This window comes from Triticum dicoccoides, chromosome 3A, assembly GCF_002162155.2.
Source record: "Triticum dicoccoides isolate Atlit2015 ecotype Zavitan chromosome 3A, WEW_v2.0, whole genome shotgun sequence".
Taxonomy (NCBI): Eukaryota; Viridiplantae; Streptophyta; class Magnoliopsida; order Poales; family Poaceae; genus Triticum; species Triticum dicoccoides.
Window position 1 is genome coordinate 276938777 of NC_041384.1, and position 72089 is coordinate 277010865.

A 72089-nucleotide genomic window follows, 5' to 3' on the forward strand; every position below is an offset into this window, starting at 1 on the left:
AGAAGGCAGTTGTTCGTCCGAGAGGTGTGAGGGGCGCAGTCGGCCCCGATGTCTTGAAATACAATGGGGGGCTGAGGAGGCTACCCGTGGTCATTTACTCCGACAATAGTCCTCGGAGCTGGTGGGGCATCGTTGCTGAAGAGGCGAGTAGCCTCAGCAGCTTCCTACTCTAAGTTGTGTGGTGAACTTGCTTCACCTGTCTTCTGGAGGCCCCGACAGCTAGGAGCCGGCTGTGACCAGGCTGGCCGCCTAGTGAATTCGAAACGTAGCGGTGGGGGCCAGGTGGCACGCCAGCCGGATGACAGGCTTTCCGCCTGTTGCTTGCTCGCCACATGGCTCCAGCAGGCCAGGCGGGCCTGCCAGCACACGCGTGCAACGGGACATCGCCGTAGGCCAGGGCCCGCCACTACACGGCCTCGGCACGCGTGCGGATCCGCTGCGGCCGAGGCAGGCAGTTGGGTTTCTATGGCAGCCACTACAGGGTGATGCAACAAAGTAGTGTCAGTGTTTCCCTCAGTTTTTGAGAACCAAGGTATCAATCCAGTAGGAGACTACACGCAAGTCCCTCATACCTACACAAACAAATAACAACCTCGCAACCAACGCGATAAAGGAGTTGTCAATCCCTTCACGGTCACTTACGAGAGTGAGATCTGATAGAGTTAATAATAATAAGATAAATATTTTTGGTATTTTTGTGATATAGATTGAAAGTAAAGATTGCAAAATGAAATAGATTGGAAACTTATATGATAAAAGATAGACCCGGGGGCCATAGGTTTCACTAGTGGCTTCTCTCAAGATAGCATAATTATTACGGTGGGTGAACAAATTACTGTCGAGCAATTGATAGAGAAGTGCATAATTATGAGAATATCTAGGCATGATCATGTATATAGGCATCGCGTCCGCGACAAGTAGACTGAAACGATTCTGCATCTACTACTATTACTCCACACATCGACCGCTATCCAGCATGCATCTAGAGTATTAAGTTCATAAGAACAGAGTAACACATTAGGCAAGATGACATGATGTAGAGGGATAAACTCAGGCAATATGATATAAACCCCATCTTTTTATCCTCGATGGCAACAATACAATATGTGCCTTGCTGCCCCTGCTATCACTGGGAAAGGACACCACAAGATTGAACCCAAAGCTAAGCACTTCTCCCATTGCAAGAAAGATCAATCTAGTAGGCCAAACCAAACTGATAATTCAAAGAGACTTGCAAAGATAGCGAATCATACATAAAAGATTTCAGAGAAGAATAAAATATTGTTCATAGATAAACTTGATCATAATCCCACAATTCATCGAATCTCGACAGACACACCGAAAAAGAGTTACATCAAATAGAGTCCAAGAAGATTGAGGAGAACATTGTATTGAGATCCAAAAAGAGAGAAGATGCCATCTAGCTAATAACTATGGACCCAAAGGTCTGTGGTAAACTACTCACACATCATCGGAGAGGCCATGGTGCTGATGTAGAAGCCCTCCGTGATCGATTCCCCCTCCGGCGGAGCTCCAGAAAAGGCCCCAAGATGGGATCTCTTAGGTACAGAAGGTTGCGGCAGTGGAAATAGGGTTTCGTGGTGCTCCTGGATGTTTTCAGGGTAAATGGATATATATATATATATATATATATATATATATATATATATATATATATATATAGGAGGAAGAAGTAGGTCGGTGAAGCTGCGAGGGGCCCACGAGGGTGGGGGGCGCGCCTCCCTGCCTCGTGGCTGTCGGGGTATGGAGTCCCGGCAAACCCTTAAGGTTCGAATACTGGGGTGCGCGCGAAGTCTGTCCCTCCAACCGATCTATGCCCTAGCTCGCTAGGATCTCGCGGACGAACTAGACGAACTCACAACACAGAAGGACATGAGGTTTATACTGGTTCGGGCCACCATTGTGGTGTAATACCCTACACCAGTGTGGTGGTGGTGGATTGCCTCTTGGGTTGATGATGAACAACACAAGGGAAGAATGGCCTCCCGAGGTTGAGGCGTTCTCGAGCTTGGTGAGCTTGTGTGCATGGGAGTGGCCTCTCTCTGGCTAAGATGAGATCGTCCTCTCTCCTACCCTTTCCACCATGGTGGCTAGTCCTATTTATAGAGGCCCTGGTCCTCTTCCCAAATATCGAGCGGGAAGGGAGCCAACAATGGCGGGCTAATTTGAAGGGGGACAGCTAGTACAAGCTATCCTGACAAAAGTAGTCTTCGCCTGCACAAAGTTTTGGTGGTGACGCTGTTCTGGGCTCCATGATGACCTCCGTCTTGCAGTCCATGGTCTTGGTCTTGTTGCACCGAAATGGCAACGTTTTCCTGAGTCCTCGATACTCCACGGATGCGCTTGCCCCCTTTGCACCAAAGAGGAAACAAGGATGCTATGCGCGCTGGCGCCCGCCTGGTGTCAATCGTCATGGCTCACGTCACGAGAGCCTTGTGAGGTTCGCCCTGCCTTGATATCTCCGCTCCTCGTGAGCCTGCTAGCTAGGACACTCCGGAGGAGGTCTTGTGTTGTCTGCCTCACGAGGCTTGGCCCCTCGCGAGGGTATTGGGGGCTTTGTTGGTGAAGATGAGCCGTACGGCCTGCTGGCTTAGCCACGTCGTGGGCCACAGCCAGGAAAGTTTGGGAACCCCCGTTCCCAGAACACCGACAGTAGCCCCCGGGCCCAAGGTGCGCGCGGGCTTGGCTTCGCGGCGAAGCCAAGGGTCAAGATTGAAGCACCGCGGGCCCCAAAAGCCTGCGGCCTCGGTTGACACGTGGCGATTGATTGGACGTGGGCGTCTCCGCTTCCCCACGCTGCCTTGACGACTACATAACTTGACAAGTCCTTGCGACATTCAAGGGAAACCATCATTACCTGCGATCGTGGGGGACGCCGGTTGGCTTTCTCTTCCTATAAATGGGGAGGGGGGCAGAGCCCCCGTTGCCCATCTCTTCCTTGCTTGCTTCCTCCTTCTTTCTCCATGGCTTGCAGTGCCTCCGATAGCGCCTCAAAGGAAGTTCTCTGCCGTCGAGAAGGGTAAGGCCCCTCGTGAGGGCCCTGGTTCCTCGGTGCCCAAGCGCGGTCGCGGCCGCCCGCGCAAGCATGCTGCGACCCCCGCCATGTCCCACCGTCGAGGCGGCGCCACGGCACGCGGAGGGGGCCGTCCCAACCGTGGCGGTCCAGTCGACGGGGTAGGTGCGCGATGGTGGCGAGGCCTCTCCGCCCGCGCTTCCATTCAGCGGAGATGTCGCCGGAGTTTGTTGTTTGGTCAGAAAACCCGGTCGGCAACTGGCTCTAGCTTCCACGCTTCTTTGTCGCTGAGCTGTCGGCCCCTGGTCCAGGGGGGCTCTGGTTGCAAGCGGATGGTTGCTGCAACAAGGCCTCCTGGGTCGCGGTCGAGACTTCTGCCACGGGCAACATAGCCCTGGCCCGCGGCTGGCAAACGTTCGCCCGCGCGCGCAGCCTGGGAAGGTGGTGCATGCTGCACTTCAAGTATGATGGCGGGTCGGCCCTCTTCATGAGGGTGTTTGGCGAAGATGGCCGCCGCGCCGGATGCTGCCCCGAGACGAACGACGGCGAGGAGGTGCTCGGCCTTGGCGACGGTCGTGACGAGGGTGAGGGCGAGCCTGCGATCAGCGGCGACCACATCTCCCCCATCTACGGGGGCTCTCCCTCCTGCGACAGCTCCACCGGCAGTGGCTACGATCAGCCGCCGTGCCGCCGCGCTCGCTTCGAAGGAGGCAGCGGGTCATCTTGTCGCCGCGCCTTCGTGAAGCGCGAGGAGGGGTCTGGCTAGGCTTGGGCATCGCTAAGGGCCTGCCCCCGCAGATTGTTGAAACGCCGCTTTGTTTGGTTTTTTCCTTTCTTTCCCTTCACCAGAAAATGAAACCAGTATGGGCCCAGAGGGGCGTGTATCGAACTATGGTTCTTGGTTAATGCAACGTGCGAGTTATTCCCATGCCATGCTGTTATTTTGCGCACAGATAACCTAATGTGGCGTGTTTGGGATGCCCCTTCCTTCACGAGATATCTGTGTTTGCTCAGGAACTGCAAGAATTTGTTAGGGGGTGCGCTAGAGGATTTTTCCGTTCACCCGAACCTTGACATGGCGCTTTGCATCGCGGTACCCGAGGGGCACAAATTTAGGAGAGTTGCGCCAGCTTCCAGGCTCGAACGAGGGTGACTCGCGAGAAGGCAGAGAGAAGGAAAAGCTCGCGAGGGCACCTGCCTAGCCCCCTCGCGAGGTATGCGAGAGAGAGATCACGGGTAAACCAGAGCCAAAAAACGCGGTAAAACGCAAAGGAACCAAATCAGCAAGGAATGCCAAAGGCAAACTCGATTAAGGAAAAGCAAGCCAACTACGGAAAGCAAATGAAAAGCTGCGTCCGGCACCTAATCTAGTCTTCGAGTCTTCTCACCAACACAGAGCTAAGTGTTGTCCACTAGGCGTGGGAGGGAGCCCCAGGGCCTGAGACCGGAGCTCCTGAGACTCCGGGGCATGTATAACCCCAACTCATTATTACGTGAGAGTGTCACGGGTGGCGATTCTTCACAGGCACCGGGCCTTGCTTCACAGGCTCTGGGCCTTGCTTCATAGGCACTGGGCCTTGCTTCACAGGCTCTAGGCCTTGCTTCTCAGGCTCTGTGCCTTGCTTCATGGGTAGAACTTCCGGAGGTGCTGGATGTTCCAGGCATTTTGGATGGGTGTCCCCTCTTGCATGCCCAAGTGCACGGCGCCAAGCCTAGCGATGTGAACGACCCTAAACGGGCCCTCCCACATGGGTGAGAGCTTGTGCAAGCCTTCCCTGGAGAGGACCCGCCTCAGGACCAGGTCACCCGTCTCGAGCGTCCTGGAGCGAATGTTGCGGCAGTGGTAGCCGGAGCGCTTGCTGGTACATTGCTGCCCTTAATGCAGCTTCGCGATGTTGTTCCTCCCCCAGCACGAGATCCATCCCCCGCATGGCATCCTGCTGCGTTTCTTCGAACGCAAGGACCCGTGCGGAGCGATGCCTGACCTCGTGAGGGAGGACTGCTTCAGCTCCGTAGACGAGGAAGAACGGAGTCTCGCCCGTTGGCTTGGTAGCGGTGGTGCGGATGGACCACAACACGGACTGGAGCTCGTCGTGATAGCCCCTGCCGCAGGCCTCCAGCTTCTTCTTGAAGGTCCTAGTCTTGAGGCCCCTCAGGACCTTAGTGTTGGCGCGCTTGGCCTGACCATTGCTCCTGGGGTGGGCTACCGAAGCGTAGCAGATCTGTGTTCCAAGGTTAGCATAGTAGGTTTTAAAGAGGTTACTAGTGAACTGCGAGCCGTTATCTGTGATGATGCTGTTGGGGACCCCGAAGCGGCTCACGAGGCGCTTGATGAACTTGACGGCAGAGCCGGCTGGAATGGTTCAGACGGCTTCCACCTCTGCCCACTTAGTGAACTTATCAATGGTGACATAGAGATAGAGGTAGCCCCCTGGCGCTCGCGGGAACGGGCCTAGGATGTCCAGCCCCCAGACCGCGAACGGCCACATGAGCGACATGGTTTGGAGGCCCTGGAAAGGCTGATGGATTTGCTTGGCGTGAAATTGGCAAGCTTCGCAGGACTTCACCAGCTCGGCTGCATTGTTAAGTCTTGTAGGCCAATTGAATTTGCTGCGGAAGGCCTTGCCGACGAGGGTCCGTGATGACGAGTGATGTCCACAGTCCCCGCCGTGTATTTCAGTCAGCAGCTCCCTCCCTTGATCACTAGAGATGTAGCGCAGCGTGACATCGTTCGGTCGTTTCCTGTACAACTCGCCATCTTGAATGCAGTATGCCGTGGCCTGTCGGGACACGCGCTCCGCGTCCTCTTCTTTCTTCGGTAGTGTCCCTTGCATCAGGTACTCTCTCAACTCCTTGGTCCAGCACTCCTCCTGGGGCTCGAGCACCAATGGCAGCCAAACTCCTGAGGTTGGGCCGCAATCTGGGGCTCCCGAGGCCGGGGGCTGAGGAAGCTCCTCCCGAGGCTGAGTCGTGCTTGAAAGAGGCGGCGTAGCTGGCGGCTTGAAGAGCCGCTCTTCGAAGACGCCGGGCTCCTGTGGTTGCCGCTTGGATGCTCTCTTGGCGATGTCGCCGGCTTCCTTCTTGGTGCCCCGGGGCACGTGCTCCAGCTCCAAGCCTGCGAACTGCTTTTCCATTTTGCGCACCTCAGCAAGGTAGGCCTCCATGTGCTCGTCCTTTAGCTCGTACACTTTGTTGGAGAAGTTGACGAGGAGCTGCGAGTCACCCTTGACGGTAAGGCGTCTCACCCCCATAGCCGCCACAGCCTTCAGGCCGGCTATGAGGCCCTCGTATTCTGCGATATTGTTAGAGACCTTCTCGCCGTGCTGAAAGCAGAGTTGCACGGCATAGCAAAGCTTGTCCTGAGTGGGCAAGATGAGCACTGCTCCAGCCCCCACGCCCTGGTGCACAAAGGCGCCATCAAAATACATGACCCAGCCGTCTGGCGCCTCGCTTCCTAGGGAAGTGGACCGGTCTTCTCCTTCCTCAAGAGCCGGGGCATCTGTCCATTCTGCGACAAAATCGGCAAGCGCGACTCCCTTGATGACCCTGGTGGTGCTAAACTCAAGCTGAAATGCTTCCAGCTCGATGTTCCATTCAGCGACCCTTCCGGTTGAGTTTGGGCTCCTGAGTATCCTCTCCAACGGGTAAGACGAGACGACCTTGATGGGGTGCCCCTGGAAGTAGTGCCGCAACTTGCGCGAGGCCACCAAAAGTGCGAGCAGGAGCTTCTGCGGCATGGGGTAGCGCGCCCTCGCATCCCACAGTACAGTGCTGACAAAGTACACTGGGTGTTCGACAAGGGCCGGTACACCGTTGAGTCTCGGGTCCCGCATAGATTGCGGCATATCCTGAGGTGATGGGTCTCCTGAGACCTGACTGCCCTCGAGAGCCTTCACGATGTTGCTCTGCTGAGCTAGGTCTTCCGCCACTGATGGCTTCGCTGCACCTCTCCGGCCCGGTGTTGTATCAGCTCTACCCTTATCTTGACGCTCTTCCCGAACCGCCACCAATGCCGCGCTGGCAGAGTATGGGGTGGCGGCAAGGTAGAACAAGAGAGGCTCGAGAGGCCATGGTGCCACCATCACCGGGGGGCTGGTGAGGTATTTCTTGAGGTCTTGGAAGGCCTGGTCGGCCTCCGGGGTCCACTCGAAGGGGCCTTTCTTCTTCATGAGCTTAAAGAAGGGCAAGGCACGCTCTCCAAGCTTATATATGAAACGCCCTAACGCGGTCACCCGTCCTGCCAGTTTTTGCATATCCTTGAGGGTCTGTGGTGGGCTCATGTCTTCGATGGCCTTGATCTTTTCCGGGTTCGCCTCGATATCTCTGTGGGATACGAGAAACCCTTGCAACTTGCCATATGGGATGCCAAACACACACTTTTCCGGGTTAAGGCTCAAGTTCACTTGGCGCAAGCTCTCGAAGGTCTCCTCCAAGTCTTGAATCAACGTCCTCGCCTCACGAGATTTAACCATTATGTCATCAATGCAGGCCTCTGTGTTCCTGCCGAGCTGCCACCCCTAGGCGATGTGCATCAACCGCTGAAAGGTTGCGCCCGCGTTGCGAAGGCCAAAACGCATGCAGGTGTAACAATACACCCCACATGGTGTCAAGAAGGCCGTCTTCTCCACATCCTCCACCGCCATCTTGATCTGATGGTATCCAGAGAACGCATCCAAGAAACAAAGCAGGTCGCACTCGGCGGTGGAGTCGACGATTTGATCGATGCGCGGAAGGGGGAACGGGTCTTGGGGGCAGGCTTTGTTTACGTTGGTGAAGTCAATGCACATCCGTTCCTTCCCACCTTTCTTCGGCACTACAATGGGGTTCACCAGCCATTCGGGATATCGAACTTCCCGGATTGTACCTGCCGCCTCCAGCTTGTGTGTCTCTTGGACGATGAAGGCCTGCTTCTCAGTGGAATGCTGTCTTGCTCGCTGCTTCACGGGGCGTACGTTGGGGCACGCCTTCAGATGATGTTGGATTACCTCTCTCGGGACCCCTACCAGTTGATCGGGCTCCCACGCGAATATCTCCTTGTTCGCGCGCAAGAACCTTACCAAAGCTTCTTCTTGCCCCGGGTTAAGGCCGGTTCCTATGGTGAAGGTGGCTCCTGAAGACCCATCCTCGTTGACCGGCACCTGCTTGGTCTCTGCCTTGTCTTGGGTGAACAACTGCTTTTTCTTGGTGGGCGCGGCCTCCTTGGCCTTCGGGGCACCGGTGCGGGCTGTCTGCGTTGCTGCCGCGGTCTTGAAGGCAAGCCTGAGCGCCATCATGGCCTCCTTAGCGTCCCCTTGGATGGTGAGGACGCCCTTGCTCCCCAGCATCTTCATGAGGTTGTAGGCCGGGTGAGTTGCCGCCATGAACTGAGCGAGGGCCGGGTACCCGAGGATGGCATTGTACGGGAGACCGATGCGGGCGATGTCGAAGTCCACCAGCTCATTGCGATAGTTATCCCGCGTGCCAAAGGTAACAGGGAGGCAGATCTGCCCCAAGGGGTGAGCAGCTCCACCGCCTACCCTTGTGAACGGCTTGCTGAGGCCGAGCCGTTTGAGCGGCACATGAAGAGGCTAAAAGCTTCCACGGAGAGTAGGTTGAGACTAGCGCCGCCTTTGATGAGGGTCTTGGTGACGGCCACATTGCAGATGGTGGGCGTGCAGAGCATCGGAAGCATCCCTGAGCCTATGGTGGAGCCGGGGTGGTCTTCCGAGTCGAAGGTGAGGTCGGCTTCCGGCACGGCCCAACCCGGCGGAGCCCCAAGGCGCTTGCAGGCGGCCCCAATTTGGCGGAAGAAAGGCTTGATGTGGCGATCTGAAGGAGGTGCTAGGGAGCCGCCCAGCAGTGTCGCGACTGCATGGTGTGCTGGCGCCGCATAGCACGCAGTGAAGAGATTGCGGAGATCCCCCCAGGACATCACCGTGGATCCCGGGAGGCCGAGCAGCCAGGCGAGGCTCACCGGCGAGGGCCAGGGGAACAAGTTTGCCATGATCTTGTCGTCACCTACGGCTTCGAGGACGGCATCCTCGTACGCTAGCAGGAAGAGCGCCGAGTCGGCCGCGTCGTCGTAACGCGGCAGCATCTCCGGCCTGAACTTGACCGGCCACTGCACCCACCGGAGAGCGGGGGCCAGGGCTCGGTACCCAGACTCCCTGCTGCTGGCGCCAGCCGAGGAGGTCGGTGGCGAGGTACCTGTCATGGGAGCGCGGTGCGGCGGTACGGGGTGCTGGTTGATGGAGAAAAGCTCTGGCGCACCCCTACCTGGTGCGCCAAATGTCGGGGTATGGGGTCCCGGCAAACCCTTAAGGTTCGAACACTTGGGTGTGCGCGAAGTCTGTCCCTCCAACCGATCTACGCCCTAGCTCGCTAGGATCTCGCGGACGAACTAGACGAACTCACAACACATAAGGACACGGGGTTTATACTGGTTTGGGCCACCATTGTGGTGTAATACCCTACTCCAGTGTGGTGGTGGTGGATTGCCTCTTGGGCTGATGATGAACAATATAAGGGAAGAACGGCCTCCCGAGGTTGAGGCGTTCTCGAGCTCAGTGAGCTTGTGTGCGTGGGAGTGGTCTCTTTCTGGCTAAGATGAGATCGTCCTCTCTCCTCCCCATTCCACTGTGGTGGCTAGTCCTATTTATAGAGGCCCTGGTCCTCTTCCCAAATATCGAGCGGGAAGGGAGCCAACAATGGAGGGCTAATTTGAAGTGGGACAACTAGTACAAGCTATCCTGACAAAAGTAGTCTTCGCCTACACAAAGTTCTGGTGGTGACGCAGTTCTGGGCTCCACGATGACCTCCGTCTTGCAGTCCATGGTCTTGGTCTTGTTGCACCGAAATGGCAACCTTTACCTGAGGCCTCGATACTCCGCGGCTGCGCTTGCCCCCTTTGCACCAAAGAGGAAACAAGGACGATGTGCGCGCCGGCGCCTGCCTGGCACCCGCCTGGTGTCGATCGTCACGGCTCACGCCGCGAGAGCCTCATGAGGTTCTCCCTACCTTGATATCTCCGCTCCTCGTGAGCCTGCCTAGCTAGGCCACTCCGAAGGAGGTCTTGCATCGTCCGCCTCACGAGGCTTGGCCCCTCGCGAGGGTCTTGGGCGCTTTGTTGGTGAAGATGAGCCGTACGGCCTGCTGGCTTAGCCACGCCGCGGGCCGCAGGCAAGCAAGTCTGGGAACCACCATTCCCAGAACACCGACAGTGGCCACCTCGTTTCTTTCTTGACATCTACTCCAAGTCCCCTGGATCACGTTTGTTCCAAAAATAATTCTCCCGAAGGTTTCATTCCGTTTGGATTCTGTTTGATATTCCTTTTCTACAAAACATTGAAATAGGCAAAAAACAACAATTTGCACTGGGCCTTGGGTTAGTAGGTTAGTCCCAAAAATAATATAAAAGAGTATAAATATGCCCAATAACATCCAAAACAGATAATATAATAGCATGGAACAGTCAAAAATTATAGATACGTTGGAGACGTATCAAGCATCCCCAAGCTTAATTCATGCTCGTCCTCGAGTAGGTAAATGATAAAAATAGAAATTTTGATGTGGAATGCTACCTAGCATAATTCCCAATGTAATTTTCTTTATTGTGGCATGAATGTTCAGATCTGAAAGATTCAAGACAGAAGTTTAATATTGACATACAAATAATAATACTTCAAGCATACTAACTAAGCAATCATGTCTTCTCAAAATAACATGGCAAAAGAAAGTTCATCCCTAAAAAATCATATAGTTTGGTCATCCTCCATTTTCGTCACAAAGGAATGCTCTCATCATGCACAACCCCGATGACAAGCCAAGCAATTGTTTCATACTTTAGTAATCTCAAACTTTTTTCAACTTTCACGGAATACATGAGCGTGAGCCATGGATATAGCACTATGGGTGGAATAGAATTTGATGATGGGGGTTATGTGGAGAAGATAAAAAAGGAGAAAGTCTCACATTGATGAGGATAATCAATGGGCTAGGGAGATGCCCGTCAATTGATGTCAATACAAGGAGTAGGTATTGCCAGGCAACGGATGCACTAGAGCTATAAATGTATGAAAGCTCAACAAAAGAAACTAAGTGGGTGTGCATCCAACTTGCTTGCTCATGAAGACCTAGGGCATTTGAGGAAGCCCATTGTTGGAATATACAAGACAAGTTCTATAATGAAAAATTCCCACTAGTATATGAAAGTGACAAAACAAGAGACTCTTTATCATAAAGATCATGGTGCTACTTTGAAGCACAAGTGTGGAAAAAGAGGATAGTAGCATTGTCCCTTTTTTTCTTCTTTATTTCTTTTTTCTTTTCCCCCCTTTTCTGGGCCTTTTTTTATTTAGCCTTTCTCTTTTTTTTATTTGGGACAATGCTCTATTAATGATGATCATCACACTTCTATTTATTTACTACTCAATGATTACAACTCGATACTAGAACAAAATATGACTCTGCCTCCGGCGGTGTACCGGGAAGGGCAATGAATCAAGAGTGACATGTACGATAAATTATGCATGATGGCTTTGCCACAAATACGATGTCAACTACATGATCATGCAAAGCAATCTGGCAATGATGAAGCGTGTCATAAATGAAACGGTGGAAAGTTGCATGGCAATATATCTCGGAATGGCTATGGAAATGCCATAGTATGTCGGTATGGTGGCTGTTTTGAGGAAGATATAAGGAGGTTTATGTGTGACAGAGCGTATCATATCACGGGGTTTGGACGCACCGACGAAGTTTGCACCAACTCTCAAGGTGAGAAAGGACAATGCACGGTACCAAAGAGGCTAGCAATGATGGAAGGCTGAGAGTGCATATAATCCATGGACTCAACATTAGTCATAAAGAACTCACATACTTATTGGAAAAATCTACAAGTCATCAAAAACCAAGCATTACGCGCATGCTCCTAGGGGGATAGATTGCTAGGAAAAGACCATCGCTTGTCCCCGACCGCCACTCATAAGGAAGACAATCAAATAACACCTCATCTTTTAAATTTGCTACACAACGGTTACCATACGTGCATGCTACGGGACTTGCAATCTTCAACACAAGTATTTATCCAATTCACAACTACTCAACTAGCACACTCTAATATCACCATCTTTATATGTCAAAACAATTATCAAGTATCAAACTTCTCATAGTATTCAATGCACTTCCTATGATAGTTTTTATTATACCCATCTTGGATGCCTATCATATTAGGAATAATTTTATAAAAAAGCAAATTACCATGATGTTCTAAAGGAATCCCAAAATAATATAAGTGAAGCATGAGATATCAATAATTTCTATAAATAAAACCACCACTGTGCTCTAAAAGATATAATTGAAGCAGTAGAGCAAAATTATCTAGCTCAAAAGATATAGGTGAAGCACATAGAGTATTCTAATAAATTCCTATTAATGTTTGTCTCTCCCAAAAGGTGTGTACAGAAAAGATGATTGTGGTAAACTAAAAGGCACAGACTCAAATCATACAAGACGCTCCAAGCAAAACACATATCATGTGGTGAATAAAAATATAGCCTCAAGTAAAGTTACCGATGGAAGAAGACGAAAGAGGGGATACCTTCCGGGGCATCCCAAAGCTTAGGCTTTTGGTTGTCCTTTAATTTTACCTTGGGGTGCCTTGTTAATCCCCAATCTTAGGCTCTTGCCACTCCTTATTCCATAATCCATCAAATCTTTACCCAAAACTTGAAAACTTCACAACACAAAACTCAACAGAAAATCTCATGAGCTCCGTTAGTATAAGAAAACAAACCACCACTTAAGATACAGTAATTAACTCATTACTTATTTATATTGATGTTAAACCTGCTGTATTCCAACTTCTCAATGGTTCATACCCCCCGATACTAGCCATAGATGCATCAAAATAAGCAAACAACACACGAAAAACAGAATCTGTCAAAAACAGAACAGTCTGTAGTAATTTGTCGGTTTTGAATATTTCTGTAACACCAAAAATTCTAAAATAAATTGGTGTACGTGATAAATTTGTCTATTAATCATCTGAAAAAATAATCAACCTAATCGCACTCTCTAGTAAAAATGGCAGCAAATCTCGTGAGTGCTAAAGTTTCTGTTTTTTTACAGCAAGATCGCTAAAACTTCCCCCAAGTATTCCCAAAGGTTCTACTTGGCACAAACACTAATTAAAAGCATAAAACCGCATCTAAATAGATGATAGATGAATTATTTATTACTAAACATAACCAAAAAGAAAGAAACAAAAATAAAATTGGGTTGCCTCCCAACAAGCGCTATCATTTAACGCCCCTAGCTAGGCATAAAAGCAAGAATAGATCTAGGTATTATCATCTTTGGTTTGCAATCCATGAGTAGCTCTCATAATATATTCATAGGGTAATTTAATTTTATTTCTAGGAAAGTGTTCCATGCCTTTCCATAACGGAAATTGGAATCTAATATTCCCTCCTTCATATCAATAATTGCACCAATTGTTCTAAGGAAAGGTCTACCAAGAATAATAGGACATGAAGGATTGCAATCAATATCAAGAACAATTGAATCTACGGGCACATAATTCCTATTTGCAACAATAATAACATCATTAATCCTTCCCATAGGTTTCTTAATAGTGGAATCTGCGAGATGCAAATTTAAAGAACAATCATCAAATTCACTGAAACCTAACACATCACACAAAGTTTTTGGAATCGTGGAAACGCTAGCACCCAAATCACATAAAACATAGCATTCATGATCTTTAATTTTAATTTTAATAGTAAGTTCCCACTCATCATGAAGTTTTCTAGGAATAGAAACTTCTAATTCAAGCTTTTCTTCATAAGATTACATTAAAGCATCAACGATATGTTTGGTAAAAGCATTATTTTGACTATAAGCATGCAGAGAATTTAGCATGGATTGCAACAAGGAAATACAATCTATCAAAGAGCAATTATCTTAATTAAATTCCTTGAAATCCAAAATAGTGGGTTCAATGCTATGTAAAGTTTTGACCTCTCCAATCCCACTTTTACCAATTTTTGCATCAAGATCTAAAAACTCTGAATCATTGGGACACCTTTTAACTAAAGTTGACTCATCTCCAGTCCCATCATTATCAAGATTCATATTGCAAAACAAAGATTTAATAGGAGACACATCAATCACTTTTAGGTCTTCATCCTTATTATCATCAAAACTAGAAGAACACACTTTTACAAAGCAATCTTTTTAGCACGCATCCTAGCGGTTCTTTATTTGCACTCATCAATGGAAATTATCATGGCTTTGAGAGACTCATTGATATCATGCTTAGGTGGAATAGATCTAAGTTTCAAAGAATCGACATCAAGAGAAATCCTATCCACGTTACTAGCCAACTCATCAATCTTAGACAATTTTTCTTCAATCAAAGCATTGAAACTCTTTTGTGAACAAATAAATTCTTTAATACTAGATTAAAAATTAGAGGGCATCTTATTATTGTTTCCATAAGAATTGTTGGAGGAATTACCATAATTGTTAGAGGAATTACTAGGATACGGCCTAGGATTAAAGTCTCCTCTATACGCGTTGTTACCAAAATTGTTCCTACCAACAAAATTCACATCCGTAGATTCATTATTATTCTCAATCAAGGTAGACAAAGGCATATCATTAGGATCAGAAGAAACAGTCTTATTAGCAAACAATTTCATAAGTTCATCCATCATTCCACTCAAATCATTAAGTTCTTCTATAGCATGAACTTTTTTACTAGTAGATCTTTTGGTGTGCCATTGAGAATAATTAAACATAATATTATCTAGGAGTTTGGTAGATTCTCCTAAAGTGATTTCCATAAAAGTGCCTCCCGCAGCCGAATCTAAAAGATTTCTAGCAGCAAAATTCAATCAAGCATAATTTTTTTTGTATGATCATCCATAAATTCAAACCATGTGTAGGGCAATTACGTATCATTAATTTCATCCTCTCCCAAGCTTGTGCAACATGCTCATGATCAAGTTGCTTAAAATACATAATATCATTTCTAAGGGAGATGATCTTAGCAGGAGGAAAATACTTAGAGATAAAAGCATCTTTGCACTTGTTCCAAGAATCAAAACTATTTTTAGGCAAAGACGAAAACCAAGTTTTAGCATGATCTCTAAGAGAAAACGGGAATAGCTTCAATTTAACAATATCATTATCCACATCATTCTTCTTTTGCATATCCCACAAATCAACAAAGTTGTTTAGATGGGTAGCGGCATCTTAACTAGGAAGGCCAGAAAACGGATCTTTCATGACAAGATTCAGCAAAGCAGTATCAATCTTACAAGATTAAGAATTGGTAAGAGGAGCAATCAAAGTGCTAATAAAATCATTATTGTTGGTATTGGAAAAATCACACAATTTAGTATTATCTTGAGCCATCATGACAAACAATCCAACACACAAGCAAGCAAGAGGCAAACAAAAAAACAAACGAAAAAGAGGCGAGCGGAAAAAGAGGGCGAATAAAATGGCAATGCTGAAGTGGGGGATAAGAGTTTGTGATGGGTAATTGGTATGTCTTGAATTGTGCGTAGATCTCCCCGGCAATAGCGCCAGAAATGGCTTGTTGACGGGAGATCAAATCTTGACATGACTTGGTGGAACCTCCCCGACAACGACACCAAAAATCCTTCTTGCTACCTCTTGAGCACTGCGTTGGTTTTCCCTTGAAGAGGAAAGGGTGATGCAACAAAGTAGCGTAATCATTTCACTTAGTTTTTGAGAACCAAGGTATCAATCCAGTAGGAGACTACAAGCAAGTCCCTCGTACCTACACAAACAAATAAGAACCTCGCAACCAACGCGATAAAAGGGGTTGTCAATCCCTTCACGGGCACTTACGAGAGTGAGATCTGATAGAGATAATAATAATAAGATAAATATTTTTGGTATTTTTGTGATATAGATTGAAAGTAAAGATTGCAAAATAAAATAGATTGGAAACTTATATGATAAAAGATAGACCCAGGGGCCATAGGTTTCACTAGTGGTTTCTCTCATGATAGCATAATTGTTACGGTGGGTGTACAAATTACTGTCGAGCAATTGATAGAAAATTGCATAATTCTGAGAATATCTAGGAATGATCATGTATAGAGGCATCACGTCCGTGACAAGTAGACCAAAACGATTATGCATCTACTACTATTTCTCCACACATCGACCGCTATCCAGCATGCATCTAGAGTATTAAGTTCATAAGAACAGAGTAACGCATTAGGCAAGATGACATGGTGTAGAGGGATAAAGTCAAGCAATATGATATAAACCCCATCTTTTTATCCTCGATGGCAACAATACAATACGTGCCTTGCTGCCCCTGCTGTCACTGGGAAAGGACACTGCAAGATTGAACCCAAAGCTAAGCACTTCTCCCATTGCAAGAAAGATCAATCTAGTAGGCCAAACCAAACTGATAATTCGAAGAGACTTGCAAAGATAACCAATCATACATAGAAGGTTTCAGAGAAGAATCAAATATTGTTCATAGATAAACTTGATCATAAACCCACAATTCATCGGATCTCGACAAACACACCGCAAAAAGGGTTACATCAAATAGATCTCCAAGAAGATCGAGGAGAACATTGTATTTAGATCCAAAGAGAGAGAAGAAGCCATCTAGAAGCCATCTAGCTGGGTTCCGGAATCCACCGGCCCACAACACGTGGACCCACCGGTGCAGGAGGGCTAGGCGCCGACAGGAGAAGCCAACGCCGACCAGCCAGTCTTGGAGATGGGATGAGGCGATCCTGTTGTCTTGGGGGCGGAGGTGCCCCCACTGATATGTCTCCAACGTATCTATAATTTCTGATTGTTCCATGCTATTATATTATCAACCTTGGATGTTTTATATGCATTTATATGCTATTTTATATGATTTTTGGGACTAATCTATTAACCCAGAGCCCAGTGCCAGTTTCTGTTTTTTCCCTCTTTTAGAGTATCGCAGAAAAGGAAAATCAAACGGAGTCCAATTGACCTGAAACTTCACGGAACTTATTTTTGGAAGGAAAGCAACCCGGGAGACTTGGAGTCCACGTAAGGGAAGCAACAAGGAAGCCACGAGGCAGGGGGCGCGCCCACCCCCCTGGGCGCGCCCTCCACCCTCGTGGGCCCCTCGTGGCTCCCGTGACGTACTTCTTCCTCCTATATATATCCATATGCCCTAAAACAATCGGGGAGCACAATAGATCGGGAGTTCCGCCGCCAGAAGCCTCCATAGCCACCGAAAACCAATCTAGACCCATTCCGGCACCCTGCCTGAGGGGGGGGGAATCCCTCTCCGGTGGCCATCTTCATCATCCCGGTGCTCTCCATGACGAGGAGGGAGTAGTTCTCCCTCGGGGCTGAGGGTATGTACCAATAGCTATGTGTTTGATCTCTCTCTCTCACTCGTGTTCTTGAGGTGATACGATCTTGATGTATCGCAAGCTTTGCTATTATATTTGGATCCTATGATGTTGCTTTCCCCCTCTACTCTCTTGTAATGGATTGAGTTTCCCCTTTGAAGTTATCTTATTGGATTGAGTCTTTAAAGATTTGAGAACACTTGATGTATGTCTTGCCGTGCGTATCTATGGTGACAATGGGATATCACGTGATTCACTTGATGTATGTTTTGGTGATCAACTTGCGGGTTCCGCCCATGAACCTATGCATAGGGGTTGGCACACGTTTTCGTCGTGATTCTCCGGTAGAAAATTTGGGGCACTCTTTGAGGTTCTTTGTGTTGGTTGAATAGATGAATCTGAGATTGTGTGATGCATATCGTATAATCATACCCACGGATACTTGAGGTGACATTGGAGTATCTAGGTGACATTAGGGTTTTGGTTGATTTGTGTCTTAAGGTGTTATTCTAGTACGAACTCTAGGGTTGTTTGTGACACTTATAGGAATAGCCCAACGAATTGATTGGAAAGAATAACTTTGAGGTGGTTTCGTACCCTACCATAATCTCTTCGTTTGTTCTCCGCTATTGGTGACTTTGGAGTGACTCTTTGTTGCATGTTGAGGGATAGTTATATGATCCAATTATGTTATTATTGTTGAGATGACTTGCACTAGTGAAAGTATGAACCCTAGGCCTTGTTTAAAAAGATTGCAATACTGTTTACGCTCACTTTTATCATTAGTTACCTTGCTGTTTTTATATTTTCAAATTACAAATACTCATATCTATTATCCATATACCACTTGTATTACCATCTCTTCGCCGAACTAGTGCACCTATACAATTTACCATTGTATTGGGTGTGTTGGGGACACAAGAGACACCTTGTTATTTGGTTGCAGGGTTGCTTGAGAGAGACCATCTTCATCCTACACCTCCTACGGATTGATAAACCTTAGGTCATCCACTTTAGGGAAATTTTCTACTTTCCTACAAACCTCTGCACTTGGCGGCCCAACAACGTCTACAAGAAGAAGGTTGTGTAATAGACATCAAGCTCTTTTCTGGCGCCGTTGCCGGGGAGGTGAGTGCTTGAAGGTATATCTATAGATCTTACAATCGATTCTTTTTGTTTCTTGTTTTATCACTAGTTTAGTTTATAAAAGAAAATTACAAAAAAATGGAATTGAGTCTACCTCATACGCTTCATCTTTTTAATATCTTTCGTGAGTATGATGGAAAGGAAAATTGTGCCAAAGTGTTAGAAGAAGAATGCATTAAAATGTTTGGCACTAAATCTTTGAATGATGAGCATGATTGCAATGTTGTTAGTATGAACTCCGTGAATATCCATGACACTAATGATGATTGCCCTAGTTATGATGAAAATGTCTCCTATAAACATGTCAATTTTTGTGGAGTGCATTGGGTTTGTAAGTACACACCAAACAGAGAAGATAGATATTGCAAGAAGAATAAGTACTAAGAAACTAAATTGTCGCAAGAAAGGCTAGATGATTGTGCTGATGTAGCGACCAGACCTCAAATAGTCTGATCTCTGTGCTCAGGTGTCATCCCTAGATCAGTAATGCTGACACCACACAGTACTTGAAGGATTTATAACAGAGTAGCAATCACACACTTATTACATCGAGTGTCTCGATAGAGAACTTATTGTAATAAATATGGCTTAAAGCCATCTAATAACGATAACAGCGGAAGGCTTGGAAGATAAGTGAGTCCATCAACTCCAACGGCATGACTGAGTATAGAACCACGACCTAAAAACTCCTTAATTGTCATCTGAAAAGTCTGCAACATTAACGTTGCAGCCCGAAACGGGTCAGCACATGGAATATGCTGGCAAAGTAACACATAGAGAGTATTGGAATGAAACAGCTATACTATATGCATATTTGGCTGGTGGAAAGCTCTATGGTTACAGTTTTGCGTAAAGCTAATTTTTCCCTACTGCAAAGGAATACATTTTATTTAACTATCATGGTAGTTGTTAAACATTGAGAATGGTTGACAGAATTCTCAATCCCAATTAAGCATCATCATTAAACAAAACCCAAGAAAATTAATTTATAGTAACATGTTGAGATTCACATGATAATCCAAGTACTAGATACTCAAGATGTCCATAACCGGGGACACGGCTAACCATAATTAGTTTATACACTCTGCAGAGGTTTGCGCACTTTTCCCCACAAGACTCGATCGCCTCCGTTTGGTTTCTCGCACTACACGGTGTTTGAGAAACGGATGACCGAGACATAGTTTTTCAGAAGCGCTAGCACCTTACGATGGATAGACCGTTACACCTACTTTCCCCTACATCTGCGAGTCTACCCTGTAAGAGTTCGCATGACTTAATCAACTATGGTAGAGCCCATAATAGCTTGTGGCTGCACACAGAAGTTTCTAGTATGAAAAATCTCATGATCCCTTTGGGCCTGGGTGGCGGTCCATAAAGAAAAATAGGCAATCCTGGAATACCCAGGTACCTCAATCCACCCAGATGTGTGTTTAAGTTGCCACCTTAGATAAACTATTAAATTAACAAACTCACATCTGTCATGAATATCACTCACCCAATCCACGTCTACTAGCATAGCATGGCATATTAGGCAAACATAGAAGTAACTCCCAAAGGTTTGATAATACAACAGGTAATAGGTACTACCTCAACTACTTCCCATCCCACAATTTAATTAGATCCTAATCATGCAATGTTTGAGGATTGATCTAATGCAATAAAACTGGGTAGTAGGAGGTATGATCAAAGTGTTACTTGCCTTGCTGATGATCCGTGAAACCTAGAGATTCGAAGTAACAGGCGGCGCACTCCGGGTATTCTATCACAGACAAACAAACAAGCATACAATAAGTATACATCTAATGCACAGGTAAAACTCAAATAAGAGATCTAACCAGAAAGTTCAACTTAAGAACTCCGGTTTGCAAAAAGAATCAAATCAGACGAAGCAACGAAAGTCAAACAGCAAAAGAAACAGGCTTCGTTTACTATTCTGGATCTAGGGCAACTTTTACAGTGGCAAAAACTTGTTTAAGTTGGTTAAACAGATAGAGGGTTTCGAGACGAAACTCCAGGCGCTTGAATCGCCTGATTCCGATAAACGAGCGAAAAGTTATACTAAAACGAAAATCGGATCAGGAATCGCGATCAGAAAAATCGCGGATTTAATCCGAGAAAAAGAAAAACGACGAATGTTCGCTAGAACGAACAAACGAACACTCGCTATTTAAATAAATCGGAAAAACCGATCGATTTAAAAAACCGAAACTAAAAAAACAAACAAAACCGTCGGAAAAACCGAACGGTTTTTCAGAAAAAAACCGGCGTCTAAAAAAAACTACCCGGCAACTCCGGCGAGAGATCCGGCGGCGGCGGCGGCAGGGCTCCCGTGGGGGCGGCGGTCGTCGGCGGCGGCGGCGGCGCGGGGCGGCGACGGCGGCCCGGGGCGGCGGCGGCGGGGCTGGGGCTAGGGTTCGGGGGAGGCTCCCGGGATGGGCTCCCGGCTTATAAAGCCCGGACGGGCCTGGTGTCCAGGTCAGACATGGCCCGTAGGTCGGTTGCATTTTTTTAATATTTCGCGCAGAAAAACAAATAAAAGAAATACTAAACGGACTCCAAAAATCCCGAAATAAATTTTCCCGAGCTTCTAAAATCAAGCCGCACAAGGTGAACATTTATTTGGGGCCTAAATGCAATTTTGAAAAATGCACATTTTTCCTAAATTCAAATAAAATAACAAAAAACTCCGAAATAAAATCTTATTTGATTTTATTATTAAATCCTCAATATTTCTTTATTTTGGGAAAGTCATTTTATTCCCTCTCTCATATTTTTGTAATAGAAATAATTGATGATAAAATAAATCAAATCAAATGATCCTATTCTCAAAATTTGAGAAAACTCAAATATGAAAATAACGAAATCCCCAACTCTCTCCGTGGGTCCTTGAGTTGTGTAGAATTTCTAGGATCAAAACCAAAAGCAAATAAATAATGGTATGCAATGATGATCTAGTGTATAACATTCCAAATTGAAAATTTGGGATGTTACAAACCTACCCCTCTTAAGATGAATCTCGCCCTCGAGATTCGGGTTGGCTAGAAAATAGGTGAGGGTGGTCCTTGAGCAAATCTTCCTCTCGCTCCCAGGTGGCTTCATCCTCCGTGTGGTGGCTCCACTGAACCTTACAAAACTTGATAACCTTGCTGCGGGTGACTCGGCTGGCAAACTCGAGAATCTTAACTGGTTTCTCTTCATAGGTCAAGTCACTGTCCAACTGAATTGCTTCCAGTGGTACCGTATCTCTCAGCGGTATGTCAACCATCTCCGCGTGGCACTTCTTCAACTGAGAAACGTGGAACACATCATGAACTCTTGACAATCCTTCGGGCAATTCCAACTTGTAGGCCACTTCTCCCATACGTTCCAATGCTCGGTATGGTCCTACAAATCGTGGCGCTAACTTTCCCTTAACACCAAAGCGCTTTATTCCCCGAAGTGGGATACTCGAAGATAAACTCTGTCTCCGACTTCGTAAACTGTCTCCTTGCGTTTAGAATCTGCATAACTCTTCTGCCTGGATTGAGCTACCTTGAGCCTATCGCGAATCAATTTCACCTTCTGTTCAGACTCCTTAATCAAATCAGGTCCAAACAACTAGCGGTCTCCAACTTCATCCCATGACAATGGTGTCCTGCACCTCCTTCCGTACAAGGCTTCGAAAGGGGCCATCTTTAAATTGGATTGATAGCTGTTGTTGTAAGAGAATTCTGCATATGGCAAATTGTCGTCCCAACTAGATCCATAATCTAGCGCACAAGCTCTCAGCATGTCCTCCAAAATCTGATTGACTCTCTCGGTCTGCCCATCTGTCTGTGGATGAAAAGATGTGCTGAACTCTAGCCTGGTACCCAAAGTTTCGTGCAACTGATTCCAGAACTTTGAGGTAAACTGGGTTCCTCTATCTGATACTATACTCCTCGGAACTCCATGTAAGCATACAATCCTGGTCATGTATATCTTTGCCAACTTAGCACTGGTGTAAGTGGTATTTACCGGGATGAAATGAGCTACTTTCGTCAACCGATCAACTACAACCCAAATCGAGTCATAGCCTGAACGAGTCCTGGGTAATCCCGTGATAAAATCCATGCCTAACTTACCCCACTTCCATTCGGGTATCGGCAATGGTTGTAGCAATCCTGCTGGCTTCTGATGCTCTGCCTTCACTCTCTGACATACATCACATACTGCTACGTACTCCGCAATATCCTTCTTCATTCCAGTCCACCAGAAAATATCCTTCAAATCCAAATACATCTTGGTATTTCCTGGGTGAATCAAATATGGTGAATCATGTGCCTCTTGCAGAATCAACCTCCTGATCTCCGGGTCATTGGGCACATAAACACGGTCTTCAAACCATAGGGTGTCATGCTCATCCTCACGAAATCCTTTAGCCTTTCCTTCACTCATTTTCTCCTTTATAGAGGCAATCTCCTTGTCGGTCTTCTGAGCTTCTCTGATTCTATCCATCAAAGTTGACTGAATCTCCAATGCTGCTACATAGCCTCTCGGAACTATTTCCAAACATAGCTCATGAAGATCCTCGGCTAACTCCTTTGGTATTTCTCCCGTCATTAGTGTATTGACATGGCTTTTACGGCTCAATGCGTCAGCTACTACATTAGCCTTTCCGGGATGGTAATGCAATCTCATATAATAATCCTTGATGAGCTCCAACCATCTCCTTTGTCTGAGGTTTAACTCCTTCTGCGTGAAAATGTATTTCAAACTCTTGTGATCCGTGTGCACCTCACAATGATTTCCAATGAGGAAATGTCTCCATGTTTTCAATGCATGCACTACAGCTGCTAACTCCAAATCATGCGTGGCATAATTCAATTCGTGGGGTTTCAGTTGTCGTGAGGCATATGAAACAACTCTCCCTTCCTGCATAAGCACTGCTCCAAGTCCTCGTCGTGAAGCATCACAATACACCTCATAATCCTTGGTCTGGTCTGGCAAAATCAACACTGGTGAAGTAACCAAGCGTTTCTTCAACTCCTGGAAACTAGCCTCACACTCCTCAGTCCATATGAACTTGGTATCCTTCTTTACAACTCCGTCATAGGTTTTGCAATCTTGGAGAAATTCTCAATAAATCTCCGGTAGTATCCCGCGAGTCCAAGGAAACTCCGGATCTCTCCAACTGTGGTTGGTGCTTCCCACTTGGTCACGGTATCAACTTTAGTGGGATCAACTGCTATTCCTTCTCCGGATATAACGTGTCCGAGGAATCCTACTTCCTTCAACCAAAACTCACATTTGCTGAACTTGTCATACAACTGATGTTCTATGAGCTTCTCAAGTACCAAACGCAAATGTTCCTTATGCTCATCTTCATTCTTCGAGTAAACCAGAATATCATCAATGAACACCACGACGAACTTACCCAAAAATTCCATAAACACCTTGTTCATCATGTTCATAAAATAGGCAGGTGCGTTAGTCAGACCAAATGACATAACGGTATACTCATACAGCCCATACCTGGTGGTAAAAGCCATCTTAGGTATATCCTGTTCTCGAATCTTCAACTGGTGGTATCCTGATCGCAGATTGATCTTGGAAAATACCTTAGCTCCTTGCAATCGATCAAATAGATCATTGATCATTGGTAGTGGGTACTTGTTCTTGATCGTTACTTCATTCAACCCACGATAATCAACAACCATCCTTAACGATCCATCCTTTTTCTCCACTAGAAGTACTGGTGATCCCCAAGGCGACGAACTTGGGCGAATGTAACCTTTATCCAGTAACTCCTTAATCTGGTTCTTAATCTCCACCAAATCCTTTGCAGGCTTCCTGTATGGTCTCTTTGATATTGGCCCTGTGCCTAGCAATAGCTCAATCAAAAACTCAATATCTCTATCCGGTGGCATGCCTGGCAACTCTTCTGGAAATACTTTAGGGAAATCCCTTACCACTGGTACTTCCTCTCGCACAACTCCTGTTAAACAATTTACTTGAGTCCCTTTTGGCACATGTCGGGATACATACTTGATCCTTCTCCCATCTGGGGTGGCAAGCAAAATTGTCTTACTGGCGCAATCGATGTTTCCCCCATACATCGACAGCCAATCCATACCAAGAATTACATCCAAACCTTGTGATTCCAAAATGATTAAATCCGACGGAAACACATGCCTACCTATACTCAATGGCACTTGAAAACATCCTTGACTGGCCATATACTCCGCTCCTGGTGAGCTTACTAGCATAGGTGTTCTAAGAACCTTAGTGGGCAGGTTATACTTATCCACAAATCCCCTTGATATGTATGAATGCGATGCACCAGTATCAAAAAGAATGAGTGCAGTAAATGACTTAACCAAAAACTTACCGATTACTGCATCCGGCTGCTCTTCAACCTCCTCCACGTTAACGTGGTTCACCTGTCCCCTGTTGAAAGGGTTCGGCTTCTTCCCAGAGCTTCCATTGCCATTCTGGCCTTCAGGACATTCATTGGCATAATGTCCGGTCTTCTGACACTTAAAGCAAGTGACTTGGCTCGGGTCTTTCTTGGCTGGGGTTGATGGGTTGGTACGGTTCTGGCCGTTGCTTCCTCCATTGCCATTACCATTCTTGGTGCCGTTGTGATTGTGCGAGCTACCTCCTCCATGGGTATGCTAAAAATGTCCTCCCGATCTAGGGGTAAAACATGGCTTCTGCTGAGCTCCAGAATTGTACTTCCCTTGTCCATACTTCCTCTTGCGGTTCTCAATTTGCTGCTGCTTCCCTTCAATCATAAGAGCATGGTCTACCAATTCCTGGTAGTTGTTGAAGGTTGCTACCATCAACTGCATGCTTAACTCATCATTCAGTCCTTCCAGAAACTTCTCCTGCTTAGCTACATCTGTAGCAACGTCATCTGGGGCATAACGTGCTAATTTACTAAAGTCCTCCACATACTGGCCAACTGTATGTCCTCCTTGGCGCAAGTTGCGAAACTCATGCTTCTTCATGGCCATAGCTCCTGCTGAAACATGGGCAGTTCGAAAAGCCTGCTGAAACTGGTCCCATGTGACAGTGTCGACAGGGAAAGTGGCTGTGAAATTCTCCCACCATGATGCTGCGGGTCCTTCAAGATGATGTGCGGCAAACTTCACCTTCTCCGCATCTGTGCATCCTGCTGTGGTTAACTCTCTAGCTGTCTTGCAGAGCCAATCATCTGCTACTATCGGCTCGGTGCTACTGGAAAACACCGGCGGATTCAGCCTAAGAAAACGGGCTAAGTGATCAACAGGTGGTGGTGGTGGTGGGTTGTTGTTGTTGTTATTCCCCTGATTCTGATTCTGGACTAGCAACTGCATCAATGTGTTCTGCTGCTGGATCAACTGGGTGAGCTCCGGTGGAAAGGTAAATCCGGGGTCACGTCTCGGAGGCATCTGAGGGTTTAGAAAAGATGAGATTTAAGAATAGAGGGGTCTAAAGAGAAAACACTACCCATATGCACATGATGCAAAAGCAAACAATTCACTTCATTCAATCAAACAAGGGCATACAATCGATCTAACTATCGCAAAAGTGCTCGGACTACTGTATTTACATGGTGGACTACTACTACTGATGAGGTGGTCTACTAGAAATATTCTTTGGTCGCAGACTCCATGATATCTGCTCCGGCTTCATCAACATAGTCATCATCGCTATCATCTGGGTCCGAGTCGGTGTCGTCGATGATGATGTAGTCTTCCGGGCGAATCTCCTTGGGTTCTTCGTCTTCATCTACTGGTGTAGGGCCTCCCATAAATATTCCGATCTTCTTGATCAGATCGTCATTCTTCTCCACCAATACTTCAATTTCTTCTTCATAATCTTCACGTGTAGCCTTGAGTTCTTCCTCCAGTTCTTTGATTCTAGTCCTTGCCTTCTTCAGGTCTATCATGTCGGCACACATCTGGTTCTCGTGTCGTCGAATGTGCTGGTTTAATTCCTGGATAAAAGCTGCAATTTATCTATCCTTTCTGGTGCTGATCATCTCCCAGTGCTCATCTCGGCGCCCACAAATCTGGTAGATAGTATCCTTGAGATCATTGCAGTAGACTTCTCCAATGGGTCCCATGGCGATGTGAGCTGCCATGCTCTTCCCTAGACTCCAAGTTGGTGCATCAAAAGAAAACTCTATGGGCTCAGTGACTAGCATGAACGTCCTTCCTGGAACTTGAACTTGAATCATCCAGCGCTCTTCTTCAGGTAAAGTGGCGTTGTAGGTTCCGGTGAAGCTTGGTAATCCTATGTTCAGGTATCTAGTGACTTCCTTCAAGTGGCGTCCAAAGGGTGTATCCTCATCCGGTTGCGTGAACTTGTTCCTTGCATCCGCCATCCTAAAGAGTAGAAAAGATGAGAGGTCAGAAGAGAAGAGAGTGAATAGTGTTCTAGATCTTTAGCTTAGTGGACGTGTCCTACAGTCAGCGTGTGCTCCGATACCATCTTTGTAGCGACCAGACCTCAAACAGTCTGATCTCTGTGCTCAGGTGTCATCCCTGGATCAGTAATGATGACACCACACAATACTTGAAGGATTTATAACAGAGTAGCAATCACACACTTATTACATCGAGTGTCTCAGTAGAGAACTTATTACAATAAATATGGCTTAAAGCCATCTAATAACGATAACAGCGGAAGGCTTGGAAGATAAGTGAGTCCATCAACTCCAACGGCATCACTGAGTATAGAACCACGACCTAAAAACTCCTTAATTGTCGTCTGAAAAGTCTGCAACATTAACATTGCAGCCCGAAACGGGTCAGCACATGGAATATGCTGGCAAAGTAACACATGGAGAGTATTGGAATGAAACAGCTATACTATATGCATATTTGGCTGGTGGAAAGCTCTATGGTTACAGTTTTGCGTAAAGCTAATTTTTCCCTACTGCAAAGGAATACATTTTATTTAACTATCATGGTAGTTGTTAAACATTGAGAATGGTTGACAGCATTCTCAATCCTAATTAAGCATCATCACTAAACAAAACCCAACAAAATTAATTTAGAGTAACATGTTGAGATTCACATGATAATCCAAGTACTAGATAGTCAAGATGTCCATAACCGGGGACACGGCTAACCATGATTAGTTTATACACTCTGCAGAGGTTTGCGCACTTTTCCCCACAAGACTCGATCGCCTCCGTTTGGTTTCTCACACTACACGGTGTTTGAGAAACGGATGACCGAGACATAGTTTTTCAGAAGCGCTAGCACCTTACGATGGATAGACTGTTACACCTACTTTCCCCTACATCTGCTAGTCTACCCTGTAAGAGTTTGCATGACTTAATCAACTATGCTAGAGCCCATAATAGCTTATGGCTGCACATGGAAGTTTCTAGTATGAAAAATCTCATGATCCCTTTGGGCCTGGGTGGCGGTCCATAAAGAAAAACAGGCAATCCTGGAATACCCAGGTACCTCAATCCACCATATGTGTGTTTAAGTTGCCCACTTAGATAAACCATTAAATTAACAAACTCACATCTGTCATGAATATCACTCACCCAATCCACGTCTACTAGCATAGCATGGCATATTAGGCAAACGTAGAAGTAACTCCCAAAGGTTTGATAATACAACAGGTAATAGGTACTACCTCAACTACTTCCCATCCTACAATTTAATTAGATCCTAATCATGCAATGTTTGAGGATTGATCTAATGCAATAAAACTGGGTAGTAGGAGGTATGATCAAAGTGTTACTTGCCTTGCTGATGATCCGCGAAACCTAGAGATTCGAAGTAACAGGCGGCGCACTCCGGGTATTCTATCGCAGACAAACAAACAAGCATACAATAAGTATACATCTAATGCACAGGTAAAACTCAAATAAGAGATCTAACCAGAAAGTTCAACTTAAGAACTCCGGTTTGCAAAAAGAATCAAATCAGACGAAGCAACGAACGTCAAACGGCAAAAGAAACAGGCTTCGTTTACTATTCTGGATCTAGGGCAATTTTTACAGTGGCAAAAACTTGTTTAAGTTGGTTAAACGGATAGAGGGTTTCGAGACGAAACTCCAGGCGCTTGAATCGCCTGATTCCAATAAACGAACGAAAAGTTATACTAAAACGAAAATCGGATTAGGAATCGCGATCAGAAAAATCGCGGATTTAATCCGAGAAAAAGAAAAACGACGAACGTTCGCTAGAACGAACGAACGCTCGCTATTTAAATAAATTGGAAAAACCGATCTATTAAAAACAACCGAAACTAAAAAAACGAACAAAATGTCGGAAAAACCGAACGGTTTTTCGGAAAAAAAACCGGCATCTAAAAAAAACTAGCCGACAACTTCGGCGAGAGATCCGGCGGCGGCGGCAGTCGGCGACGGGGCTGGGGCTAGGGTTTGGGGGAGGCTCTCGGGCTGGCTCCCGGCTTATAAATCCCGGACGGGCCTGGTGTCCAGGCCGGACATTGCCCGTAGGTCGGCTGCATTTTTTTTGAATATTCCGCGTAGAAAAACAAATATAAGAAATACTAAACGGACTCCAAAAATCGCGAAATAAATTTTCCCGGGCTTCTAAAATCAAGCCGCACAAGGTGAACATTTATTTGGGGCCTAAATGCAATTTTGAAAAATGCACATTTTTCCTAAATTCAAATAAAATAACGAAAAACTCCGAAATAAAGTATCATTTGATTTTATTATTACATCCTCAATATTTCTTTATTTTGGGAAAGTCATTTTATTGCCTCTCTCATATTTTTGTAATAGAAATAACTGATGATAAAATAATTAAAATCAAATGATCCTATTCTCAAAATTTGAGAAAACTCAAATATGAAAATAACGAAATCCCCAACTCTCTCCGTGGGTCCGTGAGTTGCGTAGAATTTCTAGGATCAAAACCAAAAGCAAATTAATAATGGTATGCAATGATGATCTAGTGTATAACATTCCAAATTGAAAATTTGGGATGTTACAGCTGAAAATTTAAATTTTCTTGGCCATACTTGTGAGCTTTGTAATGACCGTGGTCATTTAACTATCCGATGCAAATTGTTTCATGATCTAACCGTGTCCAAAAATTGTGATGACTTGATTTCCCTTTCACATTATAATGAACTTAGTTTGCTTATGGGCTACGAAGAAATGAAACATATAACTAGGGATATTCCAAAATTTTCCCTTGATAGAGTTCTTCATTTTGATCTAGAGGAAATTTATATGTATTGTGCGGTGAATTGTATTGAAAATCCTTATATTGCCAATTACATAAAAGAAAAGAAAACAAATAAAAGATGAATAGAATACTAATGAAAGGGAAGAGACTTCCCAATATCCTTCTATTATTTCTTATGATGAATCAGGTAACGAGGAGGAGCCTCCTATTCAACCAATCTCATTAATAAGGAGCTCCAAAAAGAGGATTGAACCCACACATGATGTGGTGAAGAAGAAGAAAAGAAAAAGGAAGAGAGGTAAAAAGATATCTCTCCCAAATAATGTTGCTACTATTACTATTGTGCCTCATGAAAATATAGTTGTGGAAGATAATGATACTCCTTATGATCTTGAAAATCTTTTTGGCACTTGCTTGGAAGAATATGATAATTGCTATACTATTGGTGATATCCATACTATTAATGATAAGAGTGATTATGCCTATGATATGAAAAGGCCCAAGCTTGGGGATGCTATGTTTGATGAAGATGATGTTTTTGAGAATATATTTGCTGCAATTAATGTTTGTCCCAAGCTTGGGGATGCTACGTTTAATGAAGATGATATTTTTAGTCTCCCAAGTTTTGATATGCAAATTTATAATGATGATAGCATGCCTCCTACTTATGATGATTATTGTGATGATACATATGCTATAAAAAGTAGTGGTGATTATATTTATAAAACTTGTCATGATTATGATTACCCTTTCTCTGAACATTACTCTTTTAATGTGGAAACAATATATAGTACTCGAGTCTCTTATGATACTCTCACTATTCCGAATGAGAAGAATTTTGCTTGTGTGGAGAGTAATAAAATTTCTATGCTTATAGATCATGAAAAGAATGCTTTAGGTTCTGGTTATATTGTTGAATTCATTCATGATGCTACTGAAAATTATTATGAGGGAGAAACATATGCTTGTAGGAATTGCAATAATATCAAGTTTCCTCTCTATGTGCTTAAAGTTTTGAAATTATGCTTGTTTTACCTTCCTATGCAAGTTGATTATTGTTCCCATAAGTTGTTTGCTCACAAAATCCCTATGCATAGGAAGCGGGTTAGACTTAAATGTGCTAGTCATATTCTTCATGATTCTCTCTTAATGTTTCAATTCCTATCTTTTATGTGAGCATCATTGAAATCATCATGCCTAACTAGGGGCGTTAAACGATAGCGCTTGTTGGGAGGCAACCCAACTTTATTTTTGTTCCTTGCTTTTTTGTTACTGTTTAGTAATAAATAATTTATCTAGACTCTGTTATGATTGAGTTTTTATGTTTTAATTAGTGTTTGTGCCAAGTTGAACCTTTGGGAAGACTTGGGGAAAGTTTTGTTGATCGTGCTGTAAAAACAGAAACTTTAGCGCTCACGAGAATTGCTGCCATTTTTATTTGGAGAGCGCTATTTATTTAATTCTTTTTGAAGGTGATTAATAGATAAATTTCTCACGTCCGGAAGTTTATTTGAGAATTTTATGAGTTCCAGAAGTATATGTTTGATCCAGATTACTACAGACTATTCGGTTTTTGACAGATTCTGTTTTTCGTGTGTTGTTTGCTTATTTTAATGAATCTATGGCTAGTAAAATAGTTTATAAACCATAGATAAGTTGGAATACAGTAGATATTACACCAATATGAATTTATAATGAGTTCACAACAGTACATAAGTGGTGATTTATTTTCTTGTTCTAACGGAGCTTATGAGTTTTCTGTTAAGTTTTGTGTTGTGAAGTTTTCAAGTGTTGGGTAAAGATTCCATGGACTATGGAATAAGGAGTAGCAAGAGCCTAAGCTTGGGGATTCCCAATGCACCCCAAGGTAATATTCAAGGACAACCAAGAGCCTAAGCTTGGGGATGCCCCGGATGGCATCCACTCTTTCGTCTTCGTTCATCGGTAACTTTACTTGGAGCTATATTTTTATTCACCACATGATATGTGTTTTGCTTGGAGCATCATTTTATTTCATTTTGTTTTGCTTGCTGTTTTAATAAAATACCAAGATCTGAAATTATTAAATGTTAGAGAGTTTTCACATGGTTGCATAATTATTCGACTACTCATTGATCTTCACTTATATCTTTTGGAGCAGTTTGTCATTTGCTCTAGTGCTTCACTTATATCTTTTTAGAGCACGGTGGTGGTTTTATTTTATAGAAATAATTGATCTCTAATGCTTCACTTATATTATTTTGAGAGTCTTTAAACAGCATGGTAATTTTCTTTGGTTATGAATTTAGTCCTAATATGATGGGCATCCAAGAGGGATCTAATAAAAACTATCATATAAAGTGCATTGAATACTATGAGAAGTTTGATACTTGATAACTGTTTTGAGATATGGAGAAGGTGATATTAGAGTCATGCTAGTTGAGTAGTTGTGAATTTGAGAAATACTTGTGTTTAAGTTTGTGATTCCCGTAGCATGCATGTATGGTGAACCGTTATGTGATGAAGTCGGAGCATGATTTATTTATTGATTGTCTTCCTTATGAGTGGCGGTCGGGGACGAGCGATGGTCTTTTCCTACCAATCTATCCCCCTAGGAGCTTGCGCAAAATACTTTGTTTTGATAACTAATAAATTTTTGCAATAAGTATGTGAGTTCTTTATGACAAATGTTGAGTCCATGGATCATACGCACTCTCACCCTTACACCAATGCTAGCCTCTCTAGTACCGCACAACTTTCGCCGGTACCATAAACCCACCATATACCTTCCTCAAAACAGCCACCATACCTACCTATTATGGCATTTCCATAGCCATTCCGAGATATATTGCCATGCGACTTTCCACCATTCCGTTTATTATGACATGCTCCATCATTGTCATATTGCTATGCATGATCATGTAGTTGACATTGTATTTGTTGCAAAGCCACCGTTCATAATTCTTTCATACATGTCACTCATGAGTCATTGCACATCCCGGTACACCGTCGGAGGAATTCATATAGAGTCATATCTTGTTCTAAGTATCGAGTTGTAACTCTTGAGTTGTAAGTAAATAAAAGTGTGATGATCATCATTATTAGAGCATTGTCCCAATGAGGAAATGATGATGGAGACTATGATTCCCCCACAAGTCGAGATGAGACTCCGGACGAAAATAAATAAATAAAAGAGGCCAAAGAAGCCCAAATAAAAAAAGGAGAAAAGAGGCCATAAAAAAAGGAGAAATGCCAAAATAAAAAATTAAAAAAAAGAGAAAAAAAGAGAAGGGGCAATGCTACTATCCTTTTACCACACTTGTGCTTCAAAGTAGAACCATGATCTTCATGATAGAGAGTCTCCTATGTTGTCACTTTCATATACTAGTGGGAATCTTTCATTATAGAACTTGGCTTGTATATTCCAATGATGGGCTTCCTCAAAATGCCCTAGGTCTTCGTGAGCAAGCAAGTTGGATGCACACCCACTAGTTTCTTTTGTTGAGCTTTCATACATTTATAGCTCTAGTGCATCTGTTGCATGGCAATTCCTACTCACTCACATTGATATCTATTAATGGGCATCTCCATAGCCCGTTGATATGCCTAGTTGATGTGAGACTATCTTCTTCCTTTTTGTCTTCCCCACAACCACCATTCTATTCCACCTATAGTGCTATATCCATGGCTCACACTCATGTATTGCGTGAAGAATGAAAAAAATTTGAGAACACCAAAAGTATGAAACAATTGCTTGGCTTGTCATCGGGGTTGTGCATGATTTAAATATTTTGTGTGGTGAAGATGGAGCATAGCCAGACTATATGATTTTGTAGGGATAGCTTTCTTTGGCCATGTTATTTTGAGAAGACATGATTACTTTGTTAGTATGCTTGAAGTATTATTATTTTTATGTCAATATTAAACTTTTGTCTTGAATCTTACCGATCTGAATATTCTTGCCACAATAAAGAGAACTACATGGATAAATATGTTAGGTAGCATTCCACATCAAAAATTCTGTTTTTATCATTTACCTACTCGAGGACGAGCAGGAATTAAGCTTGGGGATGCTGATACGTCACCAACGTATCTATAATTTTTGATTGTTCCATGCTATTATATTATCAACCTTGGATGTTTTATATGCATTTATATGCTATTTTATATGATTTTTGGGACTATCCTATTAACCCAGAGCCCAGTGCCAGTTTCTGTTTTTTCCTTCTTTTAGAGTATCGTAGAAAAGGAAAATCAAACGGAGTCCAATTGACCTGAAACTTCACAGAACTTATTTTTGGAAGGAAAGCAACCCGGGAGACTTGGAGTCGACGTAAGGGAATCAACGAGGAACCCACGAGGCAGGGGGGCGCGCCCACCCCCCTGGGCGCACCCTCCACCCTCATGGGCCCCTCGTGGCTCCCCAGACATACTTCTTCCTCCTATATATCTCCATATACCATAAAACGATCGGGGAGCACAATAGATCAGAAGTTCCGCCGCCAAAAGCCTCCGTAGCCACCGAAAACCAATCTAGACCCGTTCCGGCACCCTACCGGAGGGGGGAATCCCTCTCCGGTGGCCATCTTCATCATCCCGGTGCTCTCCATGACGAGGAGGGAGTAGTTATCCCTCGGGGCTGAGGGTATGTACCAGTAGCTATGTGTTTGATCTCTCTCTCTCTCTCTCTCTCTCTCTCGTGTTCTTGAGGTGATACGATCTTGATGTATCGCGAGCTTTGCTATTATATTTGGATCCTATGATGTTTCATTCCCCCTCTACTCTCTTGTAATGGATTGAGTTTCCCCTTTGAAGTTATCTTACCGGATTGAGTCTTTAAAGATTTGAGAACACTTGATGTATGTCTTGCCGTGCGTATCTGTGGTGACAATGGGATATCATGTGATTCACTTGATGTATGTTTTGGTAATCAACTTGCGGGTTCCTCCCATGAACCTATGCATAGGGGTTAGCACATGTTTTCGTCGTGATTCTCCGGTAGAAACTTTGGGGCACTCTTTGAGGTTCTTTGTGTTGGTTGAATAGACGAATCTGAGATTGTGTGATGCATACTGTATAATCATACCCACGGATACTTGAGGTGACATTGGAGTATCTAGGTGACATTAGGGTTTTGGTTGATTTGTGTCTTAAGGTGTTATTCTAGTACGAACTCTAGGGTTGTTTGTGACACTTATAGGAATAGCCCAACGGATTGATTGGAAAGAATAACTTTGAGGTGGTTTCGTACCCTACCATAATCTCTTCGTTTGTTCTCCGCTATAAGTGACTTTGGAGTGACTCTTTGTTGCATGTTTAGGGATAGTTATATGATCCAATTATGTTATTATTGTTGAGAGGACTTGCACTAGTGAAAGTATGAACCCTAGGCCTTGTTTCAACACATTGCAATACCATTTACGCTCACTTTTATCATTAGTTACCTTGTTGTTTTTGATATTTTCGGATTACAAATACTCATATCTATTATCCATATACCACTTGTTATCACCATCTCTTCGCCGAACTAGTGCACCTATACAATTTACCATTGTATTGGGTGTGTTGGGGACATAAGAGACTCTTTGTTATTTGGTTGCAGGGTTGCTTGAGAGAGACCATCTTCATCCTATGCCTTGTACGGATTGATAAACCTTAGGTCATCCACTTGAGGGAAATTTGCTACTGTCCTACAAACCTCTGCACTTGGAGCCCCAACAACGTCTACAAGAAGAAGGTTGTGTCGTAGACATCACCCGCACACGCCGACTGCCGACGCGGCGGGCAGTCAGCCTGAGGCACCGCCGGTGCCACCATCTAGCGGCGAACTTGTGGTGGGGCCGACACCTGCGGCCCGCTCTCCAGCGCGCCAACATCCGGAGGAGGCGGTCTCAGCACCACGGCCGTTGGAGACCAGGGCTGCTACCTCGTCGGCCCCTGACACCGAGGCCACCAGTGCTGCCCCACCGGGTTGGATGCCTGGGGGCGACACCGATGTCTTGAACTTGGCTTCACAAGACGTCTAGGCCCGCTTCAATGCCCGAGGCGCCGCCCTCTAGCAGTACACGCAGGAGTTTCTGGCAACGCGAGCAGTCGTCCGGGTAGGTTTCTTTGTTCTTGCTTTTTTGTTTTGATTCCTTGTAATCTTCCATGGGGGCGCGTTAGCGCACCCACTGGGTGTATCCCCCCGAGTTTCGGGCCGGCTGCTAAGCGAGTGGCTCGGAACTTTAAGTTAGTTCGGAGTGCTGACTTGCTTTTTCTTTTTGTTGCGTCTGCTGCAGGATTATCACAATGTCCACATGGCGGCCTACAACTCCCAAGTCCAGGAGCTGGCCACCTGGACCATCGACCTCAACGCCAGCCGGAGTAAGTGCTCTATCTTTCTCCACGCGGGGGCGTGCCAGTGCACCCACTGGGTGTAGCCCCCGGGACTCGGGCCGACTGCTGAGCAGTCGGCCTGGATCTTCTAGCAACTATCTTTCTTTGGTGTTGATGTTCTTCTTCTTCTCCGTCTTGGCAGAGGCTGCCGTAGATCTACGGAAATGGCCGGACGCGGCCGAGACCATGATCCGTGCCAAGGAGGAGGAGCGTAGCCAGGCGGCCAAGGAATGCAATCGCCTGGCCAAGGAGCTGGTGGACCAGGCGGAGCGGCACAAGGCAGAGCTCCAGAAGATGAAGGAGAGCGAAGCCAACCTTCAGGCTAAGTTCGATACTTCTCGCTCGAATTGGGCCGAGAAGGAGAAGGCCCTGTTTGACTACTACGGCGAGATCAAGGATATGATCGATGGTGAGTTGTTGCTTCCTTCCGTTCAGCCGCCAACTACTGTATGAGCCGGCTTCTGGCTTCTAACTTCTTTTTTCTTGTGCAGAGTTCTTTCCCGGTCAATCCATCACCGTCAGATAGGCCATCGAGGTCAATCCGTCGCCGTCAGCCAGGCCATCGAGGCACGCCTGCAGCTGGCTCATCGGATGCTCTGCCGTTTGCAGCATGTCGGGGCACAAGTGCTGACTGCCCTCTGGTCGGATGCCCAGAGCCCGCACACTCCCAGCCGGACTACTGACTGGTTGGAGGTAGTAGTCGGCCGCTTCGAGGCTTGGAAGGGCGCCGCGGCTCGGGTTGGCGCTCGGAGGGCCCTGGAGTTCGGTAAGGTGTGGTACCCGGGCTGGACCTGGCCCAGTAGGACACCTTCTAGGAGGAGGCCGCCTCGGAGCTGGCGGTGGCTAGCGGCGACCTTGCTCAGTGCGCGGCGGCGATCGCCGACTATGCCGACACCACCTTGTTCATCCCTGAGCTGAACGAGGATGGCGCTGAAGTGCCCCCCAACTGGTTTGGGCTGAACCCGGAGTATGGGGAGGACTCGGTGGAGGAGATCGCCTCCAGCGATGAGGGTGAAGACGAGGAGGACGAGGACGGCGAAGACGACGCACCGGAAGACGGAGCGGACAACCTTCTCAACCCGACCAAGTCTCAACCAACGAGCCGCGCATTACCGCGCCGACTACTGTCGGAGCTGATCAGGCCAAGACCTCGCAGTCAGCCGCTCCTCCATCCGGCGCCGGTGCCTCCGCCAACCTGCTGGACCCACCTGCTGCTCCCTTGGCCTAGACGGCCAATTTATCTTATCCTTTCCTATTGTTGTAATCTTTTAGACAAGGTAGTTTCATGCAATTCCACCCGCTGGAGGTGTATTTTCAGACTGGTGAATACTGGCCGAGGGCCTTATGTAAATTAATTTATTCGCACAAGTCTATGCTTTGCCGGGTTCCACTTTGCCTTGCTCTTCTGATCTGTCTTGGCTTTTTCCTTTGCCATCTTCCCTTAGGCTACCACCCTGCCAGCCGGATAGCCACTCTGTGGTCTGTGGTTGGGTCAGGGACTTGGCAGCTTTTTAGGATAGACAATTACTTTGGTCACCTAGAACGTAGCAATTCAAGTGAGGAGCCGGCCGGCCGGCTGCTCGACAGCCGGACGATGAGGTAAGAAGCCGGCTTGGCCTATGCCGATTTTTTCCTTAGTCATTTTCCGTGTGGACACCTTTTCCTGCCTTTAGCTCTTTCTAGCCGGACAGTCGCTCTGCGAGCTGTGGCTTATGACAAGAGAGGGCTTAGATGTCGGCATACTATTTGTCCGACAGTAGGTATTATCAGCATAGGACAAGGCAGCGAGCCCCCGGGCCGACTGGTCGGACCCGATGCCAGGCGGAAGGAAGAAAATAATAACACATTGATAGCAATAATCTTATCATATACATAAAAAGGATAGCCCCCGAGTGCTCGTCGAGGGACCCGATGTCTTTGCTCTTCATACAAAAGGTAGCATGGTACATACTGCATTAACAGTAAAATATTCGAAGGAGATTTGCATTCCATGGATGCTCCATCTCCTTGCCGGAATCGTCCCTCTTGCGCGCCCTAGGCTTCTGCGCATCGATGAGGTAGTAGGAGTCTTTTCCCAAGGCTTTGCTGATGAGAAAAGGGCCCTCCCACGGGGCCGAGAGCTTGTGCTGGCCGGCTGTTTGCTGGATCTATTGGAGCACAAGGTCTCACTCTCGGAAAGATCAAGGCCTGACCTTCTGGCTGTGGTAGCAGTGCAGGCCCTGCTGGTAGATGGCGGACCAACTGAGTGCTAGCAGTCGGCCCTCTTCCAGCAGGTCGACGGTGGGTTCTTGTGCTTCCTTTGCATCCGCCTTCGTGTACAAGGTGACACAAGGTGAGTCAAACTCGATGTCATTTGGAATGACGGCCTTGGACCCATACACGAGGAAGAAAGGAGTGAAGCCGGTTGCTTTGTTCGCCGTGGGCCGGAGACTCCAAAGGATGGTCGGCCGCTCGTCGATCCAGTAGCCGGCCGAGCGCTCCAGTGGCTCGACGAGTCGGGGCTTGATGCCGGACAGGATGAGGCCGTTTGCTTGCTTGACTTGGCCGTTTGACTACAGATGGGCAACGGATGCTAAGTCCAGTCGGATGCTCTGCATCGCGCAAAAACGGGCCAAGGCGCCTTTGGCAAAGTTTATGTTGTTGTCAGTGATGATGCTGTGCGGCACACCGTACCTGACGGTGATATCTACAATGAAGGTCACATCAGTCGGACCATTCACTTTCTTGATTGGCTTCGCTTCAATCCACTTGGTGAATTTGTCCACGACGACCAAAAGATGGGTCATGCCGCCGCGTGCTGTCTTGTATGGGCCCACCATACAAAGTACCCAGATGGCAAATGGCCAAGTGAGGGGGATGGTCTTGAGTGCAGAAGCCAACAGGTGTTGCTTGGAGTTGAGACGTTGGCAACCATTGCTCTTCTTGACCATGTCCTTGGTGTCATCCAAAGCAGTCGGCCAGAAGAAACCGTGGTGGAAGGCTTTGGCGACAAGGGATATGGAAGCCACATGGTAGCCACACTCGCCTTGGTGGATGTCTATGAGGATTGCCTTGCATTTCTCTGGCTCGATGCAGCGCTGGAAGACGTCAATCACACTGCGCCTTACAAGCTCTCCGTTTACTATCGTGTATGCTGCTGCCCGACGTTGCACTTGCCGGGCCAGGATCTCATTGGCTGGTAGCTCTCCGCTCACCAGGAAGTTGAGGATGGGCTGCGCCCATGATGGTGCTTCAACCACTGTCATCACGGCCACTGGTATCAGGGCGGTTGGGTTGGGAGGCGGCGGGTTGGAGCCGGCCATCGCTTGCTGCGTTGTTGAAGTCTACGGGCCGCCTGCTGCAGCCCCGAGCCGGGTTCTAAAGTCCCCAGGCCGGGTGCGACTGCTGCAGGCCCCGAATTGTCCGCCGAAGTCCACGGGCCGCGTGCCGCAGCCCCCGGGCTGGGTTCTGAAGTCTCCAGGCAGGGTGCGACTGCTGTAGTCCCCGAGCCGCCTGCCGAAGTCCCCGGGCCGACTACTACAACCCCCGAGTCGGATCCGACTATTCTGGGAGCAGTTGGTACGAAGATGGACCATGATTCCGGTGAAGGCTTGATAGACGGCTTGCGGAGGCACTGGAGGGAGACGCCGGCTGGTATCGCTTGGTGGGTGGAGCTGATCCGTGCCAGGGCATCAGCTTGCTCGTTGTCGGCCCATGGCACGTGAAGGAATTCGCACCCGTCAAAGTATCCGCTGATCTACTAGACGAGGAAGCGGTAGCTCGCCATGTTTGCATCCTTGGCGTCCCAGTCGCCAGATAACTGCTGGACCACCAAGTCCGAGTCGCCGTAGCATAGAATCCGGCGGATGCCAATCTCCTTGGCCAGTCATAGTCCGTGTTGGAGGCGGAAAAGTGAATTTGCAGCGTGTATCTGAGCTTGGCGCCTATGGGAGAGGTGAGGACTATGCCGGCTCCCAAGCCGGTGTGCATATTTGAGCCATCAAAGTGCATCCGCCAATGAGTGGAGTCCGGAGCTTGCGGCAGGTACTGGGTCTCGGCCCAGTCGAAGAGATAGTCGGCCATTGCTTGGGACTTAATGGCGGTGCATGGCTGGTAGAAGATGGTGTAAGGGGCCAGCTCGATGGCCCATTCGGACACCCGACCCAATGCATCTCTGTTGCCTATGATCTCAGCAAGCAGGCTAGTGCAAACGACCGTGATGGAGTGCTCTTGGAAATATTGCTTGAGCTTCTTGGCGGCAAAGTACACGCCGTAGCACATCTTCTCGTAGTGGGGGTAATTCTGTTTGGAGGCCGAAGGCACCTCACTCAAGTAGTACACGAGCCTCTGGACCGGCTGTGCCCTGTCGTCTTCTGGTTGCTCTACCACAATGACAGTGCTGACCACCTGGCTAGTGGCGGCGATGTAGAGGAACATGGGCTCCTTAGTAGCCGGAGCCGCCAGGACAGGCGGCATAGTCAGCATTTTCTTGAGATGGAGGAAGGCCTCGTCTGCCTTGTCGTTCCACTCGAAGTGAGTGGTTTTCTTCATTAACTTTTATAGGGGAAGAGCCTTCTCGCCCAACCGGCTGATGAAGCGGCTGATGGACGCTAAGCAACCGGTGAACTTCTGGACGTCTTGCAGTGGGTGGACCTCTTCATCCACTCAATGGCCTTGATCTTCACAGGGTTGCATTCGATGCCGCGTTCTGGTACAAGAAAGCCAAGGAGCTGGCCGGCTGGGACTCCCAAGACACATTTCTCTGGGTTATGCTTGATTTGAAAACAGCGCAGATTGTCAAAAGTTTCCTTGAGATATTCTAGAAGGGTGCCATGTTTCTCCATCTTCACCACAATGTCATCTACGTAGACGTGGGCATTTTTGCCGAGTTGCTTGAGAAGGCACCTATGCATGCAACGCTGAAAATTGGCGCCGCCATTTCTCAAGCCGAATGTCATGGTCAGGTAGTAGAAGGCTCCAAATGGTGTGATGAAAGCGGTCTTTAGCCGATCAACCGGATTCAGCTTGATTTCGTGGTAGCCGGAGTAGGCATCATGGAAAGACAGCAACTCACATCCAGCTGTGGAGTCTATCACTTGATCAATCCGTGGCAGAGCATATGGATCTTTGGGGCAGGCTTTGTTGAGGCTGGTGTAGTCAAAACACATGTTCCACTTGTTATTCTTCTTCGGTACAAGTACTGGGTTGGCAAGCCATTCTGGAAAGAACACTTCCACAATGAAGCCAGCTGCTAGGAATCGGGCTATCTCTTCACCAACAATTCTTTTTTTCTTCTGACAGGCGGAGGAGGGGCTGCTTGACTGGTTTTGCATTTGATCTGACATGTACCTTGTGCTCGGCAAAATCATGCGAAGATGTCCTGATTCTCACGGAGGAAATCGACGAGATCGCTTTCCTATTTGCTTTCAAGGTTGGCCCCTATGACAGCATGCCTCTCCGGGTCCAAGGGAATCTTCTTTGGTTCTTTAGTCGGCTGGTAGGAACCCTGGGGCTTCGACTCCTTGGGAATTGGCGACAGGTCCGGCTGCTTGCTGGCCATAGCCACAACCCGGTCCAGGAGCTTCTTCTCGGTAGCAATCACAAGGGGCTCGGCCAGCCGGCTGCTAGCAGTAGCATAGGCGGCTGACTTCTTGTAGTCGCCGGCTATAGTGATAATGCCCTTGGTTCCCGGCATCTTCATTTTGAGATAGGCATAGTGCGGCGCCGCCATGAACTAGGCTAGAGTTGGTCGGCCTAGGAGCGCGTGGTAAGGGCTCTCCACACTACTAGGAAATAGCTTATAGATAGATGCTTATTAGTAGCGCGTTATATTGACCCACGCTATTGCTAATTACTAGCAGCACGCCACATTAACCCCTCGCTACTAGTAAGCGCATGGCAAAAAACACGTTATTAGTAAATATCTCCTGCAGACCGGACATAGCAGTAGCGTGGGTGGTAAAATCAGCGCTACTACTAAGCCAGTAGCTATAGCGAGGTGAGATACCCCACGCTACTAATGAGCGTGTCCACCGCGGCACCCCACGCACGCCCCCTCCCCCTACCGTCTCTATCACGAATCCGTAAAACTCTCTCTCTCTCTCTCTCCCTCTCTCTCTCTCGTGACCCTCAGCCCCACCCTCTCGGTCGACCTCCTCTCCCCACAATCTCCTCACCGCCGCCACCACCCACGCCGGCCGGTTCCAGCGAGCTTTGGCCGTGCGCAACACGCCCCCAAGATCCTCAAGCTCCGCCCCCTCCGTCAGATCCGTGCCTCAAGGCATGCACCTTTGCCCATATCATCCTCGCCCCCCTCCTCCTCCTGCTCCGCGCGCTGCAGCTCTCGCCCCCCGCGGATGGCCTCCGCCCTCTCCGCGCCGGCGGCCTCCGCTGTCGCGGCCGCCCGGTGCAAGGCACGGGCCCGCTTCTCCACACCTGCCTATCGGTGCTCCTTGTTTTTGTGCAGTGGAGGATTCTGAACCTTTTTATGCCGTGGGCGCAGGTGTTCAGAGGAGGAAGGCAGGATGGAAGGGCCGGGTGTTGCGTCTAGGTAGCGAGGAAGGTGACTGATTTTTGGATTTGTGGATCCCGCATTTGATTTGTGGATTGGTTTGGTTCTGTAACGCGACTGTGCTAGATTGGTTCTAGGTCCTATCATAGGTGTTCCTATGTGTACGATTCAATAGGCTCTGCTAGTGGTTTAGTATTAATATATGTACAACAATGTTCAGAATGGACTAAGCAAGTGCATAGTCTGCACCGTGATTGGAAATCATGCATGATGCTTCAAGCTTTTAGAATAACAACGGTTCATGGAGTAATATGCTTTGGACTGCTGGTGTGCCTCCTGGGATTCAGCTTTTTTGTGGCCTCGTAACTTGCTTCCTAGACTAGCAATTCAGGACTGCTAGCGGTTTGCTTGCGGTGTTCTTGATTCAGGACTGTGATTTCCAATTGTGCATGATGCCACAAGCTTTTAGAACCATAGTGAGTCAGGCGGAATCTTAGCTGGGCTGCTGGTGTTTCCTAGGATTCAGACTGAGCATGACTCAGAAAAGCATATTGACAGCTGGTCATCTATTGTTTGGACTAAAGAATCATCAAGTCGTCCTGATATATGTTTTAGTGATAACATAAGAAATAGATGGATTGCCTCTACAAGAGATTTTATCTGTAGAAAAAAGCATATAGGCTGCCTGTTCATTTATTGTTTGGACTATCCTGGTGTCCCAATAAGTTTGGATGTTAGATGGATACATTCTTCTGTCTGCTTCTTCTAGAATTAGTGTGTTACCAAGATTCCAAAACTAGTTATGCACTGTCTAGATTCAACATAGCTTCATGTAATTTTTTTAAGATTCACCACATGTTCTGCTGGAACAAGGTGAGATCCTTTTTGAGCAACCATTTCATTTGAACACACATCATGTTTTTCTGAATATAACTGAACATCTGAAGTAGCCATGGTGTATATATTTTAAAATTGTAAGTCAGCACCTCCCCTTTTGATTGTTATGGACCTCCTTATAAGAATTACAAGGGATTTTCTTAAATACTCCAAAGGAAAGACTGAATCGATTCTTTATGTACATTTGTAGAAATAAAACAGAATAAATATAAGACGTTTTTGCACTTGTAAAATCTATATGCATTCTTATATAACTATTCTCTGCACTTTTCGTAGCCACCGAAGCACCATAACTGCTCTCTTTGTAAGTACTAATGTAGACTAGCATTCTCAAGAGGGTGAGTGCCACCGAAGCACCAGAACTATATGCATTCTTATATAACCAGCCTACACCCCTGTATTTGGTTCTCTTCTCCCTAATGCTATTGTAATATAAGCAATCAAATCATGTCACTGCCTCTATAACTGCGGCCGAGTTACCTGAATAAACCTCCATACCATATTATCTTCTTACAGTCGTCGGTACTCTGAATTTGTGTGCGTCGAATTTGGAGCAAACTTCTGAAGTCATAGTGTAGGCCTTTTGAATTCAACTTTGCTGTTTCTTGCTCAGAGTAAATCATTGTTATTCGGTAGTAAATCTACCCGTACATTCTTGTCAATTCACGTGTCATTGTAGACATGTTATAGGAGGTTCAGTTGTTCTTGCTTTTGTCAGTACTATGAATTTCTACGGTCGATACTCTGAAGTCGTGCGAAAATGGACAGATTTGAAGCAAACTTTTGAATTCATAGCATAACCCTTTATCTGTTTTTGCTGAATTAGGACTGTAAACTCAGCATGCATATAGAAATGCTACAGCATGCTCAACCAAATGTGTTAGTTATTGAGTCATTGGGTTGGGTTTATACAAAAACCTGTTGCAAGTGCATGGAAAATGTGGCACTTACCATTCCGGAATACTACCCGTTTTCTTAGTGATCGAAGTGTCTCTGTTGAATACTTATAAACTGAACAGTTTCATTCAGAATTCTGACACGTAGTGTAGCATTGTAGCTTTACTTTTACATGGTCAAATTACCTTCTGTATGCAATATGCAACAACACTACGTTGTATATCTTCAGTAGTAAATGTATCGTCTTAAGAGTGTACTGAAGCTAGATTATTTTGCAGCTCATTTTTAGGCTCTCTCCATGCTTAATATAAACTATGCAAATCAATGTTTACATTGAGCATAACTCTACTGCTATTCTTATTGTTCAATGTACATCGATGGTGCTGCTGGACTTGTGCTAGTCAGAGGGGAGAAAGCTAAGAACCTTGGCCTTTAAGTTCTTGCAAGGATCAAAGGGTATGCTGATGCTGCTCAGGTAAATCTTACATGCCTGGTCACTAATAATTGTTGGTGAAACAAATGTCATTTGAGAAATCTCGGTCCATTTTTCTTGTTAATGAAGACTTTTACCAATATTATCCTTTCCCGTGCCTCAACACTATCAACCTGGCCCAAAGAATGATCTTTTTCTTTAGGATTGATGGTTATTTTTTCTTGTTATTATGCATTACTATTGATTCATGTGCATGTGCTAAAAAGAGAGAAAATACCCTACTGGATGCGGATGAGGATGCCAACTAACAAGTTTTCACTTTCCGACGTGGGCGCAGGGGCGATCGACGTGGACTACCGTGGCCTGGTGGGCATCGTGCTCTTCAACCACTTGGAGGTGGATTTCATCGTGACGCAGGAGGTCGCCGAGGTAGAGGACCACGACGCTACCGTCCGCCGGGAGGGACTACTTGGATCCACCGACGTTTCAACTCCGAAACTTGGTAGATACATCTAGGGAAGTGGTCTAGTTGTTTGCATTTGATGTTAAATGGGGTCTTGAGATCTCGAGTTGAGATGTTCAATGTTGTATCCATGAATGTTGCAAGTGCTAAGATGGTTCTGTGAACTTAGTTTATTTGCATTGGACGTGTCTTGATATCCATCCATGAATATTGCATCTGACTTTTTTTGGTTAGTTAGTTGTAGCCTGGGGGAAAGATGTGGTCCTACTAGTACTTGGATAGTAGTAGCATAGGTGTAAATGGGGTGCTACTAGTAGTTAAATAGTAGTAGCGTAGGTTTGGAATAGTGGTAGCGTGGGTGGCACCGCGCTACTACTAACTTTTTTAGCTGTAGCGCGGGGTAAAAAACGCGGTACTGCTAAAAGTCAGCTGTAGCGTTGTAGTAGTAGCGCGGGAACCCACGCTACTGATATGGAAAAAACCTACGCTAGTGGTAGTATTTTTCCTAGTAGTGCCAGGTCAACCAGCTCAAACCAAATTGGCTCGTGGCGGAAGTGACCTTTGTCTCTGAAGAGGACATCTATCTTGACCTTGCTGATTGGCGAGCAGGAAATGCCAGGTACAACACCATGGAAGATAGTTCGACTGGGCTGGAGTTGTCTTTCTCTAATGTGTAGTTTCTCCATGGTGTCGCGGTAGAGGATGTTGATGCTGCTACCGCCGTCTATCAGGACATGGGAGAAATGGGAAGTTCGCCTATCTATTGAAAAGGTGGCATCCAGCACCAGGGCATAGGAACCTGGAGAAGGCATCACCTCCCAGTGGTCGGCACGGCTCCAGTTGATGGGCCTTTCGGACCAGTGCATGAACTCTGGGGCTTCAGAAGTGACAGCATTCACCTCACGGTGCTATTGACGTCGGCTGTGCCTGTTGTCGGCCACACTGGTGAAGACGACGTAGGCTCCATGTTCTTCGGGGAACTCATCTTGGATGGCGGCAACAGGGTGGACCGCCGGCTGCTGAGGAGGCGGAGGCGGCTGGCCAGCAGGTGGAGGCGGCAGTCCTTCACCCTTGGTAATTCGGGTGAGCCAATGGCACTTCCGGGTGGTACGGTTGGATGGCTTCACACCGCTATGGAACTTGCAGGGAGCATCGAGGGTTTTCTCATAGGAGAAGGCCGGTAGCTAAGCGGGTTTGCCGCCCTTCTGACGCTTGGGCCGGGCTGACCCTCCGGCTGCTGATCTTCAACTATTGCCACTTGCCTGCTGGTTGAATGTAACGCCCCATATCCGATGCGCTAGGTGTCTTCCAGTTATTCGCTGTCGTTGCCTTGTCATCTACTTGCGTGTTGCATCTTGCCATGTCATCATGTGCATTGCATCATCATGTTTTTCAAAACTTGCATCCGTCGTGGTCTCCCAGTTCCTTCCGTTGTCCATTTTGAGATCTGGCACACTTGCACGCGCCCCCGACACCTCCGAAATATTATTTTATAAGTGGCATAAAAATGTTCTCAGAATGGGATGAAATTTGGCGTGCGGTCTTATTCTAGTGTAGGTAGACCGCCTGCCAAGTTTCGTTGCATCTGGAGTCCGTTTGATAGCCCAACCGTTAAACATATAACCGCAATATAAACGTCAAACGTCGGACGCTTTCGGTATCCGAAAACTGTTGCCGGGCGACACCACTTCCTTCTCTACTCCAGCTACCCCCTCCTCCGCTCGGAACCGCACGATCGAGATCGTACAGTTCGAAAACGGACTAAATCCTCCTCTCCTAGCCCTCCTGTCTAAATATGGACAACCTAGTCGTCCAAATCGGGCAACCCTAGCCCCTATCTCCCCCGACCTAGCTCCAGCTGCCACCCGCGCCTTCATTTTCCATGCCGGCCACCAGCGCACCGCCACTTGGTAGATCTAGGCGAGCCAGCGCCGCTGCCAGCCGCCGCTCCATCCAACCCCTAAGCGCCACATGGCCTCCTCCCGCCTCCCGCCAGCGCCCAGCCACCCCAAGCCCGCGGGGCGCGGATCTAGCCCGCCGGAGCCCTTCTGGGCCCGGATCTCTCTGCCGCCGCGAGCCCGAGTGCCCGAGTTTGCCTCGTGCCCAAACTCCCGACCCAGGCCCCGTCGACGCATCCCGTCGTCTGTCCCTGCCGCCTCGTTGAACCCGGACGGCCACCGGAAGCTACACCGGCGAGCGCCGCCGCCACATCAGGCCAGGCCCCTCGTGCCTCTCCTCCTCCCGTTTGCTCGCTCTCTCTCTCTCTCTCGCTCGCTTTCTCCCTCTCCCTCACGCATCTCTCTCTCTGTCAACCTCACAGGAGCACCATGGCCGCCATGCTCAAGCTCCGCCTCCACCCCATCGTCTAGCCGCCAGATCACCCCGCGCCTGGATCCGCCATCGCCACGTCGTCCTAGAGCCCCTCGTCATCGGAATCGCGCTATCATCGGAGCTCCTGCATCAAGCTTGCTCCACCTTCGTTCGGTGTAGCCTTGTCGCTTCCCCTGCCTAGCGCTGACCTATGCCGACGCCTGTCTGGGCCGCTCCAGCGCCCTAGCCCAGCTCCGCCCGAGCAAGCCGGCTTACCTCCGCTCGCTAGCGGGCCGCCTCCTTGACTGGCCTGTGAAGGCCCGAGGTGAGGACGACCAGTCCTGTCCCCCTCGGTGTTGTGGGCTAGACCCAGTAGCTTTGGCCTGTGCCTTTTTTTTACAGTCCGGGGAATTTCTTAAAATAACCAGTGCATGCATATTACAGAAATGTCATTTTACTTGCTTTGCTCATAACTAAATAACCGTGCATCGGTTTAAAATGATGTAAACATGTAAAATGCTTAGAATTTTGTCTCTTTTCATAATATGCTACATTCATGCATGTTAAAAATGTTAAAAATGTTGTTTACATTAATTTGCATAAATAGCATGTTAAAATGGTTTATTTCATAACTAAATAACCGTAGCTCCAATTTAAATAAACTTGATATATAAATGGGGTGGAAAATGTATTGTTTAACCTGGTGACTTTACTTTGCATGTTTCACAACTCTAAAATATGATTTAGGGCAGAACAGTACCAAATTCATAATATGCATATGGGGATTTTCTGGAATTGTTGTTATTTCCGGCCTCATTTAAACTTGCCTAAATAGTTAGTTTACTTATGCCTCACCTTGTAACGCACTTGATGCGGCTATATCTCCCACGTGTCGAAGCATGACTTAGAGGCATAACCACATTGAAAGCAATGTCGCAAGTGAGGTTGTTGGGGAACGTAGTAATTTCAAAAAAATTCCTACGCACACGCAAGATCATGGTGATGCATAGCAACGAGAGGGGAGAGTGTGATCTACTTACCCTTGTAGACTGACAGCGGAAGCGTTAGCACAACGCGGTTGATGTAGTCATACGTCTTCATGGCCCGACCGATCAAGCACCGAAACTACGGCACCTCCGAGTTTTAGCACACGTTCAACTCGATGACGATCCCCGGACTCCGATCCAGCAGAATGTCAGGGAAGAGTTCCGTCAGCACGACGGCGTGGTGACGATCTTGATGTTCTACCGTCGCAGGGCTTCGCCTAAGCACCACTACAATATTATCGAGGAGTATGATGGAAGGGGGCACCCCACACGGCTAAGAATATGACCATGTGGATCAACTTGTGTGTCTAGGGGTGCCCCCTGCCCCCGTATATAAAGGATCAAGGGGAGGAGGCTGGCCCTAGGAGGGGCGCGCCAGGTGTGGAGTCCTACTAGGACTCCCTAGTCCTAGTAGGATTCCACCTCCCATATGGAATAGGAAAAGAGGAAGGGAAAAGGGGAAGGAAGGAAGGGGGCGCCCCCCTTCCCTAGTCCAATTCGGACCGGACCAAGGGGAGGGGTGCGGCCACCCTTGAGGCCCTTTTTCTTCTTTCCCGTATGGCCCTATAAGGCCCAATACGTATTCCCGTAACTCTCCGGTACTCCGAAAAATACCCGAATCACTCGGAACCTTTCCGATGTCCGAATATAGTCGTCCAATATATCGATCTTTACGTCTCGACCATTTCGAGACTCCTCGTCATGTCCCCGATTTCATCCGGGACTCCGAACTCCTTCGGTACATCAAAACTCATAAACTCATAATATAACTGTCATCGAAACCTTAAGCGTGCGGACCCTACGGGTTCGAGAACAATGTAGACATGACCGAGACACATATCCAGTCAATAACCAATAGCGGAACCTGGATGCTCATATTGGCTCCCACATATTCTACGAAGATCTTTATCGGTCAGACCGCATAACAACATACGTTGTTCCCTTTGTCATCGGTATGTTACTTGCCCGAGATTCGATCGTCGGTATCTTAATACCTAGTTCAATCTCGTTACTGGCAAGTCTCTTTACTCGTTTCGTAATACATCATCTCACAACTAACTCATTAGTTGCAATGCTTGCAAGGCTTATGTGGTGTGCATTACCGAGAGGGCCCAGAGATACCTCTCCGACAATCGGAGTGACAAATCCTAATCTCGAAATACGCCAACCCAACATGTACCTTTGGAGACACCTATAGAGCTCCTTTATAATCATCCAGTTATGTTGTGACGTTTGGTAGCACACAAAGTGTTCCTCCGGCAAACGGGAGTTGCATAATCTCATAGTCATAGGAACATGTATAAGTCATGAAGAAAGCAATAGCAACATACTAAACGATCGGGTGCTAAGCTAATGGAATGGGTCATGTCAATCACATCATTCTTCTAATGATGTGATCCCGTTAATCAAATAACAACTCTTTTGTTCATGGTTAGGAAACATAACCATCTTCGATTAACGAGCTAGTCAAGTAGAGGCATACTAGTGACACTCTGTTTGTCTATGTATTCACACATGTATTATGTTTCCGGTTAATACAATTCTAGCATGAATAATAAACATTTATCATGATATAAGGAAATAAATAATAACTTTATTATTGCCTCTAGGGCATATTTCCTTCAGTCTTCCACTTGCACTAGTGTCAGGACCCCGACTCAATGCCACATCGATCTAGCATGTAACACCTCATATCACTTTGCGGCCTCACGCACGGTATTCCCACGGGTGTCGCCTTACCTTTGCCCGGGACCGTTTGCGCCTTTTGGCACACGTATATGACAGTGTCGCTAGCATCCATATGATAAGGAGCCCGGGCTGACATGGCTAGTCGTAAACCCAAAGCGGCACAGACTTACAGGGACAGGCATCCATGACCCAGCATCGAACGTGTCGGTCATCAGCGAGTGAATCCAGGCTGTAGCACTGGGCTAGCAGGACTCCGGTGAACCGGGCTGTAGCGGGCTAACAGGACTCCGGTATTCACCGCGTGACATTTCCCCGAAGGGACAGACACAGGAACGAAGAAGGACACATGCCGGCCAGCCTAAGTGTTCCGGAGCAGTAGCAAGCTACCATGGCTCGGTGGAAACACTAGGAGACATTTCCCCGTAAGAGAGGCTACTAAAGATAAACAACTAGATGGTCAGATCCCACACATACCAAGCATTTCAATAACATACACACGATATGCTCGATATGTGCAAATACAACATGGCATCACAACATGACTCTATGACTCAAGTAATCTATTCAATAGGCTCCGAGGAGCGAGATATTACAAACATGGGTCTCATGACCCAACATTCAGAGCATACAAATCAAGCACAAGCGGAAGCTATCATGTCTGAGTACAGACATCTATAAATGAAAAAGGCTGAGAAGCCTGACTATCTACCAGATCCTGCCGAGGGCACAAGATCGTAGCTGAGGTAACAAGCTAAACGTCGAAGTCCACGCGAAACTACTAGTGAGACCGAAGTCTCTCTGCAAAACATAAAATAGGCAAACGTGAGTACAAATGTACCCAGCAAGACTTACATCAGAACTAACTACATATGCATCATTATCAACAAAGGGGATGGTGGGGTTTAACTGCAGCAAGCCAGCTTGACTCGGTGGCTATCCTAAACTACGACTGCAAGCGACTCTTTTGAGGTGGCGCACACGAGTCCACATATTCACCATATCAATACACCACTATGGATCCGCTCCCCTCTCCCTACGAGAACGCCATCCATAGCACTCACGCTTATCTTGCGCATTTTAAAGTATCCACTTTCATTTGTCTATGAACTGATATAAGCAACCCAGAGGTCCTTTTCCGTGGACACGGCTATTCGAATAGATTAGGTTAACCCTGCAGGGGTGTACTTCTTCACACACGCTCTCACCACTTACCGCCGTTTACACGACATGTACTCGGCAACCTTCAAGCGGAAGCCCAACGTGGGTGTCGGCCATGGCCTGCCTAAACACTCAAGTCTCTAGTCCAGGTTTATCGCCTATTCGGGTTCCATCCATGAGGAGATCCGGCCGGAGTTTCGCTCACAGCCCCAAACGATGTGAACAGGGTTCCGTGACACCAAACGGGCGCCCGGTTTACCCGGCCACGTGCCTACCGCATCACAGCCCACCCCTACGGTCAGCGCTGTCCACGGCCTCCAGCATACTACAAACACCAGAAACTACTTGCAACTCCTGGACAGAGGACAAGGGTGAATAAGAAGTCGAGCGGGGTCATATTTCAGGGCCCAATGTATGGTAGTAGCTGAATCATGGATCACAAACACAGAACTCAGTTCCTGAGGATGGCTTCAATGAGACAACCCACCATGTACTCCTACATGGCCTCTCACCGACACCTTTTACCAAATCGTGTTCACACACTTAGCTCACACACAATAGGACATGTTCACCCGCCTCTGATTCATCCCCGATGAATCAGACCTGACTCAACTCTAAGCAGTAGCAGGCATGACAAACAAGCATGAATGAGTAGGCACATCAGGGCTCAAACAACTCCTACTCATGCTAGTGGGTTTCATCTATTTACTGTGGCAATGACAGGTCATGCAAAGGATAAAGGGGTTCAGCTACCGCAGCAAGTAACAAATATGTCGTTGTTGTCCTAATGCAGTAAAAGAGAGCAGGAGCGAGAGAGTGGGATTTTATCGGAATGAACAAGGGGGTTTTGCTTGCCTGGCACTTCTGAAGATAACATTGAGTCTTCATCAGTGTCAACGATCACATCATCGGTATCACGTCTATCGAGAGGGGACAAATACCGGCAACACAGAAGGGAACACAATCAATGCAATGCACAATATGATGCATGACCATGACATGGCAAAATGAATGTGTTTTGGGCTAATGCAACTAGCAACAGATTAAATGAAGTTGGTTTGAATACAAGATTCAAATTCAAACTCCATATGTGATTATTCAAATGCCATTTAATTGATTTGTGCTAAACAGCACCTATAAGTTGTTCTAACATGCATGAAAATGGTACAGATGGATTCCTTGAATTTTTCTGATAATTTTTCATATATAAATTATTTAATTTGGAGTTACGGTTAATTTTCTATGATTTTTAGAAGTTTTAGGCATTTTCTGAAATTTCCTGGATATTTAGAATTAAAATAATTCCAGAAAATGAATTTACTGCGTCAGCACTACGTCAGCATGACGTAAGCGAGTCAACGGGCAGCCCAGGTCAAACTGACCAGTGGGTCCTCCGTGTCAGTGACTAACCTAACTAACTGGGTTAGTTAGCGTTTTAACTTAAACTAACCTAGATTAATTAGGCGGGCTGGTCCCGCATGTCAGTGACACAGGGAAGGTCAAACCCCGGTCAAATGGCCCAAACAGGCCGGCGGCTCAACGCCGGCGGCAACAGGCACGGCGGAGGGCTTCGGGATCGCTCCTCCGGCGACCATTTGGGCGGCGGAGAGGCTCTACGGGTAGCTGGGAGGGCGTCGCGTCTTCCTGTGGAGTCGGTTGGGGTCGGGGCGGCCGGAATCGGCGCCGGCGTCGACCTAGGTGGCCGCCGGAGTTCGGCCAAGGTCGAACGCGGAGCTGCGGTGCACTAGAGGGGAAACGGAAAGGCTCTGTGGGCTCCTGGGAGGGCGGCGAACTCGGTAACGTGCTCGGGCGCTAGCTGGGGTGACCCTGGCCACGGCAGCGCCATGACCGGCGGCGAGGAGCAATCGGCTCCGGTGAGAAGGCGGCTGGAGTGCGGGAACGAGCGCGGGGAGAAGGGGAAATGGAAGAGGAGCTCACAGCGAGGTCGATGAGCAGCTCGGTGGTCTCGGGGAGGCGGCGGAGGTGGCGAATTGACCGCGGCGAACTTCGGTGGCCGGCGACGGAAACGGCGATGGTGGCGGCGTTGCAGCATGTCCGGGAGGTCCGTAGCTCAACGAGGAGGTGGAGGGGGTTGTGGCGGAGCTCGGAAGCGGGTCGGGGAGGCGAGGGGAGGCCAGTGGCTACGGTGATGCCCGTCGGCGGCGGCGGTGGTTCTCGGGTGAGAGGGAGAGAGAGCAGGGGGAGAAGAGGAGGGCGAGGGAGAGTGAGAGCGGTGCGGGGCAGCTGCGTGGCTTCGTCCGGGGCATCGAGGGAGTCCGGGGGAAGCAGGAGGTGGCCAGCAGGGGGGGAGGTGGCGCGCGCGCGTGCCGGCGAGCGTCGGGCACACGCCCTCGTCCTTCTGTCCGAGGAGGAAGACGACAGGGAAGGCGCGGGTGGGCTGGGCCGGCCAGGGGGGGAAGCTGGGCCGGCTGGTGGGCTGCACGGGTGAGGCCAGGTAAGGTTTCTCTCCTCTCTTTTATTTCTATTTTAGTTACTGTTTTCTATTTTCTGTTATTGTGTTTGGATTTATTAAAAATGCCAGAGCATTTCCAAAAATCATGCAACTGACTGTGGCCACTGTTTGGAATATTTCCAACAGTAAACATTTCAGTTTGTGATTATTTGAGCATTTAAAATATTATTAGCAATTAAATGCCCAAATGCAAATACTATATAATTTAATTCAAAAATCCAGGAATAGCCTATAAATATGTTCATCATTTTTGGAAGAGGTTTTCACCTTTAACAGAAATTATGAACATTTCCAAAGGGCATTCTGGGTTATTGAAAATATTTTTATTGAACCTAGTTAAATTTCATTTGGTGCTAGGGTTTCAACAATCCCCATTTCAAATTTAAATGAAATTTAAACATGGTGCAACACTCTAATGCATGCACTAGGCATTGTCAGAACTAGGGATGTGACAACTCACCCCCACTAAACAAGAATCTCGTCTCGAGATTCAAGCGTAGGGTAAGGTGAAGGGGAAACGCAAACTAGTATAATCTTCACGATCCAGGGTGCACTTCAAATGAACGTTGGTTTGAACACCATTTTGTCTTGTCGTCTTGCTCTGAGAACTCCAGCTAATCATGACAAGGAGAGGAAAGGAAAACTCTGGAAGGATCGGTCTTCTCGAAGATCGAACAACTCAGGATTAACTTCCGGAATGAGACATAGAACCATCTCTCGGGTTGAGACACGAGATACACATCAAGAGGGGTGGAAAGAAACGGATGACGAAGGTTCACTAGGTAGACAACAATTCCACACCTAGGAAGGTGGTAAACGATTGTCAACGTAGCGAGGAGTTGAGTTTCCATGATACCACGACGAAACATCCTGGAGGGGGGGTGATTCGTAGATTATTATCTTAAGTGGCAAAAAGAATTACCTTTGATATAGAGATCATTGAAACTCTTTATACCAGCTTAAGGCAAATCATAATCGATCATTTAGAGGGGTTCGGTAGAATGGCATACTCAAACTTGGATGATGTGGATTACCTTGTTGAAGACAACGTAATGGATGAATTTTGCTTATCACCGGAAATGGAAGAGACCCATGGTAGAATGGCACATTGGCGGTGCAAGCTGGGAACAAAATGCAAATGCTGGGAATGATTCTGGTAACGGGGGAAGAACCCAACAAAAGAGAGTGAATTCACTGTTGGAGTGGTTATAGCATAACCGAGGAAATCTGGGGCAATCCCAGCTAGTGCCGATGATAAGACGTAGCGCTTGTGCGCGCTCTCAAGAATTTGAGCATTTCCACAATCATCAAGGTTTTATCAACAACCGCGTCAAGGGTGCTGACAACACAACATACTACCATGATGAATAGCGATGGACGATGCAGATGCGAAGGAGGATAACACTTTCTCATATTTCACCTTAGCAAGGCCAAGCAAATAAATTCTGGATGATCGACCGAGAGACATTTAGCACTCCGCTTCTAATGTTCTCCTTGATGTGCTAGTATAACCCATTCATAGATATGGTTTGATATCTAAAACATCAAGTAAAAGGTCGGACTTCGGGAACACAAAAATCCATAGGGGCAACTAGGGAGTAAATCCTACGAAATCCCTATGGGGAGGTGGTCAACTTCATCAATCAAGATATTATAATAACAGGTCTTCCGGCTGGGTGTATGGGCCACGACATCCACTTTACCGATTATCGCGCGACCAATATTATAATTCTTGGGAAATATTCCAACCATCATATCTGCCTGAGATTCAGATCTGGTTGGTGTCAGGATATTCCAGACTCATCGAGTCTAGGAAGAAAAATGGCAGTTTGCAACACAAATTGACGAGATGACGTTGCGAGATTCTCGGGAAATGAACTACGATAGCAAGCTCCAAAACATGAGCTGGTTCTGCTACAAACATGTGAACACGTTGTCCCAGACAAGCATGACCACGTGGTAGTCTTATAACAAAACACTACCGAGTTCAGGAGGGGGAACCATCAACGAGGGTATCGAAGTTCTTTCATAAGTCCGGATTAGCTCTTATGAAGGAACTCCTTCTCCTTGAACAAATCAATCAGTGGCTTGGTGTGCTAGGGATACATATAGATTGAAGGTTGCAAGTCTTCAAACCACAGCATTCTTCGCACGTGCGTATGACTGATTTGGAATGATTCCAAAGAAAGCAACATTGACTTTCTCGAATCCACGGCGGCCACTTGCATCAGATGCACATGAATTAAAGGAAGTCACTACCTTCATCCAAACATATGCTTCATGAGCTAGCATGAACAAATGCTTTCAAAAGTTTCCAACACTAGCTTAATGTTCAGCAAAATTATGGAGAAGACAAGGATGTTGTCAATGGGCTCAACAACAATTCATCTAGGTTTCCTTTTAAAAGGAATTCCATAGTTAAGTGAACACGGTGATAGCATTGGTCAGACCCAAAGGATATAATGGTGTATGCTCGAGGGATCAACCACGAATAAGACAACATTACGAGCATCGTTGGTACTGATTTGATTTGACGATAGCCCACACTCAAATCAAAGGATTGATAAGACAATAAGTCCAGCAACTGATCACAAGGACCAATCGATGAAGATATCATCTTTCTTCAACACACACTACACAAGAATATCCCTTTGGAACGAACTAAGTCAGACAAGCTTTTATCTTCCAACTCTCCAAGTTGTTGTCTAGCTTAACCAACTAGCTCAGGGATATCTAACACCGATTCTTGGAGAGAAGGTGGTTCACAAGAAACCAACTTGATCACGGGCTCAACATAACGGTCAGGTGACGACCTGGTGATACTTCCGAGAAGACATTCAGAAAATCACGAACCACCGGTATGTTACTAAGCTCGAGAACAATCTCGCTTTTGAGGGCAAGACGATATGATCAAATGAGTGAGGACTTGACAAGATCCTAACTCATCAATCGAAGGGTGCACCGAAATAAGGACTAGGTAGCACGATAAGTCTTAGAAGGATGATTCAAAAACCAACATGCTAAGAATGAAATTATTATCCTTTAACTACCAAGCAACGAGGTTGCTAGGCGTATTGATTTCACACATCACAATTCATTGGTCGGTATTCCGGTTGCATCAACACGAAGACCGAGGAATGACTAATGATGGCAAGAGGTATCACTATGTCAAGAATTCACAAAATGAGGTGCAATTCTCATGAAATTCCTGTCATAAAGAAGGTAATACTTCAGGGTAGAGCAGACCAGAAGCTAGATTGGCATTTTGATCTGCGGAGCACAACTTCTTTGACCCAATCCTAGATAAGGAAGAGGTACTGGAGTTTGTTTCTCCTAGTCATTCCGGAATAGAATGGCTTGACGGACCACAAGAGTAATAGGCATCAATAAACGAACACACGCATACTCTTGACTATCAATTGATAGACGAAGGTCAGAATGCAACTAAAGAGAACAACTCAAAGGAACATATAATTTTCTGAGTTGTGGATGCATAGATTAGTATGTCGAACCAAGTTCAACATATTTCTTCCGGATAACCCATGCGGAAAGGTAGAACTGGCAGAGCCACAATATATAATGGAGAACTCATCAAAAATAATCCTGTTGTGATATTTCAGTTCAATGAGGAACTTCTGCCATAAGTAGTTCATGGTATTTGGAAGAAGAAGATACCACGGACTTCAAGGACTATCGCAAAGTTTACTAATATCCTAAAGGCACTAGCAATTACTATCAACATGAAGTAGGTAGAGTGAATCTCGGCTTCAGAACCCAGGAGTAGAATACCTACTACTAAGTAGCATCACGGGATGCTTCCGAGAATAAAGGCCAGAATCTTCACACTAGGACACAAATCATGGCTAGACCACTAGATGATCCCCTGAGACACCTAGGGTCATAATAATTATTCCAACATAATGTCAAGGCAATAGAATACCTCAACTCAACAATTAGTGTGATTGAGCTGGCATAAAGGAACATCGAAACCAGAGGGAGAGGATTTTGCAAATGCATCAGACTATTTAGAAACCTGGAATGACTCGGACAGCATAACGGCTGTAAATGCTCAGAAAAGGTTTGAGACATTCACAAAATTGGTGGCATAACCACTCAGAAGCACAATATCAAGGTTCCGAGATCAACAATTAACATACAGAAGTAGTAGGAACTGAACTGAGACTTAAATCCAACCATCTTATAAGTCTACTGAATAGTAACACGTGATCCTAATAGAAAGAAGAGATAGCCTAGTTCTTAATCCCCGCAGGAAAGATAAGATAACTCAGATCAGAAGGGCATGAGGTATAAGGAGTAAAAAGAGCCTTACGTTCCATCCCACAATCAATTCCCTTATATAACTAAAGAATTTCTAGACTCAACTTCGACCAGTTGGCTTGGTAATCCTACAGGCAGTCAAGCTCTGATACCAACGCTGTCAGGACCCCGACTCAATGCCACATCGATCTAGCATGTAACACCTCATATCACTTTGCGGCCTCACGCACGGTATTCCCACGGGTGTCGCCTTACCTTTGCCCGGGACCGTTTGCGCCTTTTGGCACACGTATATGACAGTGTCGCTAGCATCCATATGATAAGGAGCCCGGGCTGACATGGCTAGTCGTAAACCCAAAGCGGCACAGACTTACAGGGACAGGCATCCATGACCCAGCATCGAACGTGTCGGTCATCAGCGAGTGAATCCAGGCTGTAGCACTGGGCTAGCAGGACTCCGGTGAACCGGGCTGTAGCGGGCTAACAGGACTCCGGTATTCACCGCGTGACATTTCCCCGAAGGGACAGACACAGGAACGAAGAAGGACACATGCCGGCCAGCCTAAGTGTTCCGGAGCAGTAGCAAGCTACCATGGCTCGGTGGAAACACTAGGAGACATTTCCCCGTAAGAGAGGCTACTAAGGATAAACAACTAGATGGTCAGATCCCACACATACCAAGCATTTCAATAACATACACACAATATGCTCGATATGTGCAAATACAACATGGCATCACAACATGACTCTATGACTCAAGTAATCTATTCAATAGGCTCCGAGGAGCGAGATATTACAAACATGGGTCTCATGACCCAACATTCAGAGCATACAAATCAAGCACAAGCGGAAGCTATCATGTCTGAGTACAGACATCTATAAATGAAAAAGGCTGAGAAGCCTGACTATCTACCAGATCCTGCCGAGGGCACAAGATCGTAGCTGAGGTAACAAGCTAAACGTCGAAGTCCACGCGAAACTACTAGTGAGACCGAAGTCTCTCTGCAAAACATAAAATAGGCAAACGTGAGTACAAATGTACCCAGCAAGACTTACATCAGAACTAACTACATATGCATCATTATCAACAAAGGGGATGGTGGGGTTTAACTGCAGCAAGCCAGCTTGACTCGGTGGCTATCCTAAACTACGACTGCAAGTAACTTTTTTGAGGTGGCGCACACGAGTCCACATATTCACCATATCAATACACCACTATGGATCCGCTCCCGTCTCCCTACGAGAACGCCTTCCATAGCACTCACGCTTATCTTGCGTATTTTAGAGTATCCACTTTCACTTGTCTATGAACTGATATAAGCAACCCAGAAGTCCTTTTCCGCGGACACGGCTATTCGAATAGATGATGTTAACCCTGCAGGGGTGTACTTCTTCATACATGTTTCCACCACTTAGCGTCTGCACACGACATGTGCTCGGCAGACTTCAAGCGAAAGCCGACGTGGGTGTATACCACGACCTACCTAAACACTCAAGTCTCTAGTCCAGGTTTATCGCCTATTCGGGTTCCATCCATGAGGAGATCCGGCCGGAGTTTCGCTCACAGCCCCAAACGATGTGAACAGGGTTCCCGAGATACCAAACGGGCATCCGGTACACCGTGCCACGTACCTACCGCATCACAGCCCACCCCTACGGTCAGCGCTGTCCACGGCCTCCAGTAAGCTACAAACACCAGAAACTACTTGCAACTCCTGGACAGAGGACTAGGGTGAATAAGAAGTCGAGCGGGGTCATATTTCAGGGCCCAATGTATGGTAGTAGCTGAATCATGGATCACAAACACAGAACTCAGTTCCTGAGGACGGCTTCAATGAGACAACCCACCATGTACTCCTACATGGCCTCTCACCGACACCTTTTACCAAATCGTGTTCACACACTTAGCTCACACACAGTAGGACATGTTCACCCGCCTCTGATTCATCCCCGATGAATCAGACCTGACTCAACTCTAAGCAGTAGCAGGCATGACAAACAAACATGAATGAGTAGGCACAACATGGCTCAAACAACTCCTACTCATGCTAGTGGGTTTCATCTATTTACTGTGGCAATGACAGGTCATGCAAAGGATAAAGGGGTTCAGCTACCACAGCAAGTAACAAATATGTCGTTGTTGTCCTAATGCAGTAAAAGAGAGCAGGAGCGAGAGAGTGGGATTTTATCGGAATGAACAAGGGGGTTTTGCTTGCCTGGCACTTCTGAAGATAACATTGAGTCTTCATCAGTGTCAACGATCACATCATCGGTATCACGTCTATCGAGAGGGGACAAATACCGGCAACACAGAAGGGAACACAATCAATGCAATGCACAATATGATGCATGACCATGACATGGCAAAATGAATGTGTTTTGGGCTAATGCAACTAGCAACAGATTAAATGAAGTTGGTTTGAATACAAGATTCAAATTCAAACTCCATATGTGATTATTCAAATGCCATTTAATTGATTTGTGCTAAACAGCACCTATAAGTTGTTCTAACATGCATGAAAATGGTACAGATGGATTCCTTGAATTTTTGTGATAATTTTTCATATATAAATTATTTAATTTGGAGTTACGGTTAATTTTCTATGATTTTTAGAAGTTTTAGGCATTTTCTGAAATTTCTTATATAAAAATAAATTCAGAAAGTATTACTGCGTCATACTGACGTCACGATGACGTCAGCAGGTCAACGTGGCACAGTCCAGTCAAACCTGACCAGTGGGGTCCACTAGTCAGTGACAGGGGGTTAACAGGGGTTTATTTAGTTTAATTAAAAGGATTAAGACACTAGGGCCCACATGTCAGTGTCTATTAAACTAACTAATATTTAGTTAACACTAATCCTAGCCTAATTAGCCGGGCGGGCCCGCAGGTCAGTGAGAGAGAGGGGGGGGGGGTCAAACCTGGCAGTGGGGTCAACCCACGCCGGTCATCGGGTCAGCGGTCGCCGGCGTTTAGCCGTCGGCGAGTCCAGACGCGGCGGAGGGCTCGGAAACGAGCCACATGGCATCGTTTCGGCCGCGGTTTGTTGCATTCGAACGCGCGCAGTGGCGTGCATCTAGTGGTGGCGGTGACAGGTGCTGGGGTGGCCGGAAAAGTGGTCGACGACGAGGTTTGGCGGCGGCAGCAGCTCGGGCAATCCTGGGGTGGCGCTATAGAGCACTAGAGAAGAGACTGAAGGGCGCTGCGGGCTCCTGGGAGGGCGGCGAACATGGTGACACGCTCAGGCGCACGCTGGGATGGCCCTGGCCACGGCAACGACATGGCACGGCGGCGGCAAGCTCGGCCGTGGTCGGAAGATGGAGCTAGGGGACGGGAACAGAGGGGGCGAGCAAAGAGGAGGCAGCAGGAGCTCACAGGGAGACCGATGAGGTGGTCAGCGAGCTCGGGGGCGTCTTCGGTGCTGCGAATCGAACGGCGGCGATCGCCGGCCGTGGCGATGAAGATGGCGGTGATGGCGTGGCTTCAGGGCACCCGGCGTCGCGTGCGTCGTGGTAGAGCTTCCCGGATCCAAGGCGGAGCTCGTGGCCTAACTGGCTGGGCGTGGGGATGCTGGTGGCTCCGGTGGTACTCGTCGGCGGTCTCGGTGCATCCGGGGATGAGCGAGGGAGAGAGACAGAAGAGGGAGAGGGGATGCAGCGAGTGAGGGAAAGGAGAGAGGGGACACGGGGCGTCGTCGTGGCGCGAATTAGGACGAAGGGCGGCCTCCAGCGCGAAGCAGGAGGTGGCCGGGGCTCTCGGGCGCGCGCCACGCCTCGCCTCTGCCTTCTGGTAGAGGAAGAAGAGGACAAGGGGGGGGGGAAGGTGGGCTGGGCTGGGCCGCGGGAGAAGCTGGGCCAGGCAGGTAAGCAGGTAAGTGGCCCAGGTGGCCTCTCTCCCCCTTTTTTTCTATTTGTTTCTCTTTTCTATTTCTGTAGTTTTGTTTTGATTTAGTTTAGCAACTAAATCATTTAAATAAATTCTGTAGATTTTTATGTGGCTTGCTAAAATATATACAAAGCCACTCACAAACCTCCAGAATTATTGGAGTCATATTTAATATATATTTAAATATAAATCCAAAGAAAATAGTTATTGGATTAATTCAAATGGCCAAAATAATTATCTCTGTGACTCCAAAAATATTGGTTTAAATTTTACCTCTTACCAATATTTCCATGGAATAACAGGAACATTTTCTTGGACACATTTGAGAAGATTTAATTGTTGGTTATTTTTAGAGGTTTCCTGAGGCTTTTGAAAATTCCTCAATTCAAATTTCATTTGAATTTAAACATGATGCACACACCAGACAGTACCAGAAGCTAGGGATGTGACAACTAGAGTCAATAATCTAGTTAACATCGCCATGTGATTCAACACTAATAGTTCACATCACCATGTGATTAACACCCATAGTTCACATCGTCATGTGACCTATACCCAAAGGGTTTACTAGAGTCAATAATCTAGTTCACATCGTTTATGTGATTAACACCCAAAGAGTACTAAGGTGTGATCATGTTTTGCTTGTGAGATAATATTAGTCAACGGGTCTGTCACATACAGATCCGTAAGTATTTTGCAAATTCTATGTCTACAATGCTCTGCATGGAGCTACTCTAGCTAATTGCTCCCACTTTCAATATGTATCTAGATCAAGACTTAGAGTCATCCAGATCTGTGTCAAAACTTGCATCGACGTAACTTTTTACGACGAACCTTTTTGTCACCTCCATAATTGAGAAATATTTCCTTATTCCACTAAGGATAATTTTGACCGCTGTCCAGTAATCTACTCTTAGATCACTATTGTACTCCCTTGCTTAACACAGTGTAGGGTATACAATAGATCTGGTACACAGCATGGCATACTTTATAGAACCTATGTCTGAGGCATAGGGAATGCCTTTCATTCTCTTTCTATCTTCTGCCGTGGTCGGGCTTTGAGTCTTACTCAATTTCATACCTTGTAACACAGCCAAGAACTCTTTTTTTGACTGTTCCATTTTTGAACTACTTCAAAATATTGTCAAGGTATGTACTCATTAAAAAAACTTATCAAGCGTCTTGATCTATCTCTATAGATTTTGATGCTTAATATGTAAGCAGCTTCACCGAGGTTTTCTTTGAAAAAAATCCTTTTAAACACTCCTTTATGCTTTGCAGAATAATTCTACATTATTTCTGATCAAGAATATGTCATACACATATACTTATTAGAAATGCTGTAGTGCTCCCACTCACTTTCTTGTAAATACAGGCTTCACCGCAAGTCTGTATAAAACTATATGCTTTGATCAACTTATCAAAGCGTATATTCCAACTCCGAGATGCTTGCACTAGTCCATAGATGGATTGCTGGAGCTTGCATATTTTGTTAGCACCTTTAGGATTGACAAAAACCTTCTGGTTGCATCATATACAACTCTTCTTTAAATCCATTAAGGAATGTAGTTTTGTTTATCCATTTGCCAGATTTCATAAAAAATGCGGCAATTGCTAACATGATTTGGACAGACTTAAGCATTGCTACGAGTGAGAAAATTTCATCATAGTCAACGCCTTGAACTTTGTCAAAACCTTTTTCGACAAGTCTAGCTTTGTAGATAGTAACACTACTATCAGCGTCCGTCTTCCTCTTGAAGATCCATTTATTTTCTATGGCTTGCCGATCATCGGGCAAATCCATCAAAGTCCATACTTTGTTCTCATACATGGATCATATCTCAGATTTCATGGCCTCAAACCATTTCGCGGAATCTGGGCTCATCATCGCTTCCTCATAGTTCGCAAGTTCGTCATGGTCTAGTAACATGACTTCCAGAACAGGATTACCGTACCACTCTGGTGCGGATCTCACTCTAGTTTACCTACGAGATTCGGTAGTAACTTGATCTGAAGTTACATGATCATCAACATTAGCTTCCTCACTAATTGGTGTAGTAGTCACAAGAACAGATTTCTGTGATGAACTACTTTCCAATAAGGGAGAAGGTACAATTACCTTATCAAGTTTTCTACTTTCCTCCTACTCACTTCTTTCGAGAGAAACTCCTTCTCTAGAAAGTTTCCGAATTTAGCAACAAAAAGTCTTGCCTTCGGATCTGTGATAGAAGGTGTATCCAATAGTTTCCTTTGGATATCCTATGAAGACACACTTCTACGATTTAGGTTTGAGCTTATCAAGTTGAAACTTTTTCACATAAGCATTGCAACCTCAAAATTTAAGAAACGACAGCTTATGTTTCTTGCTAAACCATAGTTCATATGGTGTCATCTCAAACAGATTTAGATGGTGCCCTATTTAACGTGAATGTAGCTGTCTCTAATGCATAACCCCAAAACAATAGCGGTAAATCCGTAAGAGACATCATAGATCGCACCATATCAAATAAAGTATGATTACGACGTTCGAACACACCATTACACTGTGGTGTTCCAGGTGGCGTGAGTAGTGAAACTATTTCACATTGTTTTAACTGAAGACCAAACTCGTAATTCAAATACTCTTCTCCACGATCAGATCGTAGAAACTTTATTTTCTTGTTATGATGATTTTCCACTTCACTCTGAAATTCTTTGAACTTTTCAAATGTTTCAGACTTATGTTTCATCAAGTAGATATACTCACATCTGCTCAAATTATCTGTGAAGAACAGAAAATAATGATACCTGTCGCGAGCCTCAATATTCATCAGACCACATACATCAGTATGTATAATTTCCAACAAATCAGTTGCTCGCTCCATTGTTCCGAAGAACGGAGTCTTAGTCATCTTGCCCATGAGGCATGGTTCGCAAGCATCAACCGAATCATAATAAAGTGATTCCAAAAGCCCATCAGCATGGAGTTTCTTCATGCGCTTTACACCAATATGACCTAAACGGCAGTGCCACAAATAAGTTGCACTATCATTATTAACTTTGCATCTTTTGGTTTCAATATTATGATTATGTGTATCACTATGATCGAGATCCAATGAACTATTTTCATTGGGTGTGTAACCATATAAGGTTTTATTCCTATAAACAGAACAACAATTTATTCTCTTACTTAAATGAATAACCGTATTACAATAAACATGATCAAATCATATTCATGCTCAACGCAAACACCAAATAACACTTATTTAGGTTCAACACTAATCCCGAAATTATAGGGAGTGTGCAATGATGATTATATCAATCTTGGAACCACTTCCAACACACATCGTCACTTCACCCTTAACTAGTCTCTGTTTATTCTGCAACTCCCGTTTCGAGTTACTAATCTTAGCAACTGAACTAGTATCAAATACTGAGGGGTTGCTATAAACACTAGTAAAGTACACATCAATAACATGTATATCAAATATACTTATGTTCACTTTGCCATCCTTCTTATCCGCCAATCACTTGGGGTAGTTCCGCTTCCAGTGACTAGTCCCTTTACAGTAGAAGCACTTAGTCTCAGGCTTAGGACCAGACTTGGGCTTCTTCACTTGAGCAGCAACTTGCTTGCTGTTCTTCTTGAAGTTCCCCTTCTTCCCTCTGCCCTTTTCTTGAAACTAGTGGTCTTGTCTACCATCAACACTTGATGTTTTTCTCGATTTCTACCTTCTTCAATTTCCGCATTACGAAGAGCTTGGGAATCGTTTCCGTTATCCCTTGCATATCATAGTTCATCACGAAGTTCTACTAACTTGATGATGGTGACTAGAGAATTCTGTCAATCACTATCTTATCTGGAAGATTAACTCCCACTTGATTCAAGCGATTGTAGTACTCAGACAATCTGAGCACATGCTCACTAGTTGAGCGATTCTCCTCCATCTTTTAGCTATAGAACTTGTTGGAGACTTCATATCTATCAACTCGGGTATTTGCTTGAAATATTAACTTCAACTCCTGGAACATCTCATATGGTCCATGACATTCAAAACGTCTTTGAAGTCCCGATTCTAAGCCATTAAGCATGGTGCACTAAACTATCAAGTAGTCATCATATTGAGCTAGCCAAACATTCATAACGTCTGCATCTGCTCTTGCAATAGGTCCGTCACCTAGCGGTGCATCAAGGACATAATTCTTCTGTGCAGCAATGAGGATAAACCCTAGATCACGGATCCAATCCGCATCATTGCTACTAACATCTTTCAACACAAGTTTCTCTAGGAACATATCAAAATAAACACAGGGAAGCAACAACGCGAGCTATTGATCTACAACATAATTTGCAATATACTACCAGGACTAAGTTCATGATAAATTTAAGTTCAATTTAATCATATTACTTAAGAACTCCCACTTAGATAGACATCCCTCTAATCCTCTAAGTGATCACGTGATCCAAATCAACTAAACCATGTCCTATCATCACGTGAGATGGAGTATTTCATTGGTGAACATCACTATGTTGATCATATCTACTATATGATTCACGCTTGATCTTTCGATCTCCGTGTTCCGAGGCCATATCTGTATATGCTTGGCTCGTCAAGTATAACCTGAGTATTCTGCGTGTGCAACTGTTTTGCACCCGTTGTATTTGAACGTAGAGCCTATCACACCCGATCATCACGTGGTGTCTCAGCACGAAGAACTTTCGCAACGGTGCAGACTCAGGGAGAACATTTCTTGATAATTAGTGAGAGATCATCTTAAAATGCTACCGTCAATCAAAGCAAGATAAGATGCATAAAAGATAAACATCACATGCAATCAATATAAGTGATATGATATGGCCATCATCATCTTGTGCTTGTGATCTCCATCTTCGAAGCACCGTCGTGATCACCGTCGTCACTGGCGCGACACCTTGATCACCATCGTAGCATCATTGTCGTCTCGCCAATCTTATGCTTCCAGGACTATCGCTACCGCTTAGTGATAAAGTAAAGCATTACAGCGCAATTGCATTGCATACAATAAAGCGACAACAATATGGCTCCTGCCAGTTGCCGATAACTTGGTTACAAAACATGATCATCTCATACAGTAAAATTTAGCATCATGTCTTGACCATATCACATCACAACATGCCCTGCAAAAACAAGTTAGACGTCCTCTACTTTGTTGTTGCAAGTTTTACGTGGCTGCTACAGGCTTAAGCAAGAACCAATCTTACCTACGCATCAAAACCACAACGATAGTTTGTCAAGTTGATGCTGTTTTAACCTTCGCAAGGACCGGGCGTAGCCACACTCAGTTCAACTAAAGTTGGAGAAACTGTCACCCACTAGCCACCTTTGTGCAAAGCACGTCGGGAGAACCGGTCTCGCGTAAGCGTACGCGTAATGTTGGTCCGGGCTGCTTCGTCCAACAATACCGCCGAACCAAAGTATGACATGCTGGTAAGCAGTATGACTTATATCGCCCACAACTCACTTGTGTTCTACTCGTGCATATAACATCAACACATAAGACCTAGGCTCGGATGCCACTGTTGGGGAACGTAGTAATTTCAAAAAAATTCCTACGCACACGCAAGATCATGGTGATGCATAGCAATGAGAGGGGAGAGTGTGATCTACATACCCTTGAAGACCGACATCGGAAGCGTTAGCACAACGCGGTTGATGTAGTCGTACGTCTTCACGGCCCTACCGATCAAGCACCGAAACTACGACACCTCCGAGTTTTAGCACACGTTCAACTCGATGACGATCCCCGGACTCCGATCCAGCAGAATGTCGGGGAAGAGTTCCGTCAGCACGACGGCGTGGTGACGATCTTGATGTTCTACCGTCGCAGGGCTTCGCCTAAGCACCTGTACAATATTATCAAGGAGTATGGTGGAAGGGGGCACCGCACACGGCTAAGAATATGATCACGTGGATCAACTTGTGTGTCTAGGGGTGCCCCCTGCCCCCGTATATAAAGGATCAAGGGGAGGAGGCCGGCCCTAGGAGGGGCGCACCAGGTGTGGAGTCCTACTAGGACTCCCTAGTCCTAGTAGGATTCCACCTCCCATATGGAATAGGAAAAGAGGAAGGGAAAAGGAGAAGGAAGGAAGGGGGCGCCCCCCTTCCCTAGTCCAATTCGGACCAGACCAAGGGGAGGGGTGCGGCCACCCTTGAGGCCCTTTTTATTCTTTCCCATATGGCCCAATAAGGCCCAATACGTATTCCCGTAACTCTCCGGTACTCCGAAAAATACCCGAATCACTCGGAACCTTTCCGATGTCCGAATATAGTCGTCCAATATATCTATCTTTACGTCTCGACCATTTCGAGACTCCTCGTCATGTCCCCGATCTCATCAGGGACTCCGAACTCCTTCGGTACATCAAAACTCATAAACTCATAATATAACTGTCATCGAAACCTTAAGCGTGCGGACCCTACGGGTTCGAGAACAATGTAGACATGACCGAGACACATCTCCAGTCAATAACCAATAGCGGAACCTGGATGCTCATATTGGCTCCCACATATTCTACGAAGATCTTTATCGGCCAGACCGCATAACAACATACGTTGTTCCCTTTGTCATCGGTATGTTACTTGCCCGAGATTTGATCGTCGGTATCTTAATACCTAGTTCAATCTCGTTACTGGCAAGTCTCTTTACTCGTTCCGTAATACATCATCTCACAACTAACTCATTAGTTGCAATGCTTGCAAGGCTTATGTGATGTGCATTACCGAGAGGGCCCAGAGATACCTCTCCGACAATCGGAGTGACAAATCCTAATCTCGAAATACGCCAACCCAACATGTACCTTTGGAGACACCTGTAGAGCTTCTTTATAATCACCCAGTTACGTTGTGATGTTTGGTAGCACACAAAGTGTTCCTCCGGCAAACGGGAGTTTCATAATCTCATAGTCATAGGAACATGTATAAGTCATGAAGAAAGCAATAGCAACATACTAAATGATCGGGTGCTAAGCTAATGGAATGGGTCATGTCAATCACATCATTCTTCTAATGATGTGATCCCGTTAATCAAATAACAACTCTTTTGTTTATGGTTAGGAAACATAACCATCTTCGATTAACGAGCTAGTCAAGTAGAGGCATACTAGTGACACTCTGTTTGTCTATGTATTCACACATGTATTATGTTTCCGGTTAATACAATTCTAGCATGAATAATAAACATTTATCATGATATAAGGAAATAAATAATAACTTTGTTATTGCCTCTAGGGCATATTTCCTTCAGAGGTAATCTTCACACAACCCATGTAATACATAAGGGAAAGGATACATAGTTGGCTTACAATCGCCACTTCACACAAATACATGAAACAAAGCATTACATCATCCAAATACAATCAAGGCCCGACTATGGAGCCAAAATAAAAGAAGACTACCCCAAATGCTACACAGATCCCCGATCGTCCCGACTGGGCTCCACTACTGATCAACTGGAAAACGGAACAACATAAAGGACAAGGTCTTCATCGAGCTCCTCCTTGAGCTTGGTTGCATCAACTGCATGGTTCAACGGCACCTGCAAGCTGGTATATAAAGTATCTGTGAGCCACGGGGACTCAACAATCTCGCACCCTCGCGATCAAGACTATTTAAGCTTATAGGTAGGGTAAAAGGTATGAGGTGGAGCTGCAGCAAGCGACTAGCATATATGGTGGCTAACATACGCAAAAGAGAGCGAGAAGAGAAGGCAAAGCACGGTCGGACCACTATGATCAAGAAGTGATCCTAGAACAACCTATGTCAAGCATCACTCCAACACCGTGTTCACTTCCCGGACTCCGCCGAGAAGAGACCATCAAGGTAACACATGCGGTTGGTGCATTTTAATTAAGGTCAACTTCAGGTTTTCTATGACCGGACATTAACAAATTCCCATCTGCTCATAACCGCGGGCACGGCTTTCTAAAGTTCAAATCCCTGTAGGGGTGTCCCAACTTAGCCCATCACAAGCTCTCACGGTCAACGAAGGATATTCCTTCTAGCGGGAAGACCCGATTAGACTCGGAATCCCGGTTACAAGACATTTCGACAAGGTAAAACAAGACCAGCAAAGCCACCCGAATGTGCCGACAAATCCCGATAGGAGCTGCACATATCTTGTTCTCAGGGCACACTCAGATGAGACTAGCTACGAGTAAAACCAACCCTCAAGTTTCCCCAAGGTGGCCCCGCAGGCAGCTCAGTTCGGACCAACACTCGGAGGAGCACTGGCCCGAGGGGGGGGGGTTAAAATAAAGATGACCCTTGGGCAGGCCAACCCAAGGGAAGTAAAAGGCTAGGTGGCGAATGGTAAAACCAATGTTGGGCCTTGCTGGAGGAGTTTTATTCAAGACGAACTGTCAAGGGGTTCCCATTAACACTCAACCGCGTAAGGGACGCAAAATCCGGGAACATAACACCGATATGACGGAAACTAGGGCGTCAAGAGTGGAACAAAACACCTGGCCTAAGGCCGAGCCTTCCACCCTTTACCAAGTATATAGATGCATTAATTAAATAAGAGATATTGTGATATCCCAACAAAATATCCATGTTCCAACATGGAACAAAACTCCAATCTTCATCTGCAACTAACAACGCTATAAGAGGGGATGAGCAAAGCGGTAACATAGCCAAACAACGGTTTGCTAGGACAAGGTGGGTTAGAGGCTTGGGTTAGCAATATAGGAGGCTTGTTAAGCAAGTGGTAGGTATCACAACATAGGCATAGCAAAAGAGCGAGCACCTAGCTAGTAAAGATAGAAGTGATTTCGAGGGTATGGTCATCTTTCCTGAGATCCCGCAAGGACGAAGAACGAGTCCATGAAGAAGACAAATGGACATAGACGAACGGGTCCTCACAAACGCGATGTTAACGGAACCAACCCGAAGAAGCAACACTGGAAAGAAGCACACAACATAGTAAACAAACCACACATGAACACGGTATGATATGCGGGATGCGGTATGTGATGCATATGCATGATTTGGAAAATAATGATTGAACGTGGCCTCAACTTGGAAATCCAAGAGTGCCACGAGAAAGGTGAGGTGATTTCGGTTGAAATCGATATAAAGATCACTGGAATCGGATGCACGGTTTGGAAATGACAAGCAAAACAAATATGGCACCGGTCTGCGATAAACAATAAGTAACCAACTAAATGCATCAAGATAAATATGCTACAACACCCAAACATGACAACAAAATACATGGCAGAGATCCACTCATGATGCTTGACAAAATATGAACACTGAGCCATGGCTAAATCATCCATTAACAGGCTCAAACAAGCATGGCAAAAGTGCAAATGATAACAGGTTTCAGACTTAGTGAAATTAACACAAGCCTGGAATTTATCATCAGGAAGCACACTTTAGAGCATGAAAAGTACATGCTACAAGAACTTAACATGGCAAAGCAAGGCATGGCATGAAGCTACTCAAAGCACTTAACAAAAGTCCCTTAGTGACCCTGAGCCAAAAGGGATCAGAAAATACAATTGCATGTATTTGAACATGGCAAAAACATAAACAGATTCAGACTTTGTGAAAAACTGGAGCATGCAAATCGGTTAACGAGTATGCATGTTTACGAGCTCGATGCACTCATTACAGAGCATGGCATGACAAACTAAGCATACACCCATCAAGAATACATGGCATAGAAGCTAGAAATGGAAAGAACAACAACATATCATGCATGGATCAATAGCAACATCCTCGGCAAAATCGCTAAACATGTCAACAATCTGCCACGATCACGATATAGCAAAAGTAGAGCTCGATCGAATTAAGCTAGGTTGCTCCATAAATGCAAACAAAGACATGCATGGATAGAGCACCACAATGTTAATAAAACATCCTTACTGATCATCCTCAAAAGAGGCACGGATCACTAGGAAGCAACATGAACATAAGGCATAACGACTAAAACAGGACAAGGACTTGGTGAAATTCCAAGTCCCTGAAATCAGCATTACCGATTACGCTACTTTGCAATCTTGTG